Raw genomic sequence first — 72,089 nt, forward strand, 5'->3', positions numbered from 1 at the left:
ACTGTGCCCTCCTTGTTCCCTCCTGTTGATGAGCACATCCCCTAGTTCTGTCCAAAGACTGCCAAACCATTTCCTAACCCAGGGAAGGGAACTGAGACTACAAGGGACCCGATGTCCTCCCAGTCCCCTCTTCAGTCTTCTACACCACTGGTTTCCCAAGATGAACTCCGCAAGTCAACTCCTCCACCCATGCACACACTCCTAGACATTTTGCATAAGTATATAAAAATAGAATATATGCAGACATTTTTCGTTTGAAATCCTTTGACTTGCTTCAGGAATCTCTGTGCTGCCTGCACTGCATCTTATAGGTGTCTTCTCAGTAAAAAGAAAATAAAAATATCTGAATATTAAATGCTTGCAGTAAACTCTTCAATAACTTTTTTTTTCTTCTACACCAAGCTGCATCTGAGAATGCGTTTTCCAGATACTGTATTAAGTTGGAAAGAGATACATTCCATTTTTTATTAACTTCTATATTTAAAAAAGTGTTTTCTCAAAACACTAACTTATGTAAATGTAATTGTTGGTTCAGATCTAATGAGTTAGGAATCCTGTTGTGTAGTGCAGTCATCAATACTTCTAACAAAACCAATGAAAACGAAAGCTTGATGACTGTGGTTACTACCAACAGTGGCAACAGTATAGACCTGGAATATCCCCTAAGACTTGGTGTTAATAGCAGGTCCTCAAGCTCAGTGCTATTTGAAGGTGAGCGAACCTTCAAGAGGTGAGTCTAATCTTGAAATCTGCAGGCAAATGGATGGATCTAGAAAACATCATATTGAGTGATGTAACCCAGACCCAGAAAGACAAATATCATATGTACTCATTTTTATGGCTTTTAGACATAAAGCAAAGAAAACCAGCTTACAATTCACAATCCTGGAGAACCTAGACAACAAAAAGGATCCTAAGAGAGACAAACATGGATCTAATCAACATGGGAAGTAGAAAAAGACAAGATCTCCTGAGTAAATTGGGAGCATGGGGACCATGGGGGAGAGTTGAAGGGGAGGGGAGAGGAAGGAAAGGAAGCAGAGAAAAATGTATTGCTCAATAAAATCAATAAAAAAAATGTGAAAAAAAGAGGTGAGGGCTAGTGTGACATGTTTCAGAATTCTTTACACTATGAAGATATCTTTTTTAAGGTGCTTTCTGATTAGTTTAATGAAGATCTGAATGGCAAATAGCTAGGCAGGAAGATGTTAGGTGGGACTTCTGGGGACAGAGAGAACTCTAGAAGAAGAAAGTGAAGTTGCCAACCAGACTCAGAGGAAGTAGCATAGGCAATAAGGAGGGATGAGGTAACAAGTCATAAACAAAATGTAAATTAATGAGTTACTTTAAGTTATAAGAGCTGGTGAGACAAGCCTAAGCTAAAGCCAAGCTTTCATGATTAGTAATAAGTCTCCAAACAGTTATTTGCGGGGTGGTGGTCTCTATAAAGAAAGCATGTTACAGTGACATATTACATTTCTGATTGAGTTGGGCCTTTGAAAGGGATTGTAGGACACTGTCTCTTGTGCTCACTCTCTAGTCTGCAATGCCATAGGGTGAGAAGCTTGTTCAACCACATACTTCCTGCCATGATGCACCACCTTCTAACAGGCCTAATGACACATAGCCAGCTGACCACGCGAACTACTTGAATAAAACCTCCAAGACTTGGGGCCACAATAAACCTTCTTTTGAAGGTGATGACTTCACGCATTTATTAAGCCATAACAGAGTTAACAGGAGTTATAAGCAAAAGGCAGTGGAAGCCCAGGGAATGAGATGGTTGGGTAAATCGAAAAGGCTACCAGAGACACTAAGCTGAACTTTGAGACTCAACGAGAGCTTGTCAGTTTAGCTGAGAGATATGACACACTGTGTAACCCAGTTAATACCATTGCTCCTGTTCTTCACAATTGTTTCCTTGCTTTCTCTAGTGTTAACAGAATTCCACTTAGTACTGACATTCTAAGCTCTTCTAAGTGATGAGAAATCTCAAGATAGGGATTAACTGTCCTCTCTCTGAAGCTTCTAAAAGGCCAACACCACTCAACGTTATTACACAGATCTTGCAAATACTATCTCTAACAAAGGTAAGGTCTTTTGACTTCTAAGCCTGAAGCCTGTCGTTTATCTGCCCTAAATGATCTTTCGTTCTAATAGGTTGTTTTATATAATACATGATAGAATCTATATTTTCCTGCATCATTTTTAAAGGCTTTTCTCCTACAACTGTTAAGGAAATAGAAAGGAATAAAGCCTGATTCAGCTCTTTCATTGAAGGGTGTGAATGTGTGTCTAATTTAAGCCAAAAGTAGATAGACAATAAGATGCAGGAAGAATTATGGTAAAGTACTACTAGTACAAATCTGGAAAGTCAAAGGGAAGGGTAGATAAGTATTTTAATAAGTAGGTCATATGACAAGCAATGGAATTAGCATATTTTTCAAAAGTGATAAGAAAATATCACAAATAAATGATGTACGTGAGGCCAGAGAGATAGCAGAGCAGTTAAGATCATATACTACCTTTGTAGACAATCCAAGTTCCGTTCACAGGACCCACACACAGCAGCCCACAACCACCTGGAAACCCAGTGCCAAGGGACCTGATGCCCTCTCTGGCTTCCATCTTTACCTGCCCCCCAACTACATACAAATATACATGATTAAAAAGAGATCTTTTTTTTTAAAGAGATGAAGTGCATGATTAGATAAGCATGTAACCGTAGTATAGAAAGTGGCACCTGTAGTTTATCCCAATATGATGTGATTTTTTTCTTCAAAAAATGCAAACTGTGTAACATGAAACTTTATTTTTAAATTATTCTGAAATTTGAGTTTTTCAAGACTGTTGACCATTATCTACTTTCCATCAACATATAACATATATATTAAAATCATAAACACTGCTGCAGTATGAATCATGGAGCAGTAATTGCCTTGCTCAGCTAATCAAACTCCATCATGCTCAAGCCTTGAACCACCCAAACAAAAAATTCTAGTTCTCTTAAAAGAGATTTAGAAAGTTTATTATTTCCAGAAAACAAAAATAATTGACTCAACAATAAGTACAGTTCTAGCATGCAGCAAACCATCATTTAACATGTTTATCTTAACATAACTTCATACTTTATTTTCACTTCTACAGTTTCCATAAGAAGCTCGCAATGATAAGTATTTTGTTACAGGTACTTCAAATAGCACTACAGTACATCTCTTGACAAAATTTTTACGATATTCCAACTTTCAATATGAAACAGCTTTAAAGGGCATAAGCCAAAACACAAAACAAAAAACAAAATAAAACAAACCCAAACAAAAAAGTATCTTATTATTACTCAGGCAAAGATTCATATTCATACGAGCACAACATTCAACTCTCCCTGTTTAGGTGGGAAAGAAACATGTCAGGCATTTCCCTTCAAATAAAATTACATAAATAATTGGGGAAGTGCCCAAATCCATAATTTCATACATTAAATAATTCTTGAACTTTTACTCTTGGAAAACACAAACTATTTCTGCTTTGCTTTTATGCAACAGACATGTCCTTCAAGAGTTCTGTGCAAAACCGATTCTGTGAACCACGTCTTGCTTGTACTGGAAAATACACCTCAAATCTCAAAGAAACAGAAGAGAGGTTATTCCTTGAAGCACGTGGCTCTCCTCTTGAGAGGAAGGCACATCTGTTCATCTGTTACTCACACTATCACATTCCATCTCTGTAACTGAAACCCAAGTTTCTGGAGGATCACCTGGGCTGACAGCTTCCCCCTCCCCCCCTCCCACAGTGCAGCTCTTACACCATGGCCAAGACTTACACTTACTCCACTGCCTACACTTCCAACAGCGGGTTTTTCACTATATTTAAGTGTGCTAAATATCCACCCTAGAAAGAGAACAGCTACCCCTTTTTATTGCTGGAAGATGTTTGTCAATGATTGTACAAACTGCCACAAAAGTGAAGGTCAATCTGTGACTAAAATATTTCTCCCACAGAATAGGAGTAAATGAAATATTTTTGTAAAATTATGACAATACTGTTTAGAAAAAAAAATGATGCCCTGAACTCTTTCAGCATTTTATTCCTATACAGGGACAATATCCTTACTAACTGAAGTGACAACGAAGATCAAAATAATACTACAATGTTAGTATCTTTCACAGAGGAGCAAAAACTGAAACTAAGAAGCTACTGCCATTTGATCAAATTTAGCAGATTAAACTTATTTAAGTCATAGGGCCACTCAAAGAGGTGTTAAAGCAAAGTTTTGTCCCTGGCCACTGCTGTCAAGCACCAATGAGCAAACAGGTCCACTGCATTTAAGTGTCTAAAACAATACAACTGCAGACAAGTCAGAAAAGTTCATGACACCTGGGAAATACCCATATAAATGTAAACGATAATGAATGGTAAATACTCCACGGGTTCAACCCACCTTCTTCCTACTTTTCAATTCCTTAGGGAAAAATAACAGCAGGGTTAGGATGGGGACTCATCTGTCTTAGAATGTAAAATTCAAATTCTCAAAAATATCACTGTGAAAAAGCTGTAATTTCTCCCACCCATTTGCACATCTGTTGTCCTCTTGTCCTTTAACTTTTAGGAAAAATGTTTTGCAATGGAGCTTAAGTGTACATGTAAAATAAAGTGTGGCAGGGTGATTTACTAGAGCTGAATGACAATTCTGGCCTCACGTTAGGAGGTATGCATATATATAGACACGCAATGTCTTAAGGAGTAATTCAACATATGAGGCCAGACTGAAGATGATGGAGCTGTAACTTTAACACAGCCAAGGTCATACACAGACCACCTTAGATACCTAGTTATGCCATCAACCTGTGCTATGCCTTCTCAAGTCATTCAGTCGTTTCCGCTGTAACACTGATTTTATTTAACTTTCTCCTTACAATGCAGGACCAGCAATTGCCTATGAAGTCATTCTACCTAATGCTGGCCTTCGGCAAAATGTCTGAGGGTATTATATCACCAGAGACCACAAATACATTAGTGGTTTTGTGTTACATAACCGCTTTCTCTTGAGGTCGTTCTTTAAAGTGAGTGAGCTGATGTCTCTTCCAGTGAGGCGCTTGTCTGAATGTTTTGCCACAGACTGAGCACTCAAATGGTTTCTGCCCTGCATGGATTAAATAGTGTCTCTCTAGTTTGGATGGAGATCGGAAATTTTTACGACAAACACTGCACTGGTAAAGGAGCCCATCACTTCTTTCAGGACGGCCTAAGTAACTGTAACAATGACGGCTCTGCTCTGACTCCAAAAGTGTATTAGTGAGGTAAGACTGCCTGGTCCTACAGTGGGTACCGAGAATGAAATCCTCTGGTTCTGCCTTGACCTCAATTCCAGCTCCCTGATTGGACTCCGAGCCCTCATACTTCTGGAAAACACGGCCCTCACTCTGTTGGGAAGCATTATAGCTAACACCATCACTTGGATGGATGAAAAGTTTGTTCACATTCCCAAGGTTCACTTCCCAGAACGAGCTATAGGGAATCTTTTCAGTATGAGTCAGTTTATGTCTTTTTAGGTGAGCTGACTGTCTAAAAGATTTCCCACAGACATTACAGCCAAAAGGCCTCTGTCCAGTGTGAATCAGATAGTGTCTCTGGAGCTTAGAGACAGAAGGAAACACTTTCTCACATTTATCACAGGGGCACATTTTCTGTCCAGCATGCATATTTTCACTTGAATCTGAAAAGCCACACTGGAGCATGTCACAGTTATTAAAGTGTTCCTCACCTGACGAACCAAAGATTGACAAGTCTTTATTAGTCACTGAACCATCCATAGTTAACATGCTTCCTGTTGTAAAGATACCTTGCAAACTTTTACCCATATTTTGGCTCTGGAATTGCTTTTGCCAAGAAAACGGCAAAGTTAGTGTTTTCTTCTTCTTTTTGTTAACTGTCTTACATGATCCACATCTGCCAAGAGAACCCACAAATGTTCTCTGACTTTGTTCCGGGTTCTGCTCACCAGAAGTACGTTCATAATTTTTCAAGCAGTTGCTTTGAAATGTTCTTTTCTCTGATTGAAGGTTATCTGATTTTTTACCCCCAGCACGTTTAAGTTTAGCCAAGAGCTTTTTAACAATGGTCTTATAGTTGCAGCTTCTTTTGAGCCTGTTTGGAATTCTGCCACCTCTGGCAGGAAGACACTTGTGTCCATTCAAAATCTGCTCTGACTCAAAACATTCTTCACACTCTGAACACTGAAAAGGGACGATATAAATAGAGTGGACATCAAGAGGATTATTCTCCTCAGATTCACCCGTATCACCATTTTCCAAAGCATCCTGCTTTGCATTTAATTTATTAGGTACGGGACATGATTCAGGAGTCTTTCCTTTTAAAGAAAGATTCTGAAAAGTCTTATTCCTAGTGTGGATTTGTTTATGCTTCAGAAGTTTGCTTTGAATCTTAAATCCTTTTTGACAAAAACAACACTGAAAAGGTCTTTCTTCTGAATGCGTGAGTTGGTGGATTTTTAAGTGAGTTGACTGTCGGAAAGATTTACTGCACAGGACACATTTGAAAGGCCTCTGTCCAGTATGAATGAGGGCATGCCTGTCGAGTTTTGACTGTGATGGAAACATTTTGCCGCAGATTGTACACGCATGAATATGCTTTTTTCTCTGTGTAGTGCTATACTTGGGATCAGGCTTCGAGCATGGGTGTAGTGCCCGTCTCTCCTCCGCAGCGAAAGTATTATACCCTCCGTACACGGGCCTCTCCTGCTTGGTCTCAAGCAATCTTCTGACTTTAACATCATTGTGATAGGATTCACTGTGAAGCTGCTGGTGCTTCACAAATGTCTTCAGATTTTTAAAGTGGCGCTGGCAAATACTACAACTGAAAGGCAGACTGTGAGTTAGCTGGTGCCTCTCCAGATGAACCAGCTGCCGGAAGTTCTTATGACATACATCACATTCAAATGGCTTTTGACCGGTATGAATGAGATAATGCCTAGCTAATTTTGATGGTGTTTCAAAATGCTTGAAGCAGATGTTGCAAATATACGGCCTGTTCCTAGGGAGTCTGTTGGCTACACGCTGCTGAATCTTCACCGTTTTTCGGTTGTTTTCAGCCATCGTATTCTTCAGTGGCATACTCCGACGAGCTCCATGGCATCCTTAAGCTCCACAAACATCTACAAATTAAAAGAAAAATAGAGTATTAATTATCAGATTGTACAAAAGCAAGTAATTTAGGCAGAAGATTAAAAGTAAAGAGAATCTCACTTTCTTGTATTTTCAAGTAACTTAACAACCATCTTAGATTAATTCTTTAGAATCACAGAACTAATTTTAAACAGATATAATTCTTGAGTTCTAAAGTTCTATTTTTCTACTTGATAAGCTATATTTAAAAAGACCCAAACTTGATTTCTTAACATTAAATAGTCCTTTTAGTTCCAACTTTCTTCCTTCAATATTAGATATGTCAATGAGTTGCTTGGTCATGATGATGATAATGAAAAGGAACAACAACAACAAGAAGAAGAAGAAGAAAGAAGAAGTAGCAGTAGTAGTAATCACAGTAGTCGTCGTAGTACCTGGTATTGTGGTACATTTCTTTAAGGCCACCAATCACAAGCTAGACACAGGAAGAAGAATCATGGGTTTGAGGCCAATATGGGTTATCCAGCCATTTCAGGCAAGCCTCAGCCAGTGAGGCCCTGTCTGTTCTAATAATAAAGAAATATATTTAAATTGATTAAAAGGTAAAGATTTAAAATACTAAATGAAGACATATTTACATTGAACTATACTACCTACTGTAGCCATGCTCTGGGCATAGAACATTTCATTTATTCATATCTAGATGGTTGAACCACAATATTAAAACTATTTCTTCTTAATGGCACATGCCTTTAATCCCAGCACTATAAGCTGAGGCCACCCTGATTTACAGAGTGAGTTACAGGATAGCCAGCACTAAACAATGAGACCTTGTCTCAAAATCAGATAAAATAAAATATAAATAAATATTTGCTCGGATTTATTTCTCAACATCAACAAAGATGCCAAGAATAATATTCACAGAAGACTCGAGTTTTAATCCTAAATTTGTCACTGCGTAATATGTGTGTCAGGAAAAAGGGAATTCAAGATTCTTTAAAGTGGGAGCCATGCCTTCTCCCATACCAAGCTGCTGTACGAGTCAGTGGCAATAATGGATGTGCATGGATCAGAAAACCATGAAGCAACACAGAAATGTGAACTATTACTGAGCTCAAGCTTAACCACATTTTAAGGTGTAACTCTTATCTCCTTATAATACTGTAGGTTTCTAAGATAAGCATACTAAATTTAGTTTACTTCTCCCTTCTGCTTTGTTGAAGGCTCTGTAACAAAAGAAAGTACAAAAGAATGAGGTTGACAAATTGCATACTTACATATGTATTTATGAGTAAAGAACAGAACGCTGAATGTGGTCCCTTCATCAGGCAATTAAAAACCTGCTCTGTACAGATGTCTCTCAGACACACTACAACTTAAACATTTCTCAGTTCTCACATATCACTGTCCAGAAGAGACAATTTTCTTCTCCTTTTATTACTATTCCATTAGCCTTAATTAAGACAGGAATTAAGACAAAAGCTAAGCAAAGCAAAGCTACACCAGTGCTCCCCTTCTAGGATGTAAGAATTCAGAACTCTATAAGAACTCAGAGCTCTTCTGTCTGCTGGCCTGCCAGTCAACCTATATGTTGCTCATCATCTCTCCTAGAAGACACCTTAAGCACAAAATCAAACACACTCACCGTGCAATCTGAACACGAAAAGAACAAAATTCGAGACACTATTTTGCACTAGTTGCTTATCACAGAGCATCTCAAACTATAGGTCCCTATGCATTATGGACTGTGAAGTCAGCTCAGTGGATGATGATCAGCCCTATTCGTTTAATAGAATATATACCATGTAGCAAGTTCCCGAACATATACCATGTGGCAAGTATAAAAATGCTTTCTGAAACTTCAGGCGGCAGAAGTTGAAAGGTGTGTGCAAGCTGTTCTTCACATACCTGTTCACACAATTCTAGGCAGGGGAACCTACAATCGATCAGTCACTGAGTTCTGTGAGAGGTAATCTATTGTGGTGACAAAGATGAGAGGTCACAGGCAAGTGTACTAAGGAAAGCAGCAGAGTCCTCTTTTCTTCCCATGGGCCATATTATTTTTAAATATACATGCAAAATTAGTGTATTAGTAGCCAAGTGGAAAATGTCATTTAAATAAGAAAGTAAAACAGTCAGACCGTAAGTCACTCTATTAATTTATAAAATACATCATATAACGCATCAACAAACAGCTAGGCTGTGGGAACTTTTACTTCACTCAGTTAAAAAAAAAAGCTAATTGTAAACAATCTGCAGGAATTCCTAAGCATGATGGCATAAAGTTAAGAGCTATGAGAGCTAAAATTACCAGAAACCCAGCAAACTGCAAAGAACTCAGTAATTTCCTTCATTCCTGTCAGGCAATTAATTTAATTCTTCTTGAGCAACCAATGTCAAGGTGGTCAATCAGGACAATGAGCCAAGCTTAAAGCATCAAACCTCTATTCACCTGTTACAACAGTGTAAGAGGGACAAAAGAAGCCAGTTCCCCCAGTGGATTCTTCAACAGAAAGTTGGCAAGTGAGTGTTAAGTGGATATAGTGCACAAGAGAAAAGCTTCTCACAAAGAGTTCCAGACTCCTATAGGCCAACGTGCCAGGGGGAGCGAGGGCTGGTGAAGGGCTGGGAGGAGAAATGAACTGTACTAAGTCTGATGCGGGAAGACAGCTTCTCTCCCTGAAGCAGGTAGGCAAAACCTCTTAATGACTGTGGTCTAGCTACAGGGTTTGGGCCTGGAATAGAGACTTCTCTTCTACACTTCTCCTTTTCTCTCAGTGATTGTTTCTATTGAATACCACTCCCTCTCAAAACAAAAAGTCCCACAACTAAAGCTACACAAGGCAACTATCTGATTATAAATAACAAGAATCGGTCCCATAGAGATCCGGTGCCCCAAAGGGTTGCGACTGAGCAGCCATCACTACTAGCATTAAGACCGGCTATTCCTGTCTCTTGCTTTGGGAAGGCACTTGATGAGAAGAACCCTACCTTGTCAGAATCATTTGTGGCAAGTGGTGATCTCACTTCCTATTTATAAGTAAAAGGTCAGAGATTTCCACACTCCAGGCACAATCCCCCGTGCGCTTAGAGGTTTAATCCCATTTCAACTGTCTTTTCTCTCCACTGAATTTTCCATCATTAAAAAAAATACACTAAGGCTATTTTTTATGCTAAAGTGAAACAATACAAACCAATTGATGCACTCAATGACTCAATCTAGATATTATCATAGAGTTCAAACAACATTAAGCCAGGTAACTTAAATAAAAACGGACACCAATAACATCTAATGTTGTCTCAGGGTCGAAAGCACCATTGTTTCCGTTGCTTTAAGGAAACACCACTGAAAAGACATCTCAAATGCATCACAAAAGCAAATGAACAAGAAACGAAACACCTGAGAAAAACGTCGACTTCCAGCTGGAGAATTCTCTCTGGTGACATTTACAACAGTCTTAGCCTCTTTCTACCTTGTTCTGCCCACTGCCAACTCTCTTGGCCTTCAACCATCAGCTTTGCCTTAACTTGAACTATATTTCCAGCCTAATCTCCGGCAAGCGAAGAGCATTTTGGGGGTCCAGCTGAGTTCAGCGGCTGTAAAAATCCCATGCCCGGTATGGGCAAGGGTGAAAGCTCCACTGACTGCAGCCAGATGATGGTGTTCAGGAGAAGAGCTGAGTGAAAGACGGGAAAGAAGTGACTTGACCCCAGGAGGCTGGGCACAGGGCTCAGCTCTTTTGAGTTTACCGCTCCCACGGAGCGCACGCCAGGAGCTGAGGTCGTGGCACCCTCATCGGTTCCCCGAGAACCTCGGCGGGGTTGAGGCAGGTCTGACCCTCCCCGGGGTTCATTCCCCCCTCGCACGCAGGCTCCTGAGGTCCTCCACACGCACCTGCAGCTGCCAAGGGCCCGGCAGCGGCGCATCTCCCAGCCAGGGGCTCGCGAAGACAGCAGGCGAGCGCACGGCCGCAGGGTCGGCGCGGCGACCGGCTGAGTGCGCAGGCGCGGCGCTCCGGAGCGCTCGGAAAGCCGTCCTGTCGGAAACAGCGTCTCGCGATCTCTGGGCCGGCGCTCGCTTCGTGGATGACCGGGGGTCCTAGCACGCTGTCCGCCGGGTACCGCTATTTCCAAGGAGAGAAAAACAGAAGACGCAGAAAGTGTGCACTTTCCATAGTCCGGTTACCAACCCTTCATTGTGGAAATCCCAGACAGGACCGACTGCAAGACTTGGCTCTTACTGGAATGCAGGGTCAGAGTTCTAAACCCACTTATCTTTTGTTAGGTCGGGGCTGTGGATAAAATTCTCCGTATTAGGTACATTCTGGATTAGGACTGTTCTCAGCAATTCATATTTTTGTCAATACAACGATGAGGGTTTCTGGAAAGCCACTCTTGTCAAATTGGTAAGCTTCGGGTTCAGCGACAGATCCTGTCTCAAAGAAGTAAGTTGGATGCAATTGAGGACCACTGTTGTTGAATCTAGTCTCCACGTACCTGTACACACATAGAGTAACACATGCCACATGCATACAACAAAACTCAGCTTCCCTTTCTTCATTTGTAAAATTGGAACATAATCACTTATCTAATGACATATCACATGAAAAGCATCAAGGATTCACTTCTGAATATATAAGTATCAACCAGGCCTTCAAGAACAGACAGATAGGTATAATGTGATAATAGATCATATGTGCAGTGTGTATGGAAGATACAACGTCTTTGGGTGGAAATGCATTCAGAGCTAAAGCTCTAGTCAGGCATGCATGCAATGTCTATGTTTATCAAGCATTCCCTGCATACCAAGCCTATTCTAGGAATGGGTAAATTTTCAGAAAAGTAAAACCAGAATCCATCACAGTAAATTTTATATACTACTAAGGGAGGTAGAAAATAAACAGTAAAATATAAGATATGTTGAACATTAGTAAGAATAGAGGAGAAGTCGGGCATAAAAGTAAGGCGGGAAGTTTTGTGGGCAATGTGCTGATTTGTTTCAGCAGCCAATGATGCACCCCAGAGTCTTAATGATTATCTAGATTATGTTGGCCTGAAGATACGTCTTTGAGGAGGGAATTGTCTTGATGGTTAGGTGATGTAGGAAGACCCAGCCCATTGTGGCACATTCCCTAAGCAGTATAAGAGAGAATAGTAACTTAAAGTCAACAAGATCACATTTATTCTCTCTATGCTTTTGACTGTTGATGTGTGTCACTTGCTGGTGGAATTTCTGCCTTGACTTCCTGAAAATGATAGACTAGAAATGAAAACTAGTCAGTTAAATAGTCCCTTTTCCCGTACGTTGCTTTTTGTCAGAGTGTTTGTCATAAAAACACAGAAGGAACTAGAACAGGAAGGACTCGACAACATCTTAATAGGTGACCAAAGATGGCCTTACTGAGAAATTGTGTGTGTGTGTGTTTTAAGTAAAATAGAAACGAGAGGAATAATGCATGGCAAGTGGAGGTAGTACTGTACTACAACAGAGTGAGAACTTTTGTCACAGGCAGTTATGTAGAGAAGAGGCCAAGCATAGAAGACGTAGGAGAAAGAGTGACAGATGGGAAGCGAGTAGATCTGAACTGAGTATGAATTCCAGGAATAAGGGCTAATAGCAGCCCTGTGGCTCATTCAGCTAATAACTTAGAACAAGTGTTGCTCCTCAGGTTGTTTGCAAAAGCTCAAAAAGGTCTTCTATACTGGTACTTTCTTGTTTGTCATTATTTACATGTAGTTTGAAGACTTCCAGAGGCAGAATCAGAAGCTCGCGTTTTAATGCTGTTGCAGTGACAGGCCTCCCAGGAAGTCACCTCGTTTCCCCATCTTCGTTATTTAATTTCTTTCCTGTTCCCTGTGGGGCAATCAACAAAGCCACCTGCTTGCCTTCTTCATGGACATAGACAGCTTGCTAAAAATTTGAGTTCCTCAAATAGAAGCACCTATCTTTAGGCAATTATCAAAGAAAATATCCAACAAACACAGCTCCCTTTCTAAGAGGGGCTTTGTGAGTAAAATATCTCCATCATACACTTCCTTAGAAAAAAATTTTCAAACTCTTGTATATTTTGCCATACATTTTTTGGTTTTTGTTTTTTTGAGAATGGGTTTCTCTGTGTAACAGTCCTAACTGTCCTGGAGCTAGCTCTGTAGACTAGGCTGGCCTCAAACTCATAAAGATCCACCTGCACACCTCAGGAGTGCTGGGATTAAAGGCATGTGCCACCACCACCCAGCTTTGTCATATATTTTTTGAAGACCTTAGGGCTTGGGGATGAGATGAAGAATGAGGGAGGAAAGAAGAGAATTACTTGAAATTAGAAAACACAGACTATTACAGTTGTGGTTTACCAAGGGCCACTGGACCACTTGTAACTCACATCTAGCTCCAGCCTCCAAACAGGTTGCAGGATCGCTGCTCTAAAGCTCCATTCTAGAGAACAGCTTTTGTGTTTCTCAATCTAATTCAGCAGTTGCATCATTCCATCCACACTGTTCAGTTGTCCATGTGTTGAGTCCCATCCAGGAATGCTGAGGATCCAGAGTTATATAGAAATATGGCAGTCTCATTAATTTGAGCTTTCCTTTGTACATGTGCATATATGTTTGCATGCTTTTTTGTATATGAATGCATGCATATACAAAGGTGCATGTTGGAGGTCTGAAGTGCATTACTCGCCACATTATATGTTGAGGTTGGGTCTCTTACTGAACCCAGAACTCACTGTTTCAGCTGGGCCAGCTAGACATCTTGTTTCTGGGAACCCCTATGTCTGTCTCTGCTCCAGGGATTTCCTGTCTCAGCCTCCATGTGCTGAGATTGCCACACCCACTGATATATATGTGAGTCCTGGGCATCTGAACTCCAATAAGTCCTCACGCTTGTGTAGAAAGTACTTTACCCATGGATCCATCTCTCTAGCCCCAAACTGCAAGTGTTGATCATACTTGTTAAACCTTATGACCAGACTAACATCTTAACTCTCACTGGATAATTCTCTGATAATTACATGCTCAAGGTATAGGCCCACCAAGGAGGGTAGGAAGAACTATGGTACTTGCAGAGTTTTTTCTCATGGGACCAGGAGATTTTAGCGCCATGAATCTCATGTTTTAGGTTCCTGATTTCTGAATTTTGATGACAGAATTCTTCTAATGGATATATTATGCCAGAAAAAAAAGAACAGCTGTCTCTGTAAGAGTTAGAACAAATGTCATGTAGATATTTTCCCTCAGTTCCTGGTAACTAGTAGTTTGGATTTGGTATATATTGACTTGTTATTTATTTATTTAGGTTTTTGAGACAGGGTTTCCTTGGGTAGCCTTGGCTGTCCTGGAACTCATGCTGTAGACCAGGCTGGCCTTGAACTCACAGAGATCTGCCTGCTTCTGCCTCACAAGTGCTGGGATTAAAGGTACGCACCCCCATCTGGCTTAACTTGTTATTTTAAATTGTGCATATTTATGAGGTACCCTATGGTGTTCCATTGTACAATGTCCAAATCAAAGATAGCATGCTAATTGCCTCAAACAGTTATCATTTCTTTGTGGGGAAAGCATTGAAAGTGTTCCCAGTTATTTTGAATTATACAGTATATTATCTAAAGACACCTTACTGTGACCTTATTTCTCCTATCTAGCTGTGAGTGAGTACCCATTGACCAATTGTTCATATCCCTCCCTGTATTATGAGGCTGCTCATTTGTTTCCCGGCCACCAAGACCTGAAATAACCACACAGAAACTATGTTAATTGGAACACTGTTTGGCCAATGACTCTAGCATATTCCTCGCTAGCTCTTACATCTTGAATTAACCCATTTCTATTATTTGTATTTTACCACAAGGCTCATGGTTTACCCGTAAGGTTCTCCGGCGTCTGTCTCCTTTGGTGGCTACATGGCTTCTCCTTGAGTCTGTCTTCTTTTCTTCTCTATCTCTACTTAGAATTTCCGCCCTGCTCTATTCTGTGCTGCAATAGGCCGAAAGAAGCCCCTTATTCATTAATCAATGAAAGCATCACATATACAGAAAAACCTCCCACATCACCTCCCAACCTCCAACATTTCTTAGTGTCTGATAGCGTTTGCTGCTCAATTTTTTATGAGATCAACTTTTAAAAACCCCTCCTATAAGTGAGATCATCCAGAACTATTTGTTCTGGCTTATTTCAATAAATATAATGGCCCTTAGATCCCACTATACTATTACAAATTTTTAAAGACTGAATAATATATCATTGTGTACATACATCACATAAATTCATTAGCTGATGGATACTGTTGGTTAAATTTAGTCCTGCATATTTTTTAAGCTATTGCAATATTGATTTGTTTTGTTCAGATTTTTGCTCTTGGCATGTAAAACCGTTACTGATGTCTGTGTGTTGAAACTTTGCCAGATTTATTTGTTCAAACTGGTTTTTGATGAAGCCTTTATAGTTTGTTGTATATAATGATCATGTCTTTCTCAAACAGTGACAATTTGATGCATTCCACCATCATTGAGATGTTCTTTGCTTATTTCTATTGCCCTACTCTTCTGGTTTGGACTCCCAATACTGGGTTGAATAAGTAGTGATGGTGGTCTGTTTTATCTTGTTCAGGACTTAGATAGAAAAGATTTAGCTTTTCTTTCTTTGGCGTGATGTTTATTGTGGTGTTTATTATGTGGAAATATTTTTCTTCAGTACAACTAACTTGTTCAGGATTTTTATTGTGAATTATTGAATTTTTATCAAATACTTTTCTGCATCTGTTAAGATGAGCGTGTGTCTAAAACTTCATTCTGTTGATGTAGTACATCACATTTATTAATTTGCAAACTGACTGTCCTTAGGACCTTAGAGTATATCCTACTGATCACAGTGATTATTTTTGTTAATATGCTTTTTGTATTCCTTTGCTAGTATTTGGTTGAGGATTTTGTTTTGATGCCCATCAAGAATGATTAGCTTGTAGGTTGTTGCTGTGTGTGTACATATCCTTACTTGTAAACTGAATTTGAAAGAATTTCCTACTCTTCAAATTTTGGGATAATTTGACCATTTCTGTTAGCTCTTATTTAAATATTTGAATCCAACAGCAAGCTCATCTGTTGTTGATGGGCACTTTTAAGAGTTATTTTATATTATAAAGTCAATTTCACTATTGATTGATATGTTTGGGTTTTCTATTTCCTTGAGGTCAAGTTTCATTAAAGTGTTGTCTTAGTTTGTTTTCTGTTGCTGTGATCAAAACCACAACGATTGCTTTTCGGGCTGGGGGGAAACTTAATTGGGGGAAGGGGAGGGAAATGGGAGGCGGTGGCGGGGAAGAGACAGAAATCTTTAATAAATAAATAAATTAATAAAAAAATTAAAAAAAAACAGTAAAAAAAAAAACAAAACCACAACCAAAAGTCACTTGGGAGGAAAAAGTTTTATTTGGTTTTAAATGTCACTAGCAGTCTGCTAGATTTTGTAAGTATGATTCCCAGTAAGAAGCCATGTTTTTCTGTTTAAAGCCCTGGAGCTTTGTTGGTTATGTGTATTTACCAAAAGAAAGGAACCCATTTGTACCCTGGGCTAGGAAACTTGTTATTGTTACCTACTATTGTGTCACTGTGATAATACTGTCATAAAAATTTAAGAGGATGAATAGATTTTTTTTTTGTCTCATAGTTTCAGAGGTATTAGTCCATCATGGTGTGTAGGGTATGGCAGAAAAAAGTATCACCATGACATTCAGCAAACAAAGAAAAAGGACTATTAGAAAGAGCCAGGGCACAATATGGACCCCAAGGACAGACCTACCCCCTGGTTACTTTTAAGAAGGCCCTACCTCTTACCTTTTACCACATCCCAGTAATGCTGTCAAGGGACCAGTCCATTCACCTGGGCAAAACCCTCCCGATGGAGTTGTCTCTGGAAGACACTGAGACATGGTCTTTACTAACCAATCAGATGTTTCTTAATTAAGTCAAGTTCACAGACTGATGCCTCTAACTCTGACCAGTTCTTTGAGTAGTTGTCTTATCCCCAGGTAACTTACTTAAAAAGTTGACATAACATCTCAACTTTTACCATGAGCTTCTGAGTTTCGTCTGTACACTTGTCTTTAAATTTCTTCCATGTTAACTGATCCAAAAATCCTGATTTTTCCAAATGTCTCCTCAACAGTGATGTGGAAAGATTTGCTGCTGAGCCCATTTAATAGTAAATGCACATGTAAAAGTCATTTCTCCAACCAGTTATTGATAACCAACATTATAAAAAAACCTGCCATACACACCCAGAAATTTCCCATACTGACTAGCCATATAAAGAATCCAGCTACTCCTAGGAAATAAATGGCAGCTAAGAAATAAATGCATTCTTAATTCTGTACTCTGGAAATGATTATTGCCCATATTTCACCTGTCACCTCTATATTATTTGTGTGGAATATAGAAATTCTCCTTTCTGGGGCTGGAGAGATGGCTCTTCCAAAGGTCCTGAGTTCAATTCCCAGCAACCACATGGTGGCTCACAACCATCTGTAATGGGGTCTGGTGCCCTCTTCTGGCCTGCAGGCATACACACAGACAGAATATTGTATACATAATAAATAAATATTAAAAAAAGAAATTCTTTCTGTATTACCTAATATTTATACAGTGTTTCTTGTGGCATGTAGCATCAACTAGCAGTTCTAATAGTTCCAAGATCAGAATCTCATCAGCAAGGGATATTATTGCATTAAGAAATAATAGGCTTTAATTAGCTCAGTGTTGAGTTAAGTTGTTCAGTTCATAATCCTGGGCAGATGTGAATGTGTCATCATGCTGAAAATAGTCTTTGCAGATTCATCGAGAAATTTCAATATGAAATTATTCTGGGTTTATAGTGAATCTTAAATGGAATAATGTATTCTTGAGAAAGCAAGCAAACAAGAAGAGCATGCAGAGGTGGTCATCTGAACACAAAGGCAAGGATGGTAATTTTTGCTGCCATCAAACACAATATTCCTAGACTGCTATACACTGAAGAGGCAAAGAAGAACTCATGGGCCTATCAAACCATGTCCTTTATGTTACCTTGTGTATTAGTCACTTTTTTGTTGCTGTGATTAAACACCACAACCAGGCAACTTACAGAAGAGAGATTTTATTTGAGCTTTTGGTTCAAGAGGAATAAGAATCCTTCACGGTGGGGAGTCACGGCAGCAAGAGCAGGCAGCTAAGATCTCACATCTTCAAACATAAGCATAAAGAAGATAAAAACTAAAGGTGACAGTGAAGGAAGTCATCCCCTGTGACATCCGTCCTCCACCAAGCCATACTTCCTCAACTTCCTCAAACAGTGCCACCACTAGAGACCAAGTGTTCAAATACCTGCGGCTATGTGGGACATTTCTCATTTAAATCACCACACCTTGTAATAGTGTAACAGAACTCTAATGAGAATCCAGATATATGTTTAATATCTTGACAAGTACTCACTGAACAACGTAATGTACCAGACAAGAGAAATAAGAAAATCCTTTTGGTTAACTGAGATCTTGATAGTGATGTGGAAAGAGAAAATAATAAACACAAAAAGCAAGCAAAAAGATTTCTTCCTTCTTTCCTTCCTTCTTTCTTTCCTGGGATTCGATTTGAACACAAGAGCTCACTCATGCTAGGCAAGCAGTCTATCTCTGAGCTTCTACTAACCAAGGCAATCTCTGAAGGTGATAAGAATTGCTAAGACAGAGTTATTCGAAAGAATATTAGAATGTGAGCACTTACAGTCTTTGTTTTTCAGATCACATTGTCAGAAAAGGTCCTGGAGAAGATGAAATATGAACTGACATCTGAACACAAGAGCTAAGAATTTGTGTACAGGATAAAGAATGTTGAAAGCAGATGTTACAGCTAGTGCAGGGGCCTTTTGGTAGGAATTACTTGACTTCCGAGAACAGATGGGAAGGCAGCAGTTTTTGCATGGTAACCGAGTTAAAAAGGCGGTACTGACTTCAAGTTGCCTTGAGTGGTAGGGGTTTCGTCCTGTGCAGCCTTCTAAATCACAGTCAAGAGTTGGTATTTTATTCCAGACACAATAGGACACATTTGGAAGGTGCAAAGAAGGAAATAAAAGATGTGATTTGTCAAATGAATGAACTGTTGCCATGGTGATGTTGAAGGAAGGAAAGGACCCATAGTGTGTCAGTTTGGCTAAGGAATTAGATTCTCCTGTGGGACATATACCTTCATCATCAATAGGATAGGAAGTGGTGAGACTGACTGTGATTTTCTCCTCAGAGGCCCAAGGCTTAATCCTTACAGAGTTCAGTTAGTGCCCGTTTCCTATTTCCACACCCATCGCCTCTTCTAAGTGTTAACTCTAGGCTCTGACTCAGAGTGTGCTTTGTTAGTCAGTTTATTCAATTGCACAATCAGAACTCCAATATTTACACGAGGAATTGATCAAGAAGCCTCAAGATCTGCGACTGACTGAAGCCAAGGTAGCAGTGGTGTTCTAGCTCCTCCCTCTGTAGCTCTAGGTCTGCCAACCCAGCCCAGTGTCCCAGTTCTAAGGCTCCACATCCTCCCAAAACAGCATCAGCAACTGGGGATTAAGTGTTCAAACACATAAGTCTATGAGGCTCATATCAGATTCAAACCATAACTAAATGGCTGAACAAGAAATGGAATATGTGATTTCCTGGACATAGCCTTAAAGGTCAGGAACACATGGTTACTCCCTCCTTCTTTCTCCCGTCCCTTAGATACTGTACAAATTTGCCAGAACCCCAGGAGCATTCTAGTCTTTTTACATCATGGGAACAGGCCAGCTCAGTGATCCCTCCCTCTAAGCTTTCACAGGTCGGTACTGTCATAGTTAAGCCACCACTGCTTTGGTTTCCTATTACACACAATAATTAGTAATATGACACCCCACAACTAACACCTTTTCTAAACACACCAAGATAAATATGTTTGCTTCCAGCAAGGACCTAACTGGCACATCTGTTATTCAGGTTATGTGTGATTTAGTTTTTACACACCAAGGAAGTTCCCCATGTATTCAACCCAAAGTTTTTTTTTTAACTTCCGAAAGAATTATAGCACATTTATTAGTATCTATTATTAAAAGCACCACGATTCCTCTAGGGAAGCAAGAATTGATGCACATTTTCCTCACAGCATCTCACATTTCATAAGCCCTTGTTTAAGATTAACTCGAATCATTAAACAACACAAAAATTCTTTTACAACTACAAAATACAAGCTGTCTTCTGAGAGACTGAAAATGTGAGTTTAATATAATGCATAATATAATGTCAAAGAGGTGCCCAAAATCTATGCAGTATTGGTGAAGACAGTCCTACTCCCTGATTTCCAGCTGCTCTGGTTTCTGTCTTACCACACATCCAATTGCTCTGGCCAGATGTTACCCAACATTAGGACAGGAATTTCTGCCCCTGTTCAAGAGTGCAAGTCACTAAACAGGGAGGAACAATATGAAATGTATAACTAATGAAAAACTAAACTAAAGCATGTATTCAATTTAGTTGATTTGGTTCTTCATTTGCTATGTGTGGAGCATTTGTCTGTGTTTTAAAATCTGCTGTGTTCTATACTATACATGGCACAATTCTGAACCATAACCAATTTTTTTAAAGTGATAGCTACTAAAATAAATCAGGAAATGTTCCAGTATCTTGTACAAGTTAAGAATGAATTTTTTTAAGTTTCATATTTTGTTTGTATACTTGGGGTGAAGAGTTGGCCACACAAGGCAGGTCATAACCTTCTATAAACTCAGTCCCAGGGATCCTGTTCCAATTTCTGGCCTAATCAGGCACTGCATGCATATGCTATATGTACATGCAGACAAAATACTCAAACATGCGAGAATATATATATATATATATATATATATATATATATATATGTATTGAAGCATGGTGGTTTAACCAGGCATGGTGGTTTGCACCTCTAATCCCAGTGATTGTAAGGTAAAAGTAGGATCTCTGTGGTCCAAGTCACTTACTTAGCAAGTTCCGGGCTAACCTGAGACCTGCCAACAACAACAACAACCAAAAAACCCAAAACTAATTTATATTGATAGTTATTCATACTCGGCACTTTAGCAAGTTTTTAGTCTCTATATTTATTAACTGCCACACACAGCAAAACCAACAAATTCTCATCACAAAACATTCAAGAAATCTGGGACACAATAAAAAGACCAAACCTAAGAATAATTGGGATAGAAGAAGGAGAAGAAGTACAGCTCAACGGTCCAGAAAATATATTTAATAAAATTATAGAAGAGAACTTTCCCAACCTAAAGAAAGATATTCCTTTGAAGGTTCAAGAAGCATACAGAACACCGAATAGACTGGACCAAAAAAAAATCTCCTCACCATATAATAATCAAAACACAAAACATACAGAATAAAGAAAGAATATTAAGAGTTGCAAAGGAAAAAGGCCAAGTTACTTATAAAGGTAAACCTGTCAGACTTACACCTGATTTCTCTATGGAAACAATGAAAGCCAGTCATGAGCTTTTAACTAAGTTTTACAGTATTGTGAATAAATTTCCTTCTGTGGCACAGGTCTCATCTGAAATCAAATGTAGGATTGCACCAGTGGGCACACTCAGCAGCCACTCAGCCTTGTAGTTTGCAGGGTCCAGTGGCGGTCAAAACCACTGGTATCTCTGATCCCACAGCAGCCTGCTTTGCACTTCCAGTGCTCAGAAGTATTGTGTCAGGGAGAATGTTTCCTGGTCCGTTCCAGGTGGACCTCACTATGTCCCACATGGAAAGTGAGTCGTATCTTCAGCTATGAGGTTTCATTATCTAGTTATGGTGGAGGTCAAGAGCAGTAGCAATAGCCTGCATGGTTCGGGGTGTCTCTGGGGTCTCTCTAAAACAATAACTTTTGGAGCATATCTATATCATGCCTAGAACTGAGATTTTTTTGTTTAATAACCCATATTTTTGGGAACAGCGCTGTGCACCCATGCAGAGTACTTCCTGCTCAAAAACCTTTTAAAAAGTACTTTTATGTTTTCCAATTAGCTTGCAAACTAGTGGATTTTCATGAGGCTTCTTCATGCATCCTTAGGTTGGGATAATCTTTTCCTTATCGTCTCCTCTCTTAGCACACCCTGTCCTTTCTCTAGCCTTTAGCCACCAATACACCCCCTTTCTCCTTTTATGCCACCTGTGTTCTGTTGTCCCCCTCTAACTGATTTTTGGGGGGCATTTGGAGATTGTAGGTTTCTTTATAGCTTTTCCATGCGCCATTCATTTGATTAAGAATTCCATTAACACTTTATTTCCCATCCTCTACCCTCCTGCATGCTTGAAACCTTTTACTCTAGGTATTTCCTTCTCTATTTTCATTTTACCTGCTTTTTTTCCCTATCCATCTTCTCTCAAGGCATCCAATCACCAATGACCTATTTTTTTTTAATTTTCTGGCTTCTATATGTACTCCTGATTAAACATATACAACTTTTATTTTAACAGCATGAGATGTGGTGATGGCCTATGCAAATGTGTGTATATGGTTCTAAAAGGGACAGACAAGAATAAAACAACTCCACTAACTATTGACTTGCCAATCCTTGGAGGACAGTTCCCTCCCACTTTAAGACTTAGTGAACGTTCAACCTCCAAAGCCTCAGCATCAGCAAAACAGAAGCCTAGTAAAGCTAGCACAGTAATTTATGCATGGTTTGAATGAACTGGGGAGTAAAGTGGTATGTAATATGCGTCACGAGTCAGATTGTCAAACTAATACATAGCGTATTTGTAGCTATTTCTCAGTCTCTGTCCAATCATTTAATAGTTTCCATCTGCTTGCCTGTGCTTTGGTGAATCTCACCCACCAAAAGCAAGTGGAAGACTGTCAAGTAAAAATTTATTTCCTTTTCACCACCCTTGCCTTCACCACATTCTCTAGCACACTTTCTAAGTGGTCTGTAGACTTTCCCTGTCTGAGTCTGAACATGTCTGAATGTTATAGACATACAAAACAAATATTCCTGCTTGATCTTATGTGATCCATAAGAATTTAATAGTATGAATGGATTTTGCTTACACACATGCACAAAACACACACACACACACACACACTCTCTCTCTCTCTATATATATATATATATTTATATATATATATATAATCTTTTTTGAAAATACAGATGGATATTCCTTATTCTTTTAAATGATTGCTTTGTGTCCCATTGCATGAGTAGTCTATCTTCTGGTGTGTGAATAGCTCCCTTTAAAGATTTTGTTATGGAAAAACAACCCTTCAAGCAAAATTTCTTTTTTAACAATTTGTTGTTACATTTATTTATTTTGTGTGGGTGTGTATGTACACACATGCGCACATGCGTGTGTGGAGATAAGAGAACAAACTACTGGATTCTGTTCTCTTTTCCACCATGTGGATACCAGTAATAGAACCCAGGTGGTCAGGCTTGACAGCAAGTGCCTTTGCCTGCTGAGCCATCATAGTGGGCCTCAGCAAGTCTTCTTATATTGCTGCTTTGGAGTGCTTAGGTGATGCTTTCTAATGTTCGTTGGCAACATATTTATAGAAATGGATATCTTTTATTTTTTAAAGCCAATGAGAACTCATCCACATCAACCTCCAAACACAAACGAAAGATGGTTTTATACGAATGGTAAAAGTGGTTAGGAGCTCAGATCCAATAAAAAAGATCTCCAACATCTTGTCATTTTCTTCTAAATTTAGATCACCAGCCTTAACTTGTCAAGAAAAATTATTCTGGAGATTGTCCTTAAAATACTTTCATTTAATTTCATCATGTCTTTTTTCTTAAGGATTTCTGAGAGGGGAGGCGCAGCCTGGGAAACAATCAATCACTAGAGTTCAGAGATGGAAGCTGCCAGAAGGTGAGAGCGGTGCTTTCACAGTGGAGAAATGATGTGCTGAGGGACCTGGGTCATCCAGAGCATTTAGTAACCCAACCCTGTCCTTAAATAATGCCCTACTCCCAGAGGAGCAGACACCCTGAGAGCCACTGCTTGTTAGGTGTGGGCCTTAAACAAGTAGCTTAACTCTCTTCTACCTTAGATCCTTGAAATGATCATGATAATGGTGTCTACTTTGTGAGGTTCTTATGAAAAAAATTAAGAGCTATCATTTATAAAGCATTGAAGGGACTGTAACATAGTAATCACTTCACAGGTGTTAGTTAAATAAAATGTTAAGCAAAATGTAAGCACAGAGGTTATCCTGCCATCCTGAAACTTCCTAAGTTGAAAGAAATATATGTACGTATGTAAAATTCTTCCTCATTCTCTTACCAACCCCTTCACTGTAGACACTTTTCTATCCAATGCTCACAGAAGCCCCACATTTCAATAGTATGTTTCAATCAGAAATGTTGGGGTACAAAAAATGTATTTATATGTGTAACTGATTTTCAGGTAATTGCTGTGTATTCTTTGTGTTCAACAAACTGTTTTAGAACAAGAGCAGAACTGTACGAATATATCATATAACAAATTGAGTTAAAATTCAGGAACCAAGTATGGTATATACTGTACTTAGCATTTTAATGCTACAGTTATTAAACTTCCTTTTTTCAAAGGGGGCTTGTCAGAGCTTCATACACTGCCTTGCAACTTCCTGTATTTTGATTAGTTGCAAAAGATTTGGACTCAAAATATGAAGCTTGTTTTTTTTTTCTGAAAGATCAAAGGTATGCTGTGCATTTTGAGACTTATTCTTAGTATAAAGGTGAAGGCCTGATGAGGCTTTGGACACTATGACGGAGTATTTTGGATGACTGTATCATGATTCAGCTTAATAACAAAGGTGAATGCCTCATTTCCTCATATTATCACTACTAGAATTTGTGGGAATTGACACCAGCTTTAAGGCTCTTCTTCAGCTTAGAATCACACTCGTATGACTTCAGGAGAATGTACTGGATTGAATATTTGTGATCCTTCAAATTCCTTTGCTGGGATCCTGATCTCCATGGTGATAGCATTAAGAGGTTTAAATAACAGAGATTCAAGAGATCTTTCCTCTCACCCAGTGAACACAGGGGAATTGTGCCTCTTTAGACTGTAAATCTGCTGGTACCTTAGTCTTGGAACTATGATAAATAAATTTCTGATAAATAAACAAAACCACTAGTTAATTGCATTGTCTAATAGCAACCTGAATGAACTAAGATAACTATTTCTGATGGTGAAAGTGAGGATCAAAATTAGCATGCTACAGGCGCTCACTAAAACATGGATGGCTAACTTTCAGAGTTTCTTGGATGAAAATGCTAAAGGAAGTCATTACATTAAATAAAAGTATAAACAGATTGTCAGGTGTTTTATGCTTTATCTGTCTCTTTATCTTGTGTGTGTGTGTGTGTGTGTGTGTGTGTGTGCATTATCTTGTTCTAGAAAGCAAACCTCTTAGAGCTTTAGGGCTCTTCTTTCAGTACAGCAATTTGGAAAATATGACATTCTAGTGTAGTAAGAGGAGCCGGCTGCATTCCTCCCAGCTCCCCGCCGCCCGGATAGCTTAGCCCCTGAAATAATCACACGGAAATTGTATTAAAAAGAAGCTGCCTTGGCCTTTTGATAGAGCATCCCTTAGGTGGATGGAGTAGACAAAACAGAATTCTGGGAGGAAGAAGGCAGAGTCAAAGAGAGCAGCCATGGAGTTGCCAGAGTCAGACATGCTAAATCTTTCCCGGTAAGCCACAACCTCGTGGTAATACACAGATTAATAAAAATGGGTTAAAACAAGATGTAAGAATTAGCCAATAAGAGTCTAAAACTAATGGCCAGGCAGTGTTTAAATAAATATAGTTTCTGTGTAATTATTTCGGGGCTAAACTAGCCAGGCAGCGGATAAAGCCCGCTGCTCGCCTCTTACTACATTCTAGTTTTTTAACTTTATTCTGCAAGACTGCAAAAGCCCACGTTTTAACTTTCTTTTCAGACTTGAGTTGCTCAGGGAACTCTGCACTGCTTTCTAACAGCACCCCATGTCCTGATGAATGGTCATTTCCCTTTGCTAAGTCCTAACAGTTTTTCACGTTCTACAATTTTCTCTGTTAAACAGCCCTAGGCACAACTGGTCATAAAGTCACAGGCAATATTAAAGCCTTAGACTGGGAAAGAACCATAGAGAATATCCAATCCACCCTCTCATTTTATAGTTAAAGAAATTCAGTACCCAAGAGGATAAATAACTTGTTCAATGCCATCCAGTTAATTTGTAGACTGGGCCAAAGTTTCCAAGGTAAAATATTTTTGTGGATAAAAATGCAGCTAAAACCATTTTAAAATTCATGCACAGTTCCTTTTGTCTTCTCAAAATGGCACAGTAATGCAACCTACAAAGCCAAGTTTGGAAGCTACTGCTTCTAATCCTGAAAACACTGTGATATGACAAACAGCGAAGTGAGGTATATGATTTACAGACTTTGGCCTCAGGATTTCTTGTTAATTCAGGGTTGACTAGGTCAATCTAAAGATATTCCTTTTCTTTTCTTAATGAGATTTCCAGAGAGCCAATGGAAAATAGACAAATACACACACAGAAAACATGTCAGCACAAGAATCAGGTTTAATAATATATTGTTATTATTAATATCTGTTACTATAATATCTAGCATTTTGTATCCACTTGTGTGGCAAATTGAAGCTTAAACAACATAGTGTAAATTATCCTTGGATTCAGAATCTGAATGTAGTCGGAGTCAAGTGTGAGAAGTCTGTGGCTTCTCATCCTGTCCCCGTTGTCCTCTCCTTCCTCTTACGTGGCCACAAGTAGTCATTCAGTCTATGTATGGTCATTTTCCTCTATTTCCTATGTTCTTTTTATAATACAATACATCTCACTAATGAGCAGGGTACTTCACACCTTTCTAAATGTAAGAGAATGTGCAAATGTGTGTTTCTTACCATCTTCCAATGGACTGTTCACTTTATGTCCAAGCAGTTGAAACAGACTTGAGTAAAAGCATGTACAACCCATCACACCTGTATAAGCTTTGTCTACAACTTCAAATAAATATTCTTGCCTCAGAAATTCTTTGACGACTCTTTGGCTAGAATAGCCCACCTTTACAAGAACAGAGAATCGTGGAAACTTAAGTGAATCTTTGAAGTAAATTAGACTTTGTGGGAAGGGAAATCTGGGTCTTGTGACAAGGGGAAGGGCATGGTCTAGAAAGGAAAAGGTGGTTTCACGTGAACAACTCTTCTTGACCATATAGACATGTAACCCCCAGAGAGGAGGGCCAGCAAGCATCCAGAGTAGCAGTTTCTAATGCAACAGTATTGAGGAAGGATGTGACCAGATTAAAGAAAAGAAAGTTCTAGAACAGAGCATCTTTATGGACATTATCTCTTGGGTTAAATTTGTGCAAGGAATGTAAGTAAAGATATTTGATATTCATAGGCAAATACCCCCAAATGAGCTGTTTTTAAAAGAATAAACATTCAAAGGTATTATGTTCTGAACATGAATGTTCAGAAGTATGATTTGTCAGGACTGGAAAGGATATCCAAAATTATTTGTTTTTGGAATGTTTATATGAAACCGCTCCTGTCAAGGCTCAGGAATCTATATGGAAGAGGGGCAGAAAGAATATAAGGGTCAGAGATGGTGCACGCCTTCAAGAAAATAGCATTTTCAGACTCAACAGGGCAGATACACATACGAACTCACAGAGAGTGGCACCGTGCACAAGGCCTGCACAAGCTCAGGCCGGGCAAACTCCCAGCATGGAGGAGGGGAAGACGCATGAAGTGCCACCCAAAGCTAAGAAGCTATTGACAACAGTTAGCTTTTGGGAGAGAAGAAGGTAGTTTTATTCAATGTGATGCTGCCTCTGACAACCACACCACAGGGCAGGCCTCATACTCAGGAGACAATACAATGCTGTTTTCCCCTTTTACTCTTTTAAAAGAGAAAGAACATGAAGTTAGGTGGTAGCAAGATGGTAGATGGTCTTGAAGGAGTTGGAGGAAGGGAAAGAATATGATCAAAATATATTTTATAAAATTCTCAAAGAATAAAAATATTATTAAAATAAGTCACATACACACAGAAAGAGATAGAGACAGAGAGTCAGAGAGAAACAAAGATAGAAACACAAAAAGAGAGAATGCGATTTATCTAAGGTCAGGATTGAAGGTAGTAATGGAGCTCAGACCCCAAACTTGGTACTTGACCTTCTGGGTTTCAAGCTAATATTAATTTTCTTTATCATATACACAGTCTGGAAGGATGACTACATGATAGCTCTTATTTTTTAACCTATATGACACATAGAACTAAAAATACAGCATTTTATATTGAAAGTTCAAGGCTTATCAGAGAGAGAGAGAGACAGAGAGACAGACAGAGAAAGACAGAGTGAGGGGGAGCATTCACAGAGACATATATGGGGAGGGCATGGGATAGGAATCAGGTTTAAAAAAAAGGGAGAAGGAACTGAGATGTAAAATGAAGAGGGCACTGTCTTCCTAAACCAAGTATGAGAGCTTTATCTTCATATGGATCAAACCAGGAAGTGATGTCATCAGTAACGAGCACTCTAGTTGGTATAATGAGAACACAAACAAGGGGATTACAGGGTGGTGAATAATTTTCTCACTCCCACTTATCCCAATTTGGGACAACATATTAACCCCACTTATGTCTGCTAATATAGTCAGTAGTGTTTGCTTTTAAAATGAAGATCAGAAATTCAATGTGTTGAAGTAGCAAATATGGATTTGGCACTGACCAACAGTGCTACCACAAGTTAGTATTTGTGGTTTGTAAAAAACTGATAAGCAGTCAAACTATTTGCTGATGATATGATAGTTTACATAAGTGACCCCAAAAATTCTAACAAGGAACTTCTACAACTCATAAACACTTTCAGTAATGTAGCAGGATACAAGATTAACTCAAAAAAACCAGTAGCCTTCCTGTACACAGATGATAAATGGGCTGAGAAAGAAATCAGAGAAACCTCACCCTTCACAATAGGCACAAATAGCATAAAAATGTCTCAGAGTAACTCTAATCAAACAAGTGGAAGACCTGTATGAGAAGAACTTTAAATCTTTGAAGAAAGCAATTGAAGAGGACACCGGAAAGTGGAAAGATCTCCCATGTTCTTGGGTAGGTAGAGTTAACATAGTAAAAATGACAAATCTTGCCAAAAGCAATCTACTGATTCAATGCAACACCCATCAAAATTCCAGTAAAATTCTTCACAGACCTTGAAAGAATGGTGCTCAACTTCATATGGAAAAGGAAAAAAAGGATAGGCAAAACAATCCTGTACAATAAAAGAATTCTGGAGGCATCACAATCCCTGACTTTAAACCCTACTACCGAGCTACAGTACTGAAAACAGCCTGGTATCGGCATAAAAACAGACAGGAAGACCAATGGAACTCAATCGAAGACCTGGATATTAATCCACACACTTTTCAAACACCTGATTTTTGACAAAGAAGCAAAAAAACATCAAATGGAAAAAGAAGGCATATTTAACAAATGGTGCTGGCATAACTAGATATCAAATCCATATCTATCACCATGCACAAAACTCAAGTCTAAATGGATCAAAGACCTCAACATAAAGCCAGCTACACTGAACCTATAGAGGAGAAAATGGGAAGTTCACTTAAATTTAAAAGAGCACATGGAAATTAGGAGGGGTTGGAGAAGTCTGGGTGGACCTGGAAGGGTTAGAGGGAGAAACAGAAGAGTGACTATGATCAAAATATATTGTCTGCATGTATGAAAATTATAAAGACTTAATGAAAAATTATAATTGAAAAATACCTAACAGAAATACATTGAAATGTTGATTTTGTTTACCTCCAGATGGCAATTGGAAGTGATTTCAATTTTTTCCTTATATAGTATTTTCTGAATTATATTTCTTAAACATTAATTTTATTATTAGAAAAATGTGTTTGAGACAGAAGGCTAGTGATTGATCTCTAGTCCAGTGTGGGAAACATAGTGAGATTCTATCTCAAAGGGAGGAAAAAAAACCCCAAGCAACCAACCAACACATTCCAGCTCTGAGATTTATGTTCTAAACAATCCAAGGACTTTGTTAAAGGAAAATCTTGATGTATGTGTACATTATCAGAAGGACTCAGCATATATGCTAAGGCCACTTCGAACCTAGTTCCATGTGTTGACCCCAGTGTCCCTCAAAGTCAACTCTATCTTGACCATCACACATTGTCTTTATCACAGGAGGATGGCCTTTCGAGTTTTTGTGCCCTCTAGAGGACTGAGAAATACGCAGATAGAATCTTTTACTCCATGGCATCGTCGGTTCTAGCCCCTTTTCTCAGCAGGCAATGGAAGATACTGGTAGAACTGGGCAGAGTTAGATAGGTTATCTAGAACTAAAAGCAGACTGTAAGTCCAGTGGCTTCAGTGGTAATACCAGCCGAGCTTTGGATCTGGACAGGAATACTCTTAAGTGATGACTGCTGCTCTGACTGCGGTGTCATGATGATTATTTGTGATTTCATTGAATCCTGTAATATCATAACTTATGCTATTTCTTCCTTTCTCCTTTATTTGTTTATTGGATATATGGAAGCCCAGAAGGACAGCAAATAAGAACGCTCCACTTTCTAAGAGCACACAGTTAATGAAAGCTGGATCTGAAGGTAGAATTCAGAATTTGGTTCTGAAACGTGTTTTTGTCTATAATAGAGTCCAATGACCATCAGAGTTGCTTAACACCAGTTTTACATAAGAAGAAATTTAAAAATGTAAATTTCTAGGTTTTATCTCTAGAAATTATAAATTTTGTGGGTTGGGAATGGGGCCAAAGAATCAGGGTGAAGAGATTCACTGTCGCTAAAGTTCTTCAACTTCTCAGATCTTTCTGAGTGACAAGCTGGAAGAAATGACCTCAGCTGGAATCATAGGTGGTATGTGGTTGGGACTAAGGGGCCACGCTCTGGTTCCCGTTTCTCCCACCTCGTGCACAGTCAGTACAGTGGAGCCCTTCATCAGCTCCGCTCACCATGGCCATCATCCGCTGGTTACTATAGTTTGTGCACGTGTCGGGGGAGGGGGTGGAGGAGAGGATCTAGTGGCAGTGTTTGCTGTGGAGGAATGTGGCAGACCTGTCAGAAACACGTTCCAGATTTTGCATTCTCTGAGGGATAATTTTTCTACTGGTCTTTTGATATTATACAATTAAATACTTGTACCAGAACTGCAATCTCCAAGGTGCTAATGCTAGAAGTCACCCTCAGCTTCGTCACATGACAAGTGTTTAATAATAGCTGCTTTAACAGAGTACCTCAGGAGTTGGCTTTTAGAGCAAGTAGTCAAATAGTGATAAGAAAGAAAAAAATAATCAAGTACAAAAAAAGGAGAAAGATTTAGTAAGTAAAGATAATTGGGGAGACATATACTGAAACATTCACTTTTATCTGAAATTTGTATTTAATGTCTTGTCTTTTTAAATCTAACAACCACAGTGGAAGGCTCCCTATTGCTGGGACTTTTGTTTAATTATTACAGTGGTGAAAAGCTTGCTGTCTAAAAGTATTGATTCAATACCATCATTCCTTAAATAGATTGAAATTATCACTTAGTTCTCTAAAACTACTTTGATAAGATAAACTGGCAATATTCAGACAAAGGTGTCTTAGTGGCATTGGGAGATTCAGAGGTGAGATAAGGAGAGAACCTAAAGAAATGCTGCCTGCATCAGAAGGCTCAAATACACAGAACAAATACACATGGCCTGAAGCTGAAGCCGGATAGCAGCGACTAAGAGAAATTCTTGGGACAGTGAAGAGCTTAATGTAGACTACAGTTCAATATCTGTTCTCTAGAATTTAGGAAGGTTTGCTTCTACGAGGGCCATAGATTTTTATCCAGGGTATGGGTTCAGTAGCTAATAATTTCTTAGTGTACCTCCTAGCCCCAGGAGTCGGTAATTTAGTATACTTAAGTACGGATAGCTCTGACACTTTTGCCTTGAATATCAGACCAAATAGCTAGTAGCATAGTAGCATAGTTATATAACTTGCTAACATGACATTTAGACTGCCTGAGGGCTGTGGCAAAGCTAAGCTCCAGTGATAAGAAGGTCCTGATTTATTTTATTATTATCTCTCCCCATTCATCTGAGGCACCAATTGTCACTGAGAGAGAAAGGTGTCTCGGTTCAATCTCTTGTTACCATATAAGTCATATGGCAAATGTAAACTTGACATTTCCTTATTTCAATTACTTATTTTTTCCAAAGGAGAATTAAAAAAAAACCCTCACAATGTGGGGGAAAAGACCCAATAGCCCTCGAATGTAAAATATGGATAGGAACTAGATGTGGGAAGGAAATAAGGCAACATGACAGTGTCAATCAGCAATAGAGTAACACTAATGCCAGGACCACAGCAGACCAGACACAGTTCTAGATACTGTGTTAGGAATAACACAGTGCTTACAACTCCATAGTGATGGAGGCAGCAGTGATGTCCGTTTCGGGGAAGAGAGAACGGGAAGAGAAGTCCCGCCGTCTGCCTGTGGTCATCCAGGAAGCATCAGGTACCCTGTTAAATTGCTGCTAATGAAATCCTGATTTCCTGACTTCATTTGAGTTTGTTCAATACTACGTTTCTAGGGAAGACTTAATCAGTTTTTTGAGAAAACATGGCATTCAGTCCCATTTCAAATTAGGAAGAATCTTTGGCTCAATTCCTTTAGTCTCTAAAAGTCCCTCAGTGGCCTTTCTTGGATAATTAGTTGCGAACAATATCAATTATATCTAAGTGGGCAAATTGAATTACTACAGACGAACGATTGATTTTTTTTAATTATCATTGATTGCTCAGTGGTTATCTCAGTGTAAAGATTTTATGTTGTGAATCTTTAATTTAATCGCTTTATTAAGGAGTGCAAAGGCTGGCACCGCAGTGGCAATGAAGTTCCCTCGTCCCCCTTTGTTCCTCAGTGATGTGGCAGAAGCCTAAGACAGTCACAAAAACAGCTAACAGTAAGGAGACAACATAAAATCATATGTACCTTTAATTCTTTCTCATTTTAGGGCATTTACAGGGTTCACAATGTTTTTCGGAAGGAGTTGGGTTTGGCACAGTGACTGTCTTATTCACTTATCAAATATTGATATTTTTAATCCTTAGGTCAAATTTACAATAATCTAGTTAATCAGGATTAATAGTGATCAGGAACTGGAGTGAATTTAAAAGGTCAAAAGTAGGATTCAATTTTTTTAAATCTAACAAACACTTTTGTTTTCCAATAGTAATAACTGTGTGGCTCTCCCTCTTTTTACCCCCTCCTTCTTCCTCATATCCCTCTGCTTCCCTCCCTTTCCTCCTCTCCTCCCTCCCTCTCTTTGTCTTTCTCCCCCTTCTCCTCTCTCATATTTTAGATAGACTCTCATTAAGTTCCCCATTTGTGTTTAAACTTGTCATCCATCTCCACAGTCCATCACACCTGTTCTGCTTTTACTCCAGATTTGTAGCTGTGCACTAAGGTCCCATGTATAAGTCTAAGGAACATTATTATCTATAAATATTAAGTTCACTAATTCATATGGGCAGCCAAGAGACTGGCATTGTTTTGATTTACAAACACTGTCTAAGACAGCCTCTCAGTAGTCTATTCTGCAGAAAGAGCTACGTAGGACCTCATCAGTCTCATTGAACCATTTTCTATTTCTCATAAGCACTTGAGTTAGGTAAGCAAGTGCTTTATTGAGTTCTCTCTAGTTTGTGCTACGCTCAGCTGTTCAGAGTTGAGTTTCTTGGAATCAGCTGGTGAGTGGACAGGGAGGTGGTCAGTCTAGATGGTTCCAGCTGGGAGAATTTGATTCTTGCATAGGGTCTTCATTGCTCAGCAGCGAGCCCAGAGTTTTCTTTTAGCATAGGGAGAATGTTCTCAACACTTTGTGAAACCTAGCCTATGAACACACCCTGACATACCTACACAACTCCAGTCTCCAAGGCAAGCTCCCAGGCAGCTCAATGAAGCATGCAGGACAAGACCTTTGACACCTTGAATGGAGTAACCACATTGTAAGGGTGGTGAATCTTAGCCATCTTTTCTCCATCTGCACCATACTAGTTGAGTAGCTTACGTAAATTTAAATTAACTTACATAAATCTTTCCTAGTAAGTAGATTTGAAAATTCAATTTACAGGTCATTGTATTATTTATATTTTATGTATTCCCATAAAAACATTTGTCTACATTTACATTTTTGTAATTAGAAATCATTTGAAAAAAATCTATTAGATATATTTCTATTTATTAAATCTATTTGCTATATGAACATTTTCTCAGGAAACTAAAGTAATCATAAGACATGTTCACAGGAATTGTTAGACTTCTGAGGACCATTTCATATCATTGGTACCTCTGTGCACTGAAATAGTTATACACTTGATGGCTTAGCCTCTAATGCAGTGGTTCTCAACCTGTGGACCGCAATCCCCGTGGGGGTTGAATAAACCTTTCAAGGGAGTTGCCTAAAACCATTCTGCACATCAATATTTACATTACAACTCATAACAGTAGCAAGATTTCAGTTATGAAGTAGCAGCAAAAATAATTTTAAGGTTGGTTGTCACCACAACCTGAGGAGCTGTATTAAAGGGTCGCAACATGAGGAAAGTTGACACCCACTGCTATAAAGAGTCAAATTGAGTGAGAAATTGAGACAACACAAATGGAAAACCCAGGTCTTCCATCCCATCCTGCAAAACAATGGGAAAAACTGTGGCTTTGTATGGTGTTTTAACTGGAGTGAACTCACCTGGATGATAACTTTAATTTTTGTAACACCATTGCTTATGATTTTGTTTGGATTTCGGCATTTGACAGTATAATCAGAAACATCTGGATGGTTTTTCCTCAACAGTACCAAATACACATCTGTGTGGAAGAACGGTCTGATTTTGGCATGCACTTGGCATGTTTATATATGCTCTGTAACCAGATGGGCTACACCATCTGGGTAATTCCAGAGGTTTGGTTGTAAAGTGTGTATTTATGGTTAGGAGGTAGAGATAAGCTATCAGAATTACACATACTCACTTGGCAGCACCCCTAGATTCCAACATCGCTTCTCTATGTTGGATCAAGTTCAGGAACAATTTAAATATATTTTCACAACATTTCCTAAATGACTGTATTGTAATTCAATGTTATATTTGGCAAGCTCAACCTAGAACACAGTAGCTAATGGTGCAAACTGATTTTATTTGCATACCATTGTTAACCACTTTCATGTAGTACTTACCCAATGTGTCAGATTATTATGATCTATTTAATGACTTAATGGATGAGATACATTGTTCTTAAATTCAATTATACCCTTTGCACCTCTGGAATCAAGGTCATGTCAGCATTTCTATTATGTAAGTGGCTGCGTTTAGCAGTTTTAAACTAAGCTATAAAAGGTGGCTTCCAAATCAAATTGTAGTAATAAAGGTCAGTGCCTGAGGGGCTCAAATTTAATATATATATGTAATTTTTTTGTGCATCCCCTGCTTCCTAAAATACCTTTAAGGAAAAATTCCCTTATAGTCCATGCACAGCAGATGGAAAGACTTTCATTTCCCATTTACTTTATAATGCTAGACTTTCCTGCCTTGTTGAATGGCAGCCGTTTCTCAGACCATCTGGCTTTTAATCTACACCCCAGCATTTACTATTGTTACTGATTGTATCACCTCAGGCTGTTACTTAGCAACTTTATATCTCACCTATTAAATGGACTATTAACAGTACCTACTTCTTAGAGTTGTAGTGAGGATTAATTAAGATGCCATGACTATGTATTTGGGATCCTATGTATGATTTGCACAGGAGTTGGTTGTTTTTAATGATGAGAAAAGAGATTTTATATGAGTCAATCGAACATCAGAAAAACATCTGGAAATCCTAGGTTACTGAGGTGAGTGAGGCTCAGCATTCACTGATAGGTATGAAATAGGTTATAACTAGAAAGCAGTCATTACTAACATCAGTAACTCTTCTTCAGAAATTAAAATGCTTATTAGTTATGAAACACTGCGATGTTAATAGTTTTTCTTGGGAAGAAACAAAATTTCCAGAAGCAGTTATTTTAGTTAATTTTGTAGCCCTAGTCAAAATGACATTGTTGGTGAAACACTAGACAGCTCTCATCAGCTGAGCATTAATCATGAAAATTTTGATACGTTTCCTTCTCCGGGTGTGGGGACAGAACCACTTCTTTACCATTTTTTTTTAAGTTAATCAACAGATTTGGTTTTGGACTGGTTCTGTGCTTAATTTGTTCCTAAAATGCATACAGATAAATTCTCGTCTCAGAAGTTGGAAAATGGCTGGTTCACCGATAGGTGAATGTGTTTTCCCATGTACTCTCAGAAGCCTTGCTACCCTTTGCTGTTGCAGCTACATGCTTCTGCAGGGGACAGATGGCTGTGGGAGGGATCCCACACCGAAGCATGACAAGTGTGTCACACATGACTGCGCAGATGCTTCAGATTCCTCCCAACGTGAGTACACGTGTCGGATGTCACACGCCCTTGGAATTTTCAGTAATAAATATATATTAGGAGCTTTCATGTCAACACATACTGTCAAGCCTTGTAAATTATAATTCTTAATTCAATTACTTGAATTTCACCTCAATTAAAATTCTTTGGTTCAATTCAGGTTGGTTTTAATCGTGTTTTCCATCCTCTGACATAATATGATGACACTCATACAATCTGCTGTTTTCACCCTGCCATGTTACAAATAGAACCCTCGGCTGAGAAAGTCCTGCAGAACTCAGCCTTATGAATGAGCTTTGACTGTATAAATGACGCTGTTCACATGAATTCCTTTTGCTAGAGAGAAAATAATCTGTGACCTTTGCTGGGCAAAAGCAGTAGGCAGAGAATATACAGACACAGCAAAAGGAAAAGAAACTAGTGATATGGAGAAGATGAAGGATAAAGCCTTGTAAACTGAAGTAAGATTATATAGAAGAATCATCTAAGTATGGCTATAATTCATCCAATATATATACATATATATGTATGCATTAAGATTTTACTTTAATTTTACTTATACCTGCAAGTCTGTGTCTGTGTGTGGGCGTGCACAGGCATCATTATAGATGCCTACAGAGTTCAGAGTAGGGCATTATTTCCTCAGAGTTGGAGTTACAGGCAGTTGTGAGACACCTGATGTGTGTGCTGAGAACCATAACTCAGGTCCTCTGCATGAGTACTTTGTTCTCTCAGCTCCCCAGCCATTTCTCCAGCCTAGGATTCAAATATATTTTTAAAAGTCGAAAATGATCTGTAGTGTCTACTGGCAAAGAATAAGCAAAATGGATGTCGTTAAGAAATCTGAAATAGCTCATTTCTGACACTTTCCTAAAAGTCCTTATTGCTATTTCATAAATTTAATTCAGCTATATTAACTGAAAAAATGGCTGACATAAGGAGCTATGTTTTTTCTTAAAATTGGACTGCTGTGATGATCCAGGTGGAAAGAGAAATGCAATACTTTGTATTGCACAATGGAGTTAGAACGTAGCACATCCAACCAAACAGATGTACAAAAATCTACCCAGGACACTGATGGATAGTGTCCATAAGACAGGCTTTCCTGGGAACTGGGCTTCTGGACACTACTACTGCATTGCCATATTACTGAAGGAACTTAATAAGTAACCTTAATATTTATTGGTTAAGAGTGAATCACTATCAGCCCACTCAGGAATAGGTATGGAATAAAATTAATAATTTTGTCAAAAATAAAAAGAATGCAGAGGAGTGATGACTGACTGGACTCTGAAGATGTCTTTAGTGTTGTGGTTAGAATATCTGATGTCATGCGAGTCCAGATTATTATTTGAAGGGCAAGATAATTACAATGCAAGAATCAGAGTAAAATATAGCCCTAAACTTCCCAAACTTTTCCAACTCAGGTGGTTCTCTGTGGTGGCCTTGGGTTACATACTTCTAATACTGTACATTTTCCATTGGATTTTATTAATTTGCATACTGTTTGTTAACACAATTGGAGTTTCTGTGTCTTCTTTTTGTGACATTGAGCAGGGAGCTGTGCATAGCAGAGCACAGTGCATACATGTGCATAGCATTATATAAGAAGATGATATACTCATGAAGCTGTGATGCTTAAATTCCAGAGAGATGAATGAGCTGACAGGCCAAACAAATGCCACAGGCTTGATTTCCGCTTCTCAAAAGCACCTTCTGACAGATCAAATTATTTAGTATCATCCAAAGAAAAAACCCTAGGAAATCTTGAAGTTGGAAAAAATCATTTATTGCAACTCTGAATAATATTTAATACAGAAATAAGAGCCAGTAACTATGTTAAAATAAAAGAAAATTAGGGCTAGAGAGATGTCTGCATGGTTAAGAATATTGGTTGCTCTTGCTTTTCCAGAGGACTGGAGTTCAACTCTCAGTACCCACATGGCAGATCACAACTGTCTGTAACTCAAGTTCCAATGGATTTCACTCCCTCACACAGACATACATGCAGGCCAAATACCAATGCACATGAAATAAAAGTAAAATATGAAAAAATTTAATTATATGTATGTTCATGCTTGTATATATGCATGTTTATGTGTTTGGGGGCTCAAGTGTGTGTGGTGTGGTGTGGTGTGGTGTGTGTGTGTGTGTGTGTGTGTATAAAAATCTTAGAAAATCTACAGCAAAAGTTGATGGCAACCGGTAGGTAGAAGAATTATCAATGCTTTTTAATATCTTTTCTGTTTTTATGTTTAAACTTTTACAATGACCATATTTTATTTGTATAACCAGAAACAAATGTAATTAAATACAAACTAAAACACAGACCATCTCCACAGCTGGCCCAGCAATGAACTCAGAAGTATTCCAGTTATAAACACTTAAGTAATTGGAAATTGGGGGCCACCCTAAGAAGTAGTCACCAGGGGCTTCATTTTGAATAAAAGCCCAAGGAACTTGTTTCAGATTGTGTCAACTTTCATGTTACTAATATAATTAAATCAAGTAAATCAGGTGGGCAGAACGCCAGCCACCCTTCACGCACACGTCACAACTGTCTGCATGCTCACTATCTTCACCTTGCTCAATTTTTACAGTTTTCATATGAATATCAATTCTATTTTTCATAAACCTAACCTATAAATGCCACAACCCCTTGGAGGGATTTCCCCAGGCTTCATTTTAAGCTCCACAAGAAAAGATGTAAAAGAGACTTTTCTTTTGTAAAGTGGTTCTATAATCCTGTCCAATATCCATCATTTTCAAGGCCAAGTAATCATATTTAATAGATCCTAAATTACATTCTGTCAGGCAAGGATTCCCTTGATGATATTAACCAGTACAGAGGGCTGACAGTCAGAGACTTGAGAGGATGACATTGTTCTATGGAGGGCTTACACACTTTCCTTTGCAGGAGCTGACCCTACTAAGTCTGTGGTGCTGCAGGACCTCAGCCTTCATCCATCCTTAGCCTTCCTGGAATTACCCATAAACTTCTCTCCCCTCCCCTCCCCTCGATTTCCTGTCCTAAAAAAAAATCACTTTTAAAATTTAATTACTTGGCACAGTTCTGAGGAAATTGCCATCATGAATTTATTTTTACAGTCTTACTCCCGCAGGATAGCTAGAGGTATAAGAGTCTACCTATGCAGTGTCCAGGGTGAAGAACTGGAGAGACAAAAGGCTGAACAATGGAGGCAACTAGTGACTTTCATTGCTTGTGTAGCGTTGCACCAATGTCACAAAGTCTACAACTGTGGATATTTTCTTGGCAGAAAAGAGGGCGAGGCCATGATGCTAGAAACTAAGCATTTCACAGTAAACCCAAGAGAAGGGAAGAATTGTGAACCAGATTTCCACCAGGGGAAAGTTCTCATCACTTTGTGTTGGAGCATCTTTATGGGGGTAACAATCATTTGGAGATGTTTGTATCTCAAAGACATCAGGGAATAAAGACCAGAAGAAGTTAAAACCCCACTCTTTCTACAAATTACATAAGTTAAACTTTTTTGAGATTCAGTGATGGAAAAACTCAAACATGGATCCTTCTATTAAACTACATCTTCTTTCAGAATCCACATACTGTGTGGCCAGCCCCTGGTGCTCATAAACTTCACCTCTTCTCATGCTTATTTTGTCGATAGATTCTTTTCAGTGTTATAACATGATGCCCACAACCAAACACTTTTAAATTCCTGAAATCTTGGCTTGGGCTCTAAGATTTGGATCACATTTGGTTTTTGAATGAGCCGTCTTACCACATAGAATTGGTTGTTATTTGCTCTAGAAAACAGTACTAATCCAGTTGCTCCAAATGTCAAGATATATGGATTTTGAAACTCTTGTCTAAAGACACTCTTTTAATGTATGTATGTATTTGTTTATTTTAAACAATCTTTTCTCATTTTACATGCTAATCCCAGTTCTCTTTCTCTCCCCTCCTTTCCCTCCCCTTACCTGCCACCTATCCCACCCCCATCCACTCCTCAGAGAGGGTAAGGCTTCCCATTGGGAGTCAAGAAAGGCTGGCACATCTCTTTGAGGCAGTACCAAGGCCTTCCCTTCATGTCTAGGTTGAGCATGGTATCCCTTCAAAGAGAATGGGCTCCAACAAGCCAGTTCAAACACTAGGGATAAATCCTGGTCCCACTGCCAGTGGCCCCACAGTTTGCCCCAGCCACACAACTGTCACCAAGAGGGAGAGTAAGGAAAGAGATTGTCTAGATCAAGGGAGCCATTATGGGGCTAGCAAGAAACCTGGCACTAGGGAAGTTCCCAGGAATTGACAAGGATGACTCCAGCTAAGACCCTAAGCAATAGTGGAGAGGGTGCCTGAACTGGCCTTGTCCTGTAGTCAGATTGATGACTACATTAATTGTCATCATAGTACCTTCATTCAGCATCGGATGGAAGCAGATGCAGAGAGTCACAGCTAGCACTGGAACGAGCTCCCAGTGTCCAGTCAAAGAGAGGGAGGAGCGATAATATGAGCAAACGGACTGAAACAGCTGACTTGGTCTAGTGGGAGCTCACCGACTCTGGACTGACAGTGGGGAAACCTGCATTGGACCAAACTAGGCCCTCTGAATGTGGGTGGCTGTTGTTGAGTGTCTAAAGACACTCTTACAATACCAAATGGTACAGCAGGACTTACATACAATCAGAAGTAGAAGAGCCCAAATTAGTAGAAGAAAAAATTGTGGAGATAAATTTTGTTTTTTATAATTTGATGCATAAAAACTCCTTCGCACAGAGGGAGGCATTCTCGCTGGGCATTTTTCTTCTCTCTTCCTCCTTTTTAAGTTCTTGTATTTGTGGCTTTGCTTTTCACTGCGCACATTTTTTCTTCTGCTCAAAGCTATACCTTCTCCTTTATATTTCACCTCCACTGTCAGTTCTTTAATATTTTTAATGTACCCAAGGAAACAAATAATAAACTAAATTCAGCCTCCATGCTTTTCCTTTAAATATAATAAAACACGGTGCAAAAACAGAAGGCAGGAACTGCATGGTTTCATGACTGTTTCTTCTGTCTTTCAGCACCATTGACTCCTCCTGATGCTCTTTGTTACTTCCTCTTTCTGAGAAGTCACTTCCTGCTTCCCGATAAATCACTCAGGCTAAGATTTAAAGGCATGTTACCATGTTCTGATACACTACACTAGTTTAATTTTCATATCCTTCTAGCCCAAATTGGTTTTTCATTGACAGGGCTCAGCTGCTCTCTCTCTCTCTGCCTGCTGAATCACCAGATGGAAAGTCTCAGTCAAACTAGTATTATCATTTATTTCCACTGTGGAAATATTAAGCAGCCTGGAATTTGGTGATTTCTTTTGATTTTTAAAACAATAATACTATAATTAGAATAACAAAATGTGATAGCTTTTCTGAGAATGAATTTGGATTTCAAGGGGAGAGGGAATTTAAAATCCAACCATCAGTAAGCCTGGGTGATTCACTGGAGTTGTGAGACACCCTGCTTTCACTTCTGTGTCTATGAAGGAATACTTCGATAAAAGACAGCTTGGAGAAGAAAGGGTGTATCCAGTTTACAGGTCTAGGTTATGGTCTGTTATGGAGAGGAAGCCAAGGCAGCAGGGATCTGAAGCAGCTGGCCACTTCCTATGCGCAGGTAGGAGCAGAGAAGAATAAATGTATATAGGCTGCCTGCTTGTTTGTGCTCAGCTCGCTTTCTCCACTCACATACAATTGAAGGCCCCTTGACTGGCAATTGTACCACCTGCAGTGGGCTGGGTCTTCTACCATCAATTAACTTAGTTAAGACAATCTTCAGCAGACATGCCCGTAGGTCAACTCAACACAGACAATCCCTCATTGAGACTTTCAGATAAGGCCATTCTAAGTTGTGTTAAGTCAACAAAGATAATCATCACAAGGGTTTACCTTCTCCACAGCCCCTCCCCCTTTTAAAATAGACTTACCACTCTTATTTTTTAATATAGTATTTTTTTTTTTGGTTTTTTGAGACAGGGTTTCTTTGTGGCTTTGGAGCCTGTCCTGGAACTAGCTCTGTAGACCAGGCTGGTCTTGAACTCACAGAGATCCGCCTGCCTCTGCCCCCCGAGTGCTGGGATTAAAGGTGTGTGCCACCATCGCCCGACCCTTTAAGATAGTAATTTTAATCAAGCATTTCTACTTTTAACCCATTGAACAAACAATTACAGCTGGTAGTCACAGTTTAATTTTTCAGAGATTTTTTTTTGCTTCTATTTAATTTTCATTAAAACACCAGTCACTAATTAGGTACAGATAAAAATTCAGATAAAAATGCTTTTTGGGTCTTCCTTCAGAGTCTCGGAGGAAACTATAGGAACATAAGTATTAACTCCAGATAGAATGGTATTGTGAGTATCAGTAAAATTATATACATGCATGGTACTTAGTGGTATTTTTTCATACATAAGATTCTCCAGTAACTGTTAACTACTAATAGCTCCTCAATACATGGTAGGGCCAGGCAGGAGAGCATCTTCTCATCTTTGCTGGGATGTTGACTGGTTTGATTTTATCCTTGACTGTGGGTACTGCAGCTGCTGTGAGTTTGTGGTTGTGATACCTATGCCAGTTCCAGAAGACGACATTTCACAGCATCCTCCTCACCACCAGCTCTTTCTGCTTCCTTGTCCGTGGTGCTCCTTGAGCCTTAGTGGGATGGGATGTGGGTTAATACTTGTGTCCCATTACAGGGCTCAACATCCACAGTCTCGTATTCTCAGTCCTTTGACCAGTTATGTATTTCTCTTCTGACTGCTGCCCACTGCAAAAAGAGGTGTCTCTGACCAAAGCTGAGAATAATCCAGGTCCATGGCTATATGAAGGAATATATACTTAATATACATAAATACATAGAAGGTACTTTGACAGCATGACCATTCAGTAAAATAACCATATAAAGTTCTACTCCAGGGCCTAGAACCCCCAAACCATGGGCTGCAGTTCCATGAAATTTGCTCCATGGCAAGCCTTTGCTCCAATCAGAAAATGGCTACTACCACAAAACAGTTGTGCCATTATGGCACCAGTGGCTATACCTTGCCTGAAAGGTCAGTATTGGAGCATGCAGCGTCCAGTGTTGGGCGAAAGCATTGGTGTGTTTTCTTCCAAGGCAACATATAAAACATCTTCCAACATTAGGAAATATAGCTGCCAGGGAAGCAGTTTCCCGGTAGTTTGAGATTTGTTTCCCCATGTCCTGAAGCTAAAATGTGTAGTATCTGAAGATAGATTATATTGGTCTCTCCCTTTCCAGAGTCGAACACAGGGCTCTGAACATTGCAACTAATTATTCTTCAACAGTAACTTAAATAAAATGGAGATACCATATTTGAGGAACAGTTGGAATTTATACATGTTTCTTATACTAACTCTAGAAGCAAAATGATATGTTCTGTTTTGTAAGAACTCTGTCTAAAGAGGATTTTTTTTTCCAGGGCTGTGTCCAGATATATCACAAAGAACCATTCAAAGCCAGTGTGAATGCCCTTATATATGAGGTACCAGTGCAGATGCAGTGATTGCATTGTTTATGGCAGCTGTTTCTTAGTTTTCCCTATGTTTTTTTTTCTGCTTAGAAATAAACACAAAAGTGGGTCTGAACCAAGGGGGCATTGAGGAGTCCCACCACTCCATTGCTTACCTGTGTTTTCCGTGATGATCTAGAATGAGGTTTACTCTTTTTCTCTTGCTTGTAGGGACTGTTCATCCTGTGGGGACACAGACATACATGACTGGCATGCTGCTGACCATATCCTACACTGACCCCATCAATTTTCCAGTAAAGACCCCTGCTCGGCCACCTGTTCTGTATCTAGAGAGACTCCTCCCTTTTGTCAGCAGGAGTCTGTGTTGTTCTTTCATTATTCTCCCTCCTTTGGCACATCTTTTCTTTTAGCCTTTCTTTCTAGACTGACATCTCAAGTCTTAGAGGAACATCCTTCTGGATAGAATCAGCCACCACTGTCTGGTCTTCTTCTTCTTCTTCTTCTTCTTCTTCTTCTTCTTCTTCTTCTTCTTCTTCTTCTTCTTCTTCTTCTTCTTCTTCTTCTTCTTTTTGGTTTCACCTTTCAGTTCTGGCCAAGACAACAGAAGAAATCTAGGTGTTCTTTTCTATAGGAAAAGGAAAGGGGTCTTTTCAGAAGACAACCAATTCTTTCATGGCAACAAAGAGATTTTTTTTTTTAAAAAAATACCTCAACTCTAAATTGCATCAAGGAGTCCTTTCTGGATTCAGAAGTAATGTAGTATAAAGTCTCAGGATTCCTGTTAGCCTTTATTATCAAACTCTCCATGCAATCTCTTTCTTCTAAAGAAAAGAAAGGCACCCATGCTTCTTCCTTGCTCATCACTGGCTGTGTATTTTGCTGATCTATCATCTATGAATGTGTGCACAACTTTAAATAAGCTAAGGATGTCAGTTAAGGTACTAAAGGAAAAGGGGAGATGTACTCAAAAGAATGTAAGAAGGCCACTTGTGAAGGTGTAGGTAAAATAAGGGGATCAGTGCAGAAGAGTCCAAGACCCCAGGACTAGCAATGGCTGGGGAGGGGGCTTCACCGTCCTTAGGTGTGGAGAGGCCAATGAAAAGAGAAGTTACCAGAACCCTAAAAGATAGCTGTTGAAGGACTTCATGTGTTTAGAGGCTTTCCCTGCCGCAGAGGAAGGTTACCACTGGCAATCCTTGCTGATGCAGAGAGCAGCCTCTGACGTCACTGTGACTCCTCTATCTTCATCTCTCCTGCCTGTCTCTTCTATGCTTCTCTCCCTGGTTGAATGCATCCCAGATCTGGAGGGGAAGGAAGCTGAGATGGCACAGTGAGCGAAGGTTGGAGTTCCAAGCTTGGAGCACGATGACAAGGTCAAGGAGAGCACCCGGAGAAGAGAAGCCAAAGATCTTTGTCTCACTGGGTAAGCATCCTCAGCACAGATCGGTTTCCAAAGTAAGACCGTTTTGCTGGGGCAAATGTACTGTGTTGGTGGCATCTCTTCAAAGTCTAAAGGACTGAAATACCTGACAATACAATTTTTAAAATATTAATCAAAAAAAAAATAGTCAAATCCTATAGTAAGTAGAAAATTCCCTACGGTATTGGGGTCTCCCTGCATCTTTGGCTTACAGTTTTCTCCCAAAGCTTCCAGCCCCAGGATCTGACAGAAGTTTCTCTCATGGTAGCTGCATATGCAAACTTACGCTCTTCCTTGGTGCCACCTTCATTTACATTTCTTTCAGCAATGGATGTGAAGCCACAAATCAGCCCCCTCTCTTTTGATCTCCTGCACTAGCAGTTACCTTTCTTTATGAAACGTCTACTTACTGGTGGCCATAGGATGCTTCTCTTCTCCCATCTGGCACTCCCCCCCCCCCCACACACCACGGCACTACTTAACTCCTCTCCTTCAAATTCGGCAGAACAATGACTATAGAGAAGGCAGCTTTGAAAGAAGCAAATTATCAGTATTGTTATACACATCATTTTTTTTTTTTTTGCATTTGTGTCACATGGCATGTTTAGACCTCTCTAAAGAAGCGGCTTGAGAAGCTGTGCCTCCTTCTGGGCATGATAGGACAGTTTCTTGCCACATCTGCTGTATCGTAACTACACAGGACTGTCTGGCCCTCCGCAGACTTCTGCTCTGTGAGGGGAAACCAGAGCCTGTGCTAGGAGGCTGTCTGCTCCATGCTGAGGCACACATGCCAGGCCTCGAAAAGAGCGTGAGTAAATCCAGGAAGGATATTAACACTAGTGCCGACCCCTTGCTGGGGACCAAGGTAAGAAGTGCTTTGAAGCCCGCCCCCACACACCCTTGCAGAGGCCCAGGTTTGGAAAGCCTTGGCCCCACTGTGAAACCAAGAATTTCTGCATGGTTCCTCTAGAGCATGTTTGCTGTGACTGAGGTAGATGTTTTCTGCCTTCCCGGTCTATGGGCCTCAGTATTTGCTCATTCTTTTTGTAATTCGGATGCCTGTCTCATCTTGGATATCCTGGGACTGTCCTGCATTGGGAATTGGAAGTCTTGTACCCTAGCAAGCCCTGACTTTGTGATCATACTTGAAAATCTGTGGCACTGTGAGCTGTGGGGACATGGGGAAGGTGCTGACTGTGATTTGCTCTTTTAGGAGCAAATCGACAGCTTCACACCCTTCTTTCCTGGATTCCTTGGGGGATATCTTTCAGTCCCACAGAGCCCTGTACATGGTGTGCGCCAACTGAGGATTAAGTGCAGTAAGGGATGCTAGAGTTCCTGGAGATTATAAAGCACCCCACCCCCCCACGTATAGGTACCTTGATCACATCAGGCTTTGTTTTTGTGCCCTAGGGAGCTTCAGAAAAGAGAAGAAAATTATAAATATTAATTTAATACTTTAGATAAAAATTAAATTCATTTATTTATAATTTAATATGTTACACATAATTTAAAGTATCTTGGAAATCCACTGAACGATGCACTGAATACCTTACATAATTTTTAATCCTTTTAAAAATCTTATGAAAGAGCCATTATCCCCACCACCCCAGAGTCCATTTCCTTAATGTGAGAGTCCTGTTCTCTCTTGGTAGTGACTCATGGCTAATGAAAGCAGATGAGGCAGTGTAAATTACCAGGGCTGGCTCTCTAGAATGGCCTGCTGTTTTGAACATCTACATAAATCCTATTTGAAATTTATTTTTACCAGGTTAATGCTTTGGAACAGGATGAGGTGCTCAAATTTCTTTATTCTGGGCTGGAAAGAGCCACGCATAGCCTGGAAGATGTACTCCTGAATCCTAAATAGTCACAGAAGTGGGGGTTCAACGCTTCTGAAAACACACAGTGCAAGTTCATATACTTCCCTCGGAAACAGAAAAGTTTATAGTGTCAAAATACTTATATTTTTTTATAACAAGTGTGTTATTTTTGATATAAAATCATATTAACGATCTATCAAAAATATCGCCTATATACATAGGTTAAAATAATTTTAAAGCACACACTTGTATTTACAGTCTCTGTCTTTGTTACTATATTTTCATTTAATGTTGTTTGTGTATGCATATTGTGTATGAGTGCACATGCCCATGTATATGGTGAACGTGCCCATGTGTGCATGTGGAGAGGCAGAGGTTGACACTGACGTCTTCCTCTACTACCTTCTATTTTTTTCTTTTTTGAGATAGGGTCTATTTCTCAACTTAGAATCTCCCCCCCTCCCCAACAAAAACCTGGGGCATGGACCAGGTTTTTTCTCTCTGGTTGTACTCCTGCAACACGGCTGAGCTTGGACTTCCCATTCCTGTTTCGTGAGTTTCCCCCTTATAATGAATAAAAATATAATTGTTTTATCCTTTAGCCAGCTTGGTTATTTCTTGTATTGAGCTAATTTCTACACAGAAGTCCCATTTAGGTTAGACTGTCCAGCCAGGCAGAGCCCTGTGGTCCCACCCATCTCTACTGAACTCACTGGCATTGAGGGACAGACGCATTGCCACTCCCAGCCTCTCTATGGGTGCAGGGAACCAGACCTCAGGTCTTTGTGCTTCTACAAAGCAAGCCCTTGATCATCTCTCCAGTCCCCTCATTCAATTTTGTTTATCCTCAAGAATAAAAATTTCCAAAGGATTTGTCTTTTATTTTCTATTGAGCCAAATGTATTTTTTAAAAAGGGAAAGGACACTTCACCTTTTTCTAATTCAACATGTATTTATCAGATTCATTAATGTCCATAGATTATCCATGATGCCTTTGTATTCTGGATCAACTGTTTATCAAGGGGTATTGTTCGTTCAAAACGTGCTTATAGAATCTGAAACAAGATTTACTTTCACTCCCTGATAAACTCAAATTACACTAGCTAAAGAAGAAATTTCCCTTTATTAGTCAAATCAGACATCTTAGAGATCTCAAAGAAATCTATTTTCTAGTCTTCTAGAGCTCTTCTCCGTAAGTATAACACTGTCTGATGGCATTTGCTAACCTCGTAAGACAGCAACCCAAACTGCAGCGTTTTCCCCTCAAATGTTCCTGAAACAACTTGCTGGCCAGACAGACTGTAAGACTGGCTCAAAGCTTCATTGCAAACTAACCACGGGGGTGAGACCTTCATGTGTGCCACTTCAAGGTTCTCTGTGGGGATCCAGCAGGAAAAGTGAATGTTAATCTTTGTTAAACTGGCTACAAGGAAAAATAATGTCTGGTTAAAGGCTATTAGGCTGGCCAGTCAGCTGGGTGGGTAACCCTGGCTTCCCAGAAGTCCTTAATCTCATTTAGATCTATCAGAAGTGTGTTCAAGCATTCTAACAGCAATGCCAATGACTTCCCAGAGGAGGTGGTGAATTATACCACATAAAAAGTTCTGCCCTGAGACCAGGTAGAGAGCAATTTTTGTTCGCTGTGTGATTATAACTTATGCCAAAAAGTTATTACCTATTTTGGGGGTTTTTAAATAATAATTTTAGCCTAACATTTGATTTACGGTGGCTTGCGCTTCTGAAATAAAGCTCTGAAATGCTTCTCACTTTAAAAGTTTCTTGCAAACTTTCTGCTTCTTGGTAGGAATGCAGTAGTTCAGAGGGTTTAAAGCTAACATGGACTAATTTTGAAACAAGCCCTTAAAGTCCTTTGGCAGTTACAGTAAACACACGCTAATGTAATCCGTGGGTGCTCAGTAAGCATCATCCAGTGTGGGAGGAACCCTGAAGATTCTTAATCCTGATTCCTTCAACAAGCAAACTACAGGTAGTGGGAGGAAAGGGAAGGGAGAGGAGAGGAAGAAAGACAGCGCCTAGATTAACACTTGGAAGTCTTACCAGTCATAATATGTGAATTTATTTGGATCCATATTCTAACAAATACATTATGAAAAGAAAATTAGGCTGCTCATAAAGCAGCTGAAAATTTGTACTCTTGTTGGTTATTTAATATCAATAGGTTGTTGCTTATTTTTAAAATATAATAATGCTGGGTTTGTGTGTAAACAGCTAATTTTTTAATTTAATATAGGTATACAATGAAAAGTATGCATATGAAATGATATATTGTCTATGATTTCCTTCAAAATGATACAAGAGGAGGAGAAGTGGATTAGAATAATGATGAATCCCAATCGGCCAGAATTGGCAATTACTGAAGTTGGGTTATGGGTGTTTAAGAAGTTTTTGTTTTTATTTATTTATTCATTCATTTTTTTCCAAGTCTGTCTGCATTTATATTTGCTAGAAACTCTCAATAGAAGATTTAACTAAAACTAGATCATCCGAAGTGAGTCTTTGGGCTGTTGGTAACTTCCCTGGTTCTCTGCCCAATTCTTGTTTTAGAGCTGGCAGCCTGATGTGGCCTGGTCAGAGAAAAGTGGCATTAGCACCCACTGCTGTACCAGTGCAGGTGCCATGCCAGCAGGGAGTGGCAAGGGAGCCCTGTACCTTAGAGCACAGTGTACAGAAAGATAGCAATCATGATGAGGCATAAGTCTCATGTGTTGCTGGAAGCAGGGGGCATTTATCTTTCTTTTGGAAATAAAAACTCGCTGGCATTTGTTGGTTGTGGTTAGGAAGAAGGGATAATTGGTAACGAACATGGTCCCACATATGTCTGAGCACAGAATAGTTCTCCGACAGGCTAAAATGTATCGGGTCCTCTTCTGGGAAGAAGTCAGCTATTCTGGGTACTGCCCAGATGTTATTGATATGAGGACCTTTCAGAAGAGTGTGGAACCACAGCTTCACCTAGGCATAGAGATTCATTGTTTCTCTTGTGTTCTTTCTGGGAACAACTCAGTTGAAATCTCTTCTTTTCCCCTTTCCTTTTATTACCCATAGATGTTTGGCTAAAGAGAAATTCATTGCTTTGACTTACTCAGAGGTCTGAAAAAAGACTCTGGAATTTCTTATAATCAACTTTTCTGATGATTCTTTCTTCCTTCCTTCCTTCCTTCCTTCCTTCCTTCCTTCCTTCCTTCCTTTCATTCTCCTTTCTTTCTTTCTTTCTTTCTTTCTTTCTTTCTTTCTTTCTTTCTTTCTTTCTTTTCCCTTTCTTTTCCTCTTTCTTTCTCTCTTTCCTTCTTCCTTCCTTCCTTCATTCCTTTCTTTCTTTCCCTCACAACCAAGACACCATCCATAAAAGCATGAGGTTCTAGAAGCTCCAGGGAGATGATGGGAAGTCCAGAAGTGATGGCAGAGAGAAAGGAATACAGAGAGTCCAATGAGAAGGTCAAAGGCTGGGACTCAGAGGAACAGGGCAAGGAGAATTGCTTGGGAATCAATGTAGTTAGTATCCTTTCTTGATCTGTCTCCTTATTGCTCCATTCCTTCCACCTTCTAGATAGATGTCATCTCTTTTCCTGTAGTTGTGTGCCTTACAGCCTCTTATTCTTTTATATCCACATCTAACTCATCAGCAAGTCCTGTTGGTGACATTCTCTATTAGCCGTAACTCAATGATTCCTTGCTACCGCCATAGCCAGAACACTCAGCCACCAGGTCTAGCTCAGGTAACTGTGACAGTTTTCACCTCTGTCTTCTGTCCTTGATTCCTTTAGTCCCTTCCCAACTGAAGAGTCAAACAATCCCTCAGCAACACAAGTTAGATTCTCTCTCTCTCTCTCTCTCTCTCTCTCTCTCTCTCTCTCTCTCTCTCTCTCTCTCTCTCACCCCTCTCTTCTCTTTTCTTTGCTCGAGAACATAACATGTCTTTTCAGTTCACTCCCAGAAAGAGCTAACACTGTTTCACTGGGATACTGGCTTGCACGGTCTACTTCCCTTGCCCACTATGCCTTTGTTCAGCTTTCTCTTCATTCATTCCTATTGCAGTCACCCCAACTCATGAGACTGAGCACCGACTGTTCCCTCTGTCTTTGTCCTTTCCCTCCAGACAGGGGCATGGCTCCTGGCACCACTCCAACACCTGCTTCACATCTTAGAGTTATGGCTTCCCAGTGGAGTCGCTTTGGCTCTTCTATTTAAGCAATTGACACCTTCCCTTGAACCCTCTGTGTTTTCCTTCCCTGCTTTTCTCTGTGCTTGCTTTTTTAGCAGACACAGTGGACAGCATTTTATTTATTATCCTTGTCCCAAGTGTTTCCCCTAGGGCTTAGGCAGAGGTTCCATCTCTTTTGTTTGCTGGGAAATCCCCAAAGCTTCAAAAATATTTGTTCAGGCAGTGAATAAATTCCCCAAACTTTAATAATACCTGGCATTCATAACACACTTGGGTGAGTGGCGCTTTGGGTGAATGGAGCAAAATGTCTGCTTGCTGGAGAGATGGATGCTGGTTTTGAGCAGTGACACGGTAAGCTACCAATACTAAGGGATTGGTGGAAGCAGACATTTGCAAGGGTGACAGTGAAAGTCAAGCTGCTGGGAGCTTTAGGTGGCCTTACTCGTCTGACATGCACCACACACTGCTTTATTTGGATATTATAGTAATAAGGATGGTCATAGATGTTCAGAGATGCTCAGGGCCATTTTGAAATTGTATTTTGAGAAGGAATAAACACTCTCAAATTCTGGATAGAAACACATCTGGCATTTTTAAATTTTAGTCTTGAAATACGTTTAAATACTTGAATTAGACATTTGAACTTACACGTGTGGAGAGTCCTGAGCGACTGTGTACAGTTGACATGGTCACGTCAAGGATGCCAGTATCTCAGACCCATGAGCCTGGCAAAGCCTCCCTTCCTCTGGTCTGAGTACAGGCATTGACAAATGGTTCATCTTTATCTAAAAGTAGTATGTGAAGAAAGCACTAGCAGATTTTTCATCCTGGAAGACTGAAGCCTGAGATCACTCCCCTAAAAAGAGCCCCTGCCTACTGAGATTAGCTGATCCACCCCCATCCTAGTTAGGGCTGTGTATAAGGCACCGAGTTTCTGGACTGTAGCTGGTACACCTCCATCTGAACTCACAGCCCCCTTCCCAACTTTACATGATTTGTGTCTCCATTTCTTCATTCTTCATCATCCCAGTCAGCTCAAGTACAAAGCCACAGGGGTTACGGCACCTAAGTAGCTTAAACTGGGCAGAGACAATAAGCTCTCTAGCCCAGGTACCTTTATTATAAACAGTTTTAAGCTGAAACTGGAGGCCGAGGAAGGTGTGGGAAGTGTCAGGTCATAATCTGTGCTTTAGCCACTTCTTTGAGAGACAGAAAGAAATGGATCAGGAGAGGAGATAGGAGTGAGGGCTGGGGAGGCTGAGCACACCGTCCCTAGATTAATGCCCATGTCTGTGTTGACCCATTTGGACCATACCACAGCAGATGCCACAGAAGTGGTTATTCTAGTTGCACTAAGATAAAGATAGCATTTATATGGAAAAGGAAAAGACATCTAATATATTTGTAGAAACAACCTATGATCCCTATTTTCACCCAGGCCATTTTGTTAATCATCCTATGGTCAAGACAAAGTCTGAAAACCTCTCCCTGTCTTCCATTCTAGTAATCTTTCATCTCATGGACTGCCCGTTTTTAGGCAGCTTGTTGTGCCAACTGTTCTACATCAATTGAGTCTTTTTTGAAGTTTATTTTTGTTTTTTAAAAGAAAAAATTGAGGTCTTTATTCTCTCGGTCCAGAGATGCTGTTGAGCAAACCTAACAATGGGTGTGGAAGAGCAAATACTTGACTGACTGTGTTCTTTTTTTTTTCTCTTTTGCTGCAGCTGCTGTGGGAGAAACAGGCATCCATGTTAGGGCAATGTGGTCATATAGCTTAGGCGGCATAGATGGAAAGCCAGGGATCTTGCCAAGTTCTTATAATTCCCCGAAGGTGTCTAGGGAGCCCACACTTTCAGGAGAACACTGACAATCATGGTTATATGGATGGGAAGCATGTAACACGTGAGGCATGTGAAATGGGTGTCTTTGTGCGTCATTCTCTACATCAGGGGAGGCACATGGAAAGAAAAAAGTCACACTGTAGATGAGGACAACACTGACCTGGAGTCCAAAGCAGTTAGAAGGCAGAACTCTAGAAAGAAAACAGCCAGGGTGGGGTTGAGGGTTCTTGATATCAAAATGAACTTCTGAGCTCTGCTAAGCTTCAGCAGAAACAAGAGCCAATGAGTAAGCAGCCGAGCAGCAGACCAAGAAGGCAAGTGTAGGAGGGGAATAAATGGCAATGTTTTGCACAGCAGGAAGTTAAAGGTTCATAATCTGTGAAGCCCCCAACCCCATGCACCATAAAATTGCTATCTTTCATGGCAAACCACCCATCGCATATGCATTTTAATATTCAGAAGACATCTAGAAGAAGATCCCAAGCGCAAGGTAGCAGAAGACTATGACATCACCACATGTTTTCATCCAGAGAGACATAGAATATAGCAACAAGTGTTCAAACACCAGTTACTTCTCATACGGAGGGATTTGAACATTGATCAAACAATGACAAACTGTTTCACACACTGGCTTAGTGTTTTGGTGGAATACCCAAATTAAAGTTTGGACATCTTAAGAAGACATATTGATTTTAATTCCAGTTGCATCTATAGCTTACATATAAGATCTCTTGGTGAATCTTCATCTGTAAGCAGATAAGGCCAACTGTCCAAAACCAGTTACATTGTTAGTGCTAATGATGAATCCTAAGCCACAGGTTCTGTGTCTGAGAAGGGAGCACTGGTCATTCGGCTCACTCAATTGATTTTGCCCGTCTCTTCCCTATGGAAAGAGCATGGGGTAGTTCTTAAATTTGACCCTTAGATTGCATCTACTCTCTGTGTTGTGATTGGGGTATGACCACAGGGCAAGGGATTCTGAGTAGAATGGTAATGTCCTTAGGGTCATTCAGATGCCCTGATGACTCAGCCAGCATAAGCTTGAAGGGTGACATCTGTTGAAGTTGTGCTGAGGGCATGTTCAAAGGAAGCCATTCTTTTCTACAAGGTGTGATAAATCTTGAATGACTGAACTGGGCAACAAGCACTTGAGAGCAATTCTGCTGTATCTTGTGGATTGGGAAAACAGGCAAACTAACCCTCTTTTTCAACTGGTTCAAACAACTCAAATTGGAAAGGGCAATTGGATAGATGAGAGAAAGAGATTTAATAAATTGTATATTGCCGGGCGGTGGTGGCGCACGCCTTTAATCCCAGCACTTGGGAGGCAGAGGCAGGCGGATCTCTGTGAGTTCGAGACCAGCCTGGTCTACAAGAGCTAGTTCCAGGACAGGCTCCAAAACCACAGAGAAACCCTGTCTCGAAAAATAAAAAAAAAAAAAATAAATTGTATATTGCATTTAAAATTTATTTATTATTTTATATGTATGAATGTTTTTCCTGGATGTGTGTCTGTGTGCCATGCATGTGCCTGGTGCCCACAGAGGCCAGAAGAAAATGTTGGGTTCTCTGACTGGAGTTATAGATGGTTGTAGGCTGCCGTGTGGGCTCTGATAATCAAACCTGGTTTCTCTGGAAGAATAGCCAAAGCTCTTAATCACTGAGCCACCTTTCTAGCCTCTAACTTGTATGTTTTAAATTACATTTTGTACTTTGAAAATAAGATTTGTCTGTTTACTATAAAATTTGTCTACTAATATATGATGATGAAATTATGGACTTGCTCTCTTATGGGTTGTGTTTCATATAATCTGTCTATATGAACTGTGTGAGATGGGGCTGCTATGGGTGATCTAGGAAATGAGGAGTGAATACCTCCATCCCATTCTATTTCTTTATGAAGAGAATAAAATCAGAAATTGCTTACTTTGGAGGTCAGAGTTCAGTGGTTGGATACTTCAAGAAAAATATGTTTGGGTTTTCTCAGTTTTTATAACCACTTTGGTATCCTGGGTTCTTCCTCCTCATAGAGTTAGTGTGCACGTGTTTCATTCTATGCTGTGGCTGTCCATAGTGTTGCAGACAGAATGCACATGAGATGATCTGTACTCTCTCATTCCCTGCAGAGGATGATCTCATTTGCTTGGAGACTTGAGTGGATGTTGTTACCTTCAGGGAGTTTGTTGGGTGCAGAAGTACCCACACACCGTTAAGAGGCCAGAACAAAAGAGATACAGAATTTGAAAGCATAGGCGAAAGACGGGATAGAAGGAACAAATGGAAAGTTGTTACAGTTTGTGCATGCTACAAATAGTACATAATGCATCACACACTTCTGACTTGCTGTATTTATTTCTTGTTGCAAATGGGAAAATCAGCGGCAAATAAATGAAGAATGAAGTCATAGGGTAGATGCTATGATTAAACAGGATGATTTACATACTACTTAATATTTGCATGGCACCAGGCAAGTGTTCAACAAAATCAGCTCCTACTGCCATGATTTAAAAAGCATTAATTCTAGAACATTCTCGTTCCTTTTCTGAGAGTCCCTGTCTCTGGGCTTCTGGCTAGTGGAAATCAGGATGCTGTGCCCTTCCAAGGTCACAGGTAGGATCACAATACTATCGTATAAGATCCCTTCCTAGTCCATCTCTTATGATCTCAGCTGAGGGTCCCTTTGAAGTCTTCAAGTTTCATCTGGTCTGTGTGCCCCCAGTTTCCAATTTTTTTATTGTTTAATTTTATTTTATGTCCATTGATGTGAAGGTGTCAGATCCCCTGGCACTAAATCTTCAGACAGTTTTGAGCTGCCATGTGGGTGCTGAGAATTGAACCAGGGTCCTCTGGAAGAGCAGTCAGTGCTCTTAACCATTGAGCTATCTCTCCACTCCCCAGTTTCCAATTTTTAAAGAGGATGTAATGATTTTTTTCTTTTCCAGATGTTAGTTGAATGCTACTGTTGAGAAATGAGACCATTCCCTCATCTCTAAGTGGAGTTGTAAGAACTGGGAGGGTCAGAGTGGGTCTTCAAAGGCTACCCAGTAGAGTAGAAGGCCACCTAGTAGAGTTGAAGACTACCCAGTAGAGTTGAAGGGGGAAGTGGCCCTTCCATTCTTGTTGCTGGAAGTCTGTTTAGAGGAAGTTCTACAGTCAAGAGTGAGAAGGCACAGGCTGGAGAGCTGATACAAACTTTATATTTAGAAATGTGTTTTTTGATTTTCTTCCTCAGCCAGAAGTGGTCAGCATGCTAGTAAGCTTGTCACTGTGTAGGAGGAGGACCTCATGAACCCTAAGCTTTTCTCTGCAATCTATAGCATTCAACGGGTACCACTCTAGACAGAAGATGGAGTGTCTCTCTGCTGTTTATTATTATTTCTTGAAAGTTTTGAACAACATGGCAAAAGATCTGACAAGAAGGTTTTACTCCAGATGCCCAGACTTTCCTAGAAGAAATAAGAGTGAAAACGTTTCCCGGCCATCTGTCCTGATCTCACACTGCACTTTCAGAATTTCTCTCTGGTTTTCATCCTGCAGAGGCACATCCTGACAGACTGCAGACAAGTCTCCCCGCTGACTAAATCAAAAGGCAACAAGAGAATTAAAATAGGGCTGGGCAAGACTGAGGACTGATGGAGCAAGAACAAGATGCTAATTTCACCCAACCAACAGCTCAGAGAATAGAGAAAGTTAAAAAAGGGGAGGGAAAATGACCTGCTAGCCGTGTTTCATCTTCACCTGTTTTCAAAAGCTTGTAGAATTTAAAACAGGAAGCTCTCAAAATATAGAATGCACTTTAATAAAAAATAGACTAGTAGGTAGTTACCATCTACCCATCACTATTTTTCAGGGGCAAAGGGTTAAAAGCACAGATGAACTAAACCCTCAGATACCGCAAACAAAGATTTCATTTGCTCTTTAGTTTTGTTTTCTTCCCAACTACACTGTAAGGAAGGGAATCACATCAATTTGAATATTAGTGTCTCTTCTTTCTATATCTTTTTGAATTTCAGCATCTCTTCTTCCTGTATGTTTAATGACTTTATGAATTAACTATTGGTCAGAACAAGGAAAAGGAAGATCATTTGACAACATCATGGTGGTCTGAAAAATATAGTCTCCCTTGGTGGAGTAAAACATTCCAGAGAGAGAGAGGGAGGGAGAGAGAGAGAGAGAGAGAGAGAGAGAGAGAGAGAGAGAGAGAGATCTGAAAGGATCTCCAAAGTGAGTCAGAATTGACTAGTAAATTATCAAACCCAAATCACAAAACCTTTAGTGTGATACTGTGACATTTAAGGAATCAGCTTTTCAAGAATGAAGCATACACAGAGACAGAAACCACCAAGGAACAACTTCATTGATTCCTTATAGAAGACAATGACAATCACCAAGAACTGTTATTTATTCCCAGATGATTTTCTTGTGAGAGTCTGAGACACTTTGAGTTGATTTTGTTCCTTAAAATTGTACACTGAATGTCTCTGATCTTAACTTCCCTTCTTCTTTCTATTCCTTGCTGTTTGCTCCTTTCTAAGATAGAAAACAAGCAACAAATTCAGGAAAAAGTAGCAAGAAGGCGAATGTGGTTAAGGAAACCAGGTGGCTTCTCCTCTCACACCCTTAAGGAGTTATTTTTATTTCACATCATTAGAGTTTGCAGAGTGTATGTAGACTTTTCAGGATCTTTGTAAAATATACATATTTTCCTACCAATCATCACAATTCAACTATAAGCCATTTCCCCCTAGAAATCAATACATGTATATTTCCAATCTTTGTCCAAGAGCGATATTTGATAATAATATCAGGTTCCTTGTTGTATGGGCAGGTTCTGTCTCCTGATTTCAATAAAAGGATGTGTGCTTTTCTTATTCTAAAAGATGGTTATTCTGCAATAGCTAGAAGAAAATGATTTGTGTTGGGGAAAGAGAAAATAATCTTTTCTTCTGGACTTGAACTTTGTCTAGAGTTTGTTTTTAAAGGGTGAATTAGTGGTTTGTGAATTTTCCAGGCTTGCTCTCTTGGCCTCACATATGTTGTTCCTCTTCTATTAAAAAAAAAGGAGTATGTTGTGACAAGTCACAGAAAAGAATAGGATTGATCCCTGGCAAGAGTATTTTAGGACCTCTTCCCTTACCTCATTAGTTGTAAAGGCAAAAAATCCTGCTGCTTTTAAAGATGAGATTGAAGTCAAACCACAGAGAACATTTCTCTACCCATTTGGAATAAAGATAAGATATTCATTAGTAAGAGAACTTGAAAATGTTGAATAAAGTGTTGATTTCAATTTTTGATGTTCTCTTGTATGCTTTATAAATATGTTAATGGATGTTAATAGCATGTTCTCTTATCAAAAATATCATCCACAGAAACATTTCCTTTTTGCCAGGCATGTGGCTAGCCACCAAAGATAAAACTCAATTATCCTCTCCCATTCTAGGCTTAATTATTTGATTTTTATATTATGATTACTGGGTTGGGATGTAGAGTTTCCTACATGCTGAAAGTGATTTACTACTGAACTATCTGTCCAGCCCTCACTTTTTGACTTTTATTTTGAGACAGGATCTCATCGAGTTGCCCAGGTTGACCTTGAATTTGTGTTTCTCCTTCCTCTGTCTCCTAAGTAGCTGGGATTACAAGACTGCAACACTAGGCCCGACTCCAGCTTTAACTTTTAATAAAAATATTCAGTTGTGTTTTTTTCTTCTTCAGAACAAGCTATTTACAGCTGAGGTTTCCCACCCTACTATCATTTACAGCCTGATTCATAGCTTTGAACTTGACTAGAGGAATTATTGTGTGCAAAACCCTTCACTTTCCTATATTTGCTCTCCATCTACAAAATCACCCTTTATCAAATATTATACAAAATAGAGCTGAGGTTACTTCTCACTAGAGTACTGAATTTAGGGTTCATGTTGAATAACACCTTATGTCATATATTTGTCTTCTTAGTAGTCCAAACAAAATAAATGATCCCATAGATTTACCACTTTGTATTAAATATTATAGAATATAAAATTGCATTAAATAAGCCACTCTTTTCATTTGCTGCTTAGGATAATATACAAAAGTTTTAAATGTTTCTGTGATTTAAATTAAAGTAGTAGTATGGAACTAAACCAAAGCATATCTAGAGAATTCAGATTGCTAACCCTTAGGCTTCACAACTCACATTGAGCCCAAGATACAAGTTGGTTTGTCACCATTCTGTAAAGATAATAAATCATATTAACTTTTAAAGGGAAGGCATGCATGTGGATGGGAGGGCAAGAAAATTCAGGGACATTAGGATTTTTGGTCCTGATCAAACACACAGAATACAGATAGATGTGCTTCTTCTGCTTCATCCTGTCATCTTGACTAGGATGTTGTCTTCCTTTTTCTCTAAAACATTGTCTAAAATGGTGATTGTTTATTAATGTCTTAGATTAATGGATGTACTATTTTTCAGAAGACTGATTTTTATACTGAAATTCAAGCATTGTCTAGATCTCTTCTCCCTGCTGTTGCTAGAAGAAGAGAATATGAGAGATACTTGTGTTTTTCCTATATAACAATACCCACCAAATAGTTGCATGAAACCTTATTTACCATGGATAGGTTTTTCCCCCCTAATGAGTCATCTCTTTTGGAATGAAAGGCTGAGAAGTTTTCACAAGGAACACCTGCTCTTTCTTGTTCTGTGTTGTGTTTGTCTATTTGTTTCCCACTCAGCATTTGGGGAATGATTGTTACTTCCCTTCATGTTTCTTCTTCCCTGTTGTGAAATCTTAGCTCAGCTGTTTGCTACTTCCTAAAAACATCAGGCTTATAAATTCAGTCTTCTCTGGTACTATTTGGAGGTATTTAATTGAATACTTTGTCAACTCTCTACACTTAAAACTAGTAAAAGAGGATTGGCAGACATCTGGAAGAGAGTTCTATACCTTGCCCCTGCCACCCAAATGAGGCTTTTACAGAATGGAAAAAGATCTTTACCAACCCCACATTGGACAGAGGGCTGATCTCCAAAATATACAAAGAACTCAAGAAATTGGTCATCAAAAGAACAAATAATCCAATAAAAACATGGGGTACAGACCTAAACAGAGAACTCTCAACTGAGGAATCTAAAATGGCTGAAAGACACTTAAGGAAATGGTCAACATCCATTGTCATCAGAGAATACAAATCAAAACAACTCTGAGATTCCATTTTATGCCTGTAAGAATGGACAAGATCAAAAACACTGATGACAACTTATGCTGGAAAAGATGTGGGATAAAGGGAACACTTCTGCATTGCTGGTGGGAGTGTAACTGGTACAGTTGCTTTGGACATCAGTATGGTGATTTCTCAGAAAATTAGGAAACAACCTACCTCAAGACCCATCAATCCCACTTTTGGGTATATACACAAAGTATGCTCAATCACACCATAAGGACATGTGCTCAACTATGTTCATAGCAGCATTGTTTGTCATAGCCAGAACCCAGAAACAACCTAAATGCCCCTCAATGGAAGAATGGATAAGGAAAAAGTGGTACATTTACAAAATGTAGTACTATACAGTAGAAAAAAAAGACATCTTGGAATTTGCATGTTGTGAGAAGATCACTTGCTAATTCCCAGCTGCTTGGTAGCTCAAACCTGAAATAATCACACAGAAACTATATTATTTAAAACACAGCTTGGCCCATTAGCTCTAGCTTCTTATTGGCTAACACTTATATCTTAATTTAACCCATTTCTAGTAATCTGTGTATTGCCACATGGCTGTGGCTTACCGGCTAAAGTTCTGGGGTGTGTCTCTGGTTGTGGGCCTACCTGGCTTCTCTCTTACCCTGCCTCCTTTCTCCCAGAATTCAGTTTAGTTTTCCCCATATACCTCTGTTCTTTTGCCCTATCATAGGCCCAAAACAGTTTCTTTATTAACCAATGTTATTCACAGTGTACGGAGGGGAATCCCACATAATTTGCAGGCAAATGCAAATCTAGAAAACATCATATTGAGTGAGGTAACCCAGAAAGACAAATATAATATGTACTCACGCATAAATGGCTTTTAGACATAAAGCAGAGAAAAACTAGCCTACAATTCACAATCCCAAAGAACCTAGACAACAAAGAGGACCCTAAGAGAAACATACATGGATCTAATCTACATGGAAAGTAGAAAAAAACAAGATCTCCTGAGTAAATTGGGAGTATGGGGATCATGGGAGAGGGTAAAAGGGGATGGGACAGGAAGTGAGGGGAGTGTAGAAAAATATATAGCTCAATAAAAATAATTTAAATGAAAATAATTTAAAGTTTTTCTAATTACTTGGGAGAATGCTAATAAAGAAACAGGTATTACTTATAAAAAAGTCATAGTTCATTCAAAATATCTCCAGATTCAGAGAGGAAATTTTAATATAGAACCAGCCAAATGTATTTTCTTTACTTGTCTTCAATATTGATAAGAGGGCTAAAGTTCCCCCACTGTTTGTTACATGTAGACATGGTTACGAACTCAGAACCAACGTAAGGAATCATCTGCTTGCACACACCCAGAAGGCAACCCTACATTGCAGCTGGTTGGATTTTCTTTTTATGATGATTTCTCATTCTTCATTACAGAGTCAGATTTCTAGACTTCTAGAAAGTTCTGTGATTGAATTACTCAGCCACAGATGGAACATGTGTCCTCCTGCTCAGGACAGAATGCACCACCACACTACCTGCTAGTGACCTTCCATGGTCACTACCTGCTTAGTAATAGTGCAAAGGGTGATGGAAAGCTCCAATGGAGAGCTTTGTGAAAATATCATTTCTTCTAGGTTAGAAGCTGGGCCATCAAGGCTTTGCAAGCCTTTTGGTCAAGAGCATTTTCTGGTCCTCCTGGTAGGAGACACATTCAGAATGACTCTGAAAGTGTTGCAACAGGCAGAAGACCGGGCAGAATCAAGGACGGCTGAAACATTACTGAAAGGGCTATTGAGCCCTGGGAATATGTATTTTCATCTTAATTGTGTCATAGCTGGTGTGGAATAGATGCATAAGCATTGCTGAGTGAATGGTTGGATGAATTTAACTGAATAATGTTTACCAGTCAATATAGAAACGTGTCTTTCTTATTGCACGGAGGTGATCTTTTGAGAAAATCCATCTGGCTAACAAGCTCTACTGAGCAACCCTTTAGGCAGCTGATCCATCACTACCCAGATCATTCTTCACTCACCATCCTGATATGACTGGACATAGAATGTAAGCTCCCTGAAAACAGCAAGCTTGCTTGTCTGTTGTTACTCCATTTTCAGTACCTACAACAGAGGAAGGGGCCTCAAAACACACACCAGCTTGACTTTTCTGACAAATATATTGTCTGTCTTGGAAATCTCTCCAAATGATTTCATGAGTAAAACTCCATTGATGTGGGAAGAGGTGGCTTTTTATTGGGATTTGGGATCTCCTCCTGTCTCCAGCCACTTACTCATGTGACCAGGCTTGGACTTACTGTATGCCAGGGCCCACGCTAACCCTACATTATTCAGCTCATTTAATAAAAGATTATTTACGAATTCTGGGGGATTTTTGGAAGTCCAGATTTCACAATATAGAGACTACTATTTCCTTGTTTTAAACATTTCTGTTCTTACTGTATTTCATTAGCTTCATAGAATGCTGGAGGTTAAAGTCACACCTTTTCTCTAGTAGAAAAATCCTTGACAAATGCCTTTGGCAAAACAATTTTCTTTGTGCTGCTGGGATAGGATGGTCTCATAAGCCTCCCAGGCCTCAGGCAGGAAACAAATAACTTCTAGACTGAAGGCTGCTGGCAAGAATTTCCCCAGGTCCCTGGAATGCCCTTTATTCTACATCTGCTCACTGAGTCTTTATTTGGAAGCATACTGTCTATTACAGGGGAAAGACACAAAGAGAGAGAAATATATTTAAAGAAAACTCCACTGTTTACACAGTGTTTTCATGATAATGTTTAAAAATCTTTGCCATTAAGGTGTGAAGTGTGTGTTATCTCTGCATAGAGACAAAGAAACAGAAACTTGAGTAAACAAGGGACTAACAAGGAATGGATCTATTATTCCAAACAGCCTCCCAAATATGAACCCTGTGTGTCTTCAACTCCCAAGCTGTCATGAATGAGCCTATTAGGTTTGATGGATTTTTATTTCCTAGTTATTTCCCTGTTAGCAATGTGGTTTCTTAGTTTTGCTCTCTCCTTTCTTTGTTTGTGTAGCTAAGTCAGTCATCCCCTAACTTTGAGCTCAGGGAGATATGGAAGATGGAGATAAAGAGTGGATTTTGGAGTCGCTGGAGTGGGCTTAAGTCTTGATGCCATCATTTAACCTCTGTTGGACCCTGAACAATTTCTTGCTCTGTCTATCTTTATTTTCATATGATGGAGGCGGGTGTCATGAGCTTCTTCATGGGTCAGCACATAAACATGCTTAATGAGTATTCATTTGGTTGCTGTTGTTGACCCATTTAGAACAATCCACTCCCTCTCTCCTTCTCCCATGCCACCACATTGCCTTTTGTTTAGTCTAGAGTTTTTAAACAAGTACCCGGAGAAAGGACAAAAATGGGGAGGTGAAGGAGCATGGACTAAATGGAGAAAAGTATCAGATGTGAAGAAACCCAACCATCTGAAGGCAAAGAAGAGGAATATTAAAAGAAATGTATAAATGTGTTCTGGCTAGACTCGAGAAGAGAAAAACAGCTAAAAATGGCACCGCCTGTCCCAGCAGACATGTCCTGGCTCAGTAGAACTTGTTCTGAATCCAGAACCAGTACAGGAATGTGGGCCCCAACTCAACAACTTGAGGGAGGGAGAAGGGAAATATGAAGCAAGCTGGCTTTAGAAGGAAGTAGGATGTCAGGAAGTGTCTCTGTGTAAATCTTAGTACCAGTTGGGATGTATTTATGCTTTAAGAAATTACTTTTTAAAAGAGAGATGAGTATATATATATATATATATATATATTATACATACATATATATATATATATATATACATTTTTGCTAAGCAACAAGCCATCAAGAGCATGCTTTTAGTCAAGATGTCAGTTACCCAACTTATTAAACTATTAACTGAAACACTGGTGACAATTGCACATGTAATCACTTTTGTCTGCCCAAGTGTGCCTTCCCATTAGACATATGGTATAATGTTTTTTTTTTTTTTCAGCAAACGAAGTGGTTGTTTCATTTGAGTAGATGTGGGAGTGGTAATACTTTGAGACCCAGGGGCACTTCACTGACTCAGATATCTACCTCTGATTGGTTAAGGAACACACTTCCTTGAATTTGTAAAGTAATGTTAAGTCACTCAAACAGTGCTTTTTTTTTTTGCCTCTATTACATGTTAGGCTTACTAGCTGTGCTAAAGCAAATGCAGTACTTGACTCCAGGAAGAGACCCTTGGAGACTATGCAGGTCAACTCATCTGCATAGAATTCCAATGCTACAATCTCTTCCAGTAACACTCAATGTACACTTTCTAGGACCTCCTTTCCCAGGTTCTGCAATGAGAAAGGAATTATTGATTATCGGTGTTGATGGCAAAGAAAAGTTATGTAAATTGCTTCCTCTGGGTATTTTTACCCAGGAATATAACAAAGCATAAAGCTGTAACCCACATTACTGAATATTTGCTTAGGGAACTTTATGTAGAACTCCAATGGGTAAATTTATATTTTGATGGTTAAATGTAATGAGAGTAAGTATTTATCAAGTGTTTATAAGTATTAAGAATTGTGCGTCCGCGCGCGCACACACACACACACACGCATATATTACACAAAGTCTCATACAGCTCAGGCAGATCTTGAATTCACTGTAGGGTATCTGAAGTTGACTTGAATTCTGATTCTCTAGACTCTCTCTCCTAAGTGTTAAGTTTATAGATGCGTGCCACCATGTCATACTGAGCTGGATCAAGCATTTTAAATGAGCAAACTCACTTAATCTTTAAACCTTATGTTGGGAACGATTGCAGGCATCAGTACTTGCTTTATTTTCAAACTTCTGGATGCCGGGAGAGCACATGACACTTCTGGGTTTGAGCATCAGCCTATTTCTGTTGTTTTTCTGGCCTGAAGTTCTGTGGGCATGGGAAACATCCACAGTCAATTGTGTTATAAGAAAGGAAGGAAATTTGGGAAATTGTGTCTTCAATAACAGGCAGGAGGGGCTCTCCTCAGTGGCCTTGTTTTTATATTTTGAAGTTATTCATTATAGAGAATCTTTTCAGAGAAAAGTCTGGAACAGAGAGAAACCAGCATCTTAAAGAATATGAGTCATAGACTTTTTGACTTCCCATGGGAGTTCTTACCCTGTCATGGATAGGAGTGGATAGGTAGTGGGGTGGGGGAAAGATGAGGAGAACGGGAGGAGGGGAGGGAGAGGGAACTGGGATTGACATGTAAAATAAGATTGCTTTCAAAATAAAATAAAACAAAAAGAAATAAAACTCAATGATACACACACACAGACACACACACTCACAGAGACACACACACAATGTAAATCATACACAGAGAGCTATCTCTCTCAAGAAGGCCTGGGGACAATCTTTGTATGTTAAATGAACACACACCTTTCTCTCTCTTGGAGGGTCCCATTTCCTCCGTTTGCTTACATGTGCTAAGTTTTACTCTGAATCCTGGCTTTCTCTTGATCGTCTGGAAATCTTTTGTATTTTTAATTCAAGTGCCATCCTCAGTGTCTGCTGGTGGACTTAAGTCTTGGAATCTTATCTCTAGCTTGTAGTTTTTCGGAGTTCCATATACAACTCTGATAAAAGTATCTCTGTGTTGAGTATTATTTTCTCATAATACTCATATTATTATGAGTAATATAAAATATATCACAGAGGAAGGAGGGAAGTTTATATAACTCCAGAAGCTAAGGAAACTTACAAGGCCCAGGATGTTCCCAATAATTACAAGACTCACAAGGCCTTGTCTCAAGATTATTTAAGCAGCTGAAACAATTGCTGGGGAGAGGTTACTCTCACAATGGCTGAGCTGCCTCCAAGTTGTACAAGGAGGGGCTCTGTTGTAGGAGGCTGCTTGTTTGTTCCTGGCTGTTCAGTCCCAAAATACTCACACAGAAACCATATTATTTGCAATACTATTTGGCCAATAGCTTAAGTGTACTTCTGGCTAACTCATATCTTAAATTACCCCATCTCCACTAATCTGTGTATTGCCACGAGGCTGCGGCTTACTGGTAAAGTTCCAGCATCTGTCTTAGGTGGGGCTACATGGCTTCTCCTATTCCACCTTTCCCCCAGCATTCAGTTTAGTTTTCCCCACCTAGCTCTACTCTGCCCTGTTTAGGTCAAGCCAGTTTCTTTATTAACCAATGGTATTCACAGCATACAGAGGGGAATCCCACAACAGGGCTCCACAGGTGCAGCTTTCATGAGTCAACACTCACACTGTCCTGGGGCTTTTGGGGTACAGATACCTTTGGTTATCTATGCTTCTGCAAGTAATCCTACTACACACACTGGTTTGCTAAGGCTTGGGCGGAATCATTCTCTGGTATGTCCAAGGGAGCCATAGCTTTTGGTTAATAGATGTTTGCTCACAACTCCCCAGGAAAAGCCTCCTGACTCTCATCATTCTCACAAGTTGTCCCACGGACTGCGATACAAGAAGCCCGCCTCATTGCCATCTGCCCATATTAATGTTCCCATATAGGTAATGAGACACTATCCACTTGGCAGGCCGCGCACACCAGGAGCCATTGTTTGCTATCCTTACTTCCTTTTCCTCACCAGCTTCCCCTATACTCAATCAAGCAAGCCTTTCTGACTCTACGGACCGAGAATCTCTTGACACCATCCGTTTTGTGCCCCCACCTCCATTGCCGTTTTCTGAATCAGACCACCTTCCCTTCTCATTCTGATGACATTTCCCCCATCGATCCATCCCATTGATCAGTTTGCTTCCATTCTGCAGCCTGCTGCCGCACTGATCCCATCAGTTCTGATTACAGTCCTGCAGCAGCTTTACCTTGCCCTCTGGCTGGACTTCAGCCTCTTCTCAATAACCTGTAAGACTCTCTGTGGGGCACACTCTGATCATCTTCTCAGGCTCCTTTCCCTTCCCTTTTCTCTTCTGTCTCCATAAACACTTGAACTTGCATGGCCACAGCTTCCTCCACTTCCTCAGATAAGCCCTGCTCCCTCTGACCCAGGCCCATGTGTATTCGCTGTCCTGTTAGGTGGAAAACAGCCAGGAACTCTGTTTCCCCATTCATATCCCCATTTTCACCTCCGGGGGGGGGGGAAACCTTCCTTGACACACTAGGCTGCTACCAGGGGCTTCCTCCCTTCATGTTTAGTTGATGGTTCTACAGTCCTGTGTTGATTTATCCGTATATCTCATGTGGATTTCTGTGGAAGGAGAGGCCCTTTCACTTCCCAGGTGTGCCCCATGTTGAGCTGAGTCTGACTTACTCGCGGTAAGAACAAACACAGCCCACAGATGTGTACTGATGGAACACATAATTTGTAAACTTCCCCATTAGCTTGCTTGACAGGCTGATTTCTGCTTTTCAACCAGAACTGAGATGCGAATAGAATAGTTTTTAGCAAACAGATTTGCCAAGGGCATGGTTTAAGCCAGTTGCTTTCTTTCTATATTCAGGAGCTCTTTAGTCCCACACATGACATCCCTGAGCAGAGAGGAGGAGGTCGCAGGATGGTGGAGGGTCCAGACTAGGCACTCAGGATACCTGCATGATAAAATGACTTCATTCTTCTAAGAATTGCACTTAGAAGTGTCATATTCTATACTTTGTATGAGAACAATGGAAAAAAACAAAAAAGGGAAAGCAGCTATGAAAGCAGGTTTTCTAAAATGGTTCTATAATGAAGCCAAGGACATTGCCTGAGATAGAGGCAAATGCTGTGGTCTCCGCAGCAACCTGGTGTTCTTAAAAAGGGTCCAGCTTTCTTAAATTTTTTTCAGATATGGTGGAATGTGCGTGCTAAGCTCGTGCCTCTTATTAAATCAATTTGGTTAAATAAGTAACCCACTGAGATTTGTCTATTGAAAACTCTTCAGAGATGGACAAAAGTCCGTTTGATCTTCACTGTGCTTGTCTATTTCAGAAAATTGCACCTGTGTTCTATAGTACTTTTTGCTAAGTAGAAGGAGAAACATGTATAATCAGACGTTGAAAATTAAATTAAGCCTCTCCCTGGGATTCTGCAGGCCTAGTCTGCCAACTCCACAAAAGTGTGGGTAGAACTTTTACTTTTTACCGTTTTTAGTGAAATGCTGGCCTCATCTCCAAGACTGCTTTCTAACATTGAAAATGATGATCGAGAGAAAGCAGTCTACGGGAAGGAATAGCTTAGGGCTTCTGTAGTCTTGCCATCTATTCACTTATTCATCCTGCGTGGTACCAAGCATGTATAACATTTGTTATGTTTGACGGGGCCCCTGCTTCTGTGAAGGACACATTGCAACGGGGAGACAGCAACTAGGAAACAAGAGCATCTTGAAGGGCGATGAGCTGGAGGAAGTCTGTAGGATGATAGGGTGCTGGAGGCAGGTACAGTGGGAGGGTTGAAATGGGGAAGGACAGCTCTATGAGGGAACATTGAGACGACAGGAAAGAACCAGACACACGAGGAAGTTTAGGAAAAAGCCCTTCAGTATAGGGAGCATCCATTACCCAGTGGCTCCCCAGGTAGCTTGCTATCTGGCGTGGGGGGAAAGCGTCAGTCGTCCTAGCTGCTCCTTCCAGTGCCCAGGTCACACAGGGATCAGTGGAAAGGCCCCAAAGACTGCAGGTCGCTTGAAGAAGTAAGCGAGGCAGAAAAGGTGAGACGCGTCCTGACATCCTGCGTAAAGAGTTACACCGTAACGACAAATGTTTGCCTTTTTTCACTCTTACATTTAAAGAAAAGTAATCTTGAAACCGAATGCAAGATCCAAAGTAAACAGAATGTGGCCTTAAATTTTAGGGCGGTTTAATTACAGCGTGTGTTCTTCCTCTCGACCACTAGAGGGCAGTGCTGCCCATCAAATGCGCAAGGAGGCCGGGACTCAGGGCCAAGGTTTATAGGGAAAGTCCATAGCACAGGCAAATGTCTGCCTTTCCCTTTTCTCTCCTGTGCGCCCCTCCTCTCCCTCCCAAATCTCACTGTCTGATTCCCTGATGCCTAACGTTCACAACAAGCATTACCTCTAAGGAAATTTCATGTTTAGAATAAAACTCGGATTCTCCAGAGGGAAACAAATCAGTACATTTAACCTTGTTGAAGGCTGTTGTGAGTCTTCACAGCGAAGGAAGCTCACTGGCTGCAACCCAGATCCACGAGGGACAGGGGCAGGGCTTCCTGCGAATCTTCAAGAACACGAAAACGCATAGCTAAGGGGGCAAAGGTCGTTGTACCTTCAGTGTACTGAGACCCTGAACGCCAGGGTCTCAGGTTTGGGTGACAGCCAGAAGTCTTCTCGACACACTGGCCTCAGTGGGCGCTGGGATCTTGGGACTTCTTTCAGAGCCACTCAAACTTCAGCCACCTAAGTACAAACTACTTCCTCACTGGTCCTTCTGTGAAGTATGAAAGAGAATGGGTTGACAAAAAAGATAAAGGTGACAGGATTTTAGCTATAAACAACGTAAACTCAGGGGTTTCAGATATGGTGCACAAATTCACATATCCACAAATGTAAGAATTCATAATACGGACCCTGCTGCCTTCGAAAGAAAACTTCGAGGCACCATTCAGTAAAAATGCGCACGAATAGGCAGAGACAGTAACGCAGCCATCCAAAAATAAGTTTAGACTTCTTTTACTGAGAACTGGGTCGCTACCTGATCAAGGAAACACCAGTAGTGTACCTAGGCAGTATCTACTGGTGAGAGAGAGAGAGAGAGAGAGAGAGAGAGAGAGAGAGAGGAGAGGAGAGGAGAGGAGAGGAGAGGAGAGGAGAGGAGAGGAGAGGAGAGGAGAGGAGAGGAGAGGAGAGGAGAGGAGAGGAGAGGAGAGAGAGAGAGAGAGAGAGAGAGAGAGAGAGAAGAGGGAGAGAGAGAGGAGAGGGAGAGAGAGAGGAGAGGGAGAGAGAGAGAGGAGAGGAGAGGAGAGAGAGGAGAGGGAGAGAGAGAGAGAGGAGAGGAGAGGAGAGGAGAGGAGAGGAGAGAGAGAGGAGAGGGAGAGAGAGGCTGGTGATTTCGCTGGTTGACTGCTTTGTCTTGCTTTTCATTAGCACATAAGTGACTCGAGCTGGAATTGCATGCTGGACTTTTGGTTCTGCTGGTAGCACACTGTGCTCAATAAAAATTAATCCATCAATCAACAGGACAGAAAATCCTATCGTGCCAGAAGCAATACCTCCTGTTTGTCCCATACAAAAGCTAATTAGAGTGTTGGGTGTTGTAATGGAGGCAGAAACTGAGCAAAATAGAAAAAAAATCCCACAAATTATCAAATAATAAATGAGACTGGAGAAAATAGATAACCATGGAAAGCTAATAGTTTGGTTCCACGCCCCCCCCCCCCCCCCCCCCCGCGAGGATGGTCTCTTTTATTTCAATGCAACAGAAGTTTGTTCACCATGGGTGGGATTCGGGACTGCTTGCGTTTTTTGGTCAGGGTTGGCTAGGGGCATCTGTCATCTTTCCCCTTTTACCCCAAAGCCACTTGCTGCTGTGGTCTCAGAGGTCTGGCCTCTTACCTACCTGTACCATAAGGGCGTCAGCTCACTGGAGCTTTGCTCGGCTGGGAAATGGACAGAGAATTCGTCTGGTAAGGAGGAGGAAAACCCGAGGAGAGCATAGAAGAGACCACGGGCATGGTGTGAAATGCGAGCAGAAAGCTTCGCCTGTCATTGTGACTCCCTGAAGAATTGCAAGCAGTGCCCTAGGGGTGGGAGGGACATGTGCACAGGCACACAGCTGACAATGGCACATTTGCACAGATGCACACTAGATGCAGTGGCATGAATCCCTACCTCACACAAAGGTACCTCCTGACCTCACAATTTAAACTCTAGAGGCTCTGACTTTCCTAATCTTAATATTAACCAAGAATTTCTGCAAGTTATTTTTATCATTGCAACTGTGTCAGTGTTAAAGATCTAACAGTGGAATCTTGAAGAAGCCCTGGAGGTCTAAGTGTACTTAGTCAACACGAGCAACCACAATGGTAAAAACACTTGTTACCAATGCTTTTCCTTTTTTTCTTCTTATGACACAAGACACAACAAGCTTGAGGTTTATTTTTATTTTTTATTTATTTATTAAAGATTTCTGCCTCCTTCCCGCCACCGCCTCCCATTTCCCTCCCCCTCCCCCGATCAAGTCCCCCTCCCTTGTCAGCCCAAAGAGCAATCAGGGTTCCCTGCCCTGTGGGAAGTCCAAGGACCACCCACCTCCATCTAGGTCTAGTAAGGTGAGCATCCAAACTGCCTTGGCTCCCACAAAGCCAGTATGTGCAGTAGGATCAAAAACCCAGTGCCATTGTTCTTGAGTTCTCAGTAGTCCTCATTGTCCACTATGTTCAGCGAGTCCGGTTTTATTTGAGGTTTCTATATATCCTGCTACCTAAAGATATATTTATTTAAAAGAAAAATAACCTTTTAAAGTTAGCAAATTCTGGGGGAACCAAAATGATCTGACATTGAACTGCTTATGCAATTTTGGGGG

General features: G+C 40.0%; 1 protein-coding gene across 1 annotated transcript; it reads right to left on the bottom strand.

Moving 5' to 3' along the window:
* Window positions 1–3,001: 3,001 nt before the first annotated feature.
* On the bottom strand, window positions 3,002–11,145 carry Znf770 (zinc finger protein 770). Its single transcript, XM_075961739.1, has 2 exons — window positions 11,038–11,145; window positions 3,002–7,171 (listed from the first exon to the last, which is right to left on the bottom strand). The coding sequence occupies exon 2, from the start codon at window positions 7,128–7,130 to the stop codon at window positions 5,025–5,027; it is 2,106 nt and encodes a 701-aa protein (XP_075817854.1). The 5' UTR covers window positions 7,131–7,171; window positions 11,038–11,145; the 3' UTR covers window positions 3,002–5,024.
* Window positions 11,146–72,089: the final 60,944 nt, after the last annotated feature.

This window comes from Microtus pennsylvanicus, chromosome 2 (genome assembly GCF_037038515.1).
Source record: "Microtus pennsylvanicus isolate mMicPen1 chromosome 2, mMicPen1.hap1, whole genome shotgun sequence".
Taxonomy (NCBI): domain Eukaryota; kingdom Metazoa; phylum Chordata; class Mammalia; order Rodentia; family Cricetidae; genus Microtus; species Microtus pennsylvanicus.

Coding starts and splice junctions, on each gene's coding strand:
- Znf770 (XM_075961739.1), bottom strand. CDS start 7,130: ATGCCACTGAAGAATACGATGGCTGAAAACAACCGAAAAACGGTGAAG.